The 72,089-nt window shown below is 42.3% G+C and overlaps 1 protein-coding gene across 3 annotated transcripts; it reads right to left on the bottom strand.

Annotated features, from left to right (window-relative positions):
- Positions 1-22,925: 22,925 nt before the first annotated feature.
- kif7 (kinesin family member 7) lies at positions 22,926-71,153 on the bottom strand. 3 transcript variants are annotated; one of them, XM_063066046.1, is made up of 18 exons: positions 71,080-71,153; positions 68,420-68,824; positions 62,524-62,724; positions 60,569-61,485; positions 59,807-59,950; positions 52,926-53,162; positions 50,462-50,658; positions 47,579-47,706; positions 45,830-46,024; positions 44,657-44,859; positions 43,581-43,778; positions 41,435-41,560; positions 39,654-39,830; positions 36,625-36,840; positions 32,881-33,087; positions 31,264-31,462; positions 28,867-29,031; positions 22,926-26,926 (listed from the first exon to the last, which is right to left on the bottom strand). In XM_063066046.1, the coding sequence occupies exons 2-18, from the start codon at positions 68,745-68,747 to the stop codon at positions 26,535-26,537; spliced, it is 4,230 nt and encodes a 1,409-aa protein (XP_062922116.1). In that variant the 5' UTR covers positions 68,748-68,824; positions 71,080-71,153; the 3' UTR covers positions 22,926-26,534. The 3 variants fall into 3 exon arrangements, with proteins under 3 accessions (XP_062922116.1, XP_062922118.1, XP_062922117.1); XM_063066048.1 differs by having other exon boundaries at positions 47,645-47,706; XM_063066047.1 differs by lacking the exon at positions 71,080-71,153 and adding an exon at positions 70,502-71,068.
- Between the last annotated feature and the right edge of the window lie 936 nt (positions 71,154-72,089).

Genomic DNA, 72,089 nt, shown 5'->3' with positions numbered 1-72,089 from the left:
CAATGAGACAGGTTAAATTAGCAATCTTGTAGTTAGGGATCCGCTTGGAAAGAGTAATCACAGCATGATTGAGTTTCTCATACAAATGGAGGGTGCAATAGTTCAAACTAAAACCAGTGTATTATCCCCAAACAACGGAGATTACAACAGGATGAGGGAGGAGTTGGATAGAGTAGACTGGTATACGGTGGGACAGTTGAGGAACAGTGGAAGACCTTAAAATAAGAGATTTTTCACGGTGCTCAACGAAAGTATGTTCCAGTTGAAAGCAAGGACGGTAAGGGTGGGAGAGCCAGCCATGGATAATGAAGGACATAAAGGAAAACATCAAACTAAAAGCTCCTGCGTACAAAGTCACCAAGTGTAGTGAGAAACTGGAAGGTTGGGAAAACTTTAAAAAACAACAAAGAACCACTAAGTGAGCAATAAAGAAAGGGAAGCTAGATTATGAAAATAAACTAGCACAAAATATAAAAATGGACAGTAAAAGTTTTATAATTATATAAAGCGGAAAAGGGAGGCCAAAGTGAATGTAGTTCCCTTGGAGGACGAGAAGAGGACTTGATATTGGGTAATGACAAAATGGCCAAAGCTCTGAATGACTATTTTGTCGCAAACAACAGGAATTCTGCAGATGCTGGAAATTCAAGCAACATACATCAAAGTTGCTGGTGAACGCAGCAGGCCAGGCAGCATCTACAGGAAGAGGCGCAGTCGACGTTTCAGGCCGAGACCCTTCGTCAGGACTAACTGAAGGAAGAGTGAGTAAGGGATTTGAAAGCTGGAGGGGGAGGGGGAGATGCAAAATGATAGGAGAAGACAGGAGGGGGAGGGATGGAGCCGAGAGCTGGACAGGTGATAGGCAGAAGGGGATACGAGAGGATCATGGGACAGGAGGTCCGGGAAGAAAGACGGGGGGGGGTGACCCAGAGGATGGGCAAGAGGTATATTCAGAGGGACAGAGGGAGAAAAAGGAGAGTGAGAGAAAGAATGTGTGCATTAAAAAGAGTAACAGATGGGGTACGAGGGGGAGGTGGGGCCTAGCGGAAGTTAGAGAAGTCAATGTTCATGCCATCAGGTTGGAGGCTACCCAGACGGAATATAAGGTGTTGTTCCTCCAACCTGAATGTGGCTTCATCTTTACAGTAGAGGAGGCCGTGGATAGACATGTCAGAATGGGAATGGGATGTGGAATTAAAATGTGTGGCCACTGGGAGATCCTGCTTTCTCTGGCGGACAGAGCGTAGATGTTCAGCAAAGCGGTCTCCCAGTCTGCGTCGGGTCTCACCAATATATAAAAGGCCACATCGGGAGCACCGGACGCAGTATATCACCCCAGTCGACTCACAGGTGAAGTGATGCCTCACCTGGAAGGACTGTTTGGGGCCCTGAATGGTGGTAAGGAAGGAAGTGTAAGGGCATGTGTAGCACTTGTTCCGCTTACACGGATAAGTGCCAGCAGGGAGATCAGTGGGGAGGGATGGGGGGGACGAATGGACAAGGGAGTTGTGTAGGGAGCGATCCCTGCGGAATGCAGAGAGAGGCGGGGAGGGAAAGATATGCTTAGTGGTGGGATCCCGTTGGAGGTGGCGGAAGTTACGGAGAATAATATGTTGGACCCAGAGGCTGGTGGGGTGGTAGGTGAGGACCAGGGGAACCCTATTCCTAGTGGGGTGGTGGGAGGATGGAGTGAGAGCAGATGTACGTGAAATGGGGGAGATGCGTTTAAGAGCAGAGTTGATAGTGGAGGAAGGGAAGCCCCTTTCTTTAAAAAATGAAGACATCTCCCTCGTCCTAGAATGAAAAGCCTCATCCTGAGGGCAGATGCGGCGGAGACGGAGGAATTGCGAGAAGGGGATGGCGTTTTTGCAAGAGACAGGGTGAGAAGAGGAATAGTCCAGATAGTTGTGAGAGTCAGTAGGCTTATAGTAGACATCAGTGGATAAGCTGTCTCCAGAGACAGAGACAGAAAGATCTAGAAAGGGGAGGGAGGTGTCAGAAATGGACCAGGTAAACTTGAGGGCAGGGTGAAAGTTGGAGGCAAAGTTAATAAAGTCAACGAGTTCTGCATGCGTGCAGGAAGCAGCGCCAATGCAGTCGTCGATGTAGCGAAGGAAAAGTGGGGGACAGATACCAGAATAGGCACGGAACATAGATTGTTCCACAAACCCAACAAAAAGGCAGGCATAGCTAGGACCCATACGGGTGCCCATAGCTACACCTTTAGTTTGGAGGAAATGGGAGGAGCAAAAGGAGAAATTATTAAGAGTAAGGACCAATTCTGCTAGACGGAGCAGAGGGCTTCCCTTCCTCCACTATCAACTCTGCTCTTAAACGCATCTCCCCCATTTCACGTACATCTGCTCTCACTCCATCCTCCCACCACCCCACTAGCAATAGGGTTCCCCTGGTCCTCACCTACCACCCCACCAGCCTCCGGGTCCAACATATTATTCTCCGTAACTTCCGCCACCTCCAACGGGATCCCACCACTAAGCATATCTTTCCCTCCCCGCCTCTCTCTGCATTCCGCAGGGATCGCTCCCTACACAACTCCCTTGTCCATTCGTCCCCCCCATCCCTCCCCACTGATCTCCCTGCTGGCACTTATCCGTGTAAGCGGAACAAGTGCTACACATGCCCTTACACTTCCTCCCTTACCACCATTCAGGGCCCCAAACAGTCCTTCCAGGTGAGGCATCACTTCACCTGTGAGTCGACTGGGGTGATATACTGCGTCCAGTGCTCCCGATGTGGCCTTTTATATATTGGTGAGACCCGACGCAGACTGGGAGACCGCTTTGCTGAACATCTACGCTCTGTCCGCCAGAGAAAGCAGGATCTCCCAGTGGCCACACATTTTAATTCCACATCCCATTCCCATTCTGACATGTCTATCCACGGCCTCCTCTACTGTAAAGATGAAGCCACACTCAGGTTGGAGGAACAACACCTTATATTCCGTCTGGGTAGCCTCCAACCTGATGGCATGAACATTGACTTCTCTAACTTCCGCTAGGCCCCACCTCCCCCTCGTACCCCATCTGTTACTCTTTTTAATGCACACATTCTTTCTCTCACTCTCCTTTTTCTCCCTCTGTCCCTCTGAATATACCTCTTGCCCATCCTCTGGGTCACCCCCCCCCCCCCCGTCTTTCTTGCCGGACCTCCTGTCCCATGATCCTCTCGTATCCCCTTCTGCCTATCACCTGTCCAGCTCTCGGCTCCATCCCTCCCCCTCCTGTCTTCTCCTATCATTTTGGATCTCCCCCTCCCCCTCCAGCTTTCAAATCCCTTACTCACTCTTCCTTCAGTTAGTCCTGACGAAGGGTCTCGGCCTGAAACGTCGACTGCGCCTCTTCCTATAGATGCTGCCTGGCCTGCTGCGTTCACCAGCAACTTTGATGTATGTTGCTTGAATTTCCAGCATCTGCAGAATTCCTGTTGTTTGCGTTTAAATTCACTACTGTGAAGCCTCTTCCGGTGATGCCTACACCGAAGAAGTTTAGATCCTCTCTTCGACGGGAGTTCAGTGAAACCATCTCTCACTGCTCCCCATCTGTGATTTCTTCGGCTCTTCAACTTTTCGACCAGACTTTGACTCAAACTCGCTATCACTGCCATGTATCCTTTCTTGGAACGTGCCTCCGTCGCCAACTTACTCCAGTTGGCTTTAGGATTCGTTTCCAAGCCTCTCAATTTGGACCTTCTGAGGATCCCAGGTACTCACATTTCATTGACTCTGCCTCTCGCCGCTTCTCCCGTCAAGCTCTGAAGGCGACGCTCTCCGCCATGAGGAGGTACTTGGTGTCCCTATCCCAGACCCTTCCACACCTTCGGGACACTTTCTTCGCCGTCTGTAATGGTCCTACCCGCTATTTCATCCTCCGTCGGATCCACGCCTGCAATCGCCGTTTCTTTGACTTTGTCATGTTAGGCAAAGATCGCAAGATCTTACATCTACGGACTGCAGAGCCTGCCGGCCCCGACGCTAGCAGGCATGAACTTTCGTTTGCGGCCCCTGCCGTTGGTCTCGGCGGCTCCAACACCTCAGGACATATTCAAAACCCGGACTCCAGCAACGACCATGGAGACATTCAAAGCGATCGCGCAACCACCAACTGCGACTCCAGCCTTGAACTCCAGGCCGGGTCTTTATGTGCTGCTGTTGTGACTCCCGTCTCCCCTTCCCCCACCACCACTCCGCAGCCCCGTCTTCCTCAGATCCCACCGTCAGCTCCTGGGCCCTCAGAGGCTCCATCTTCCTCTCACCCCAACCCTCCCCTCTCCATTGACACCCCCAGCCTCCCCCCTCCCCCCTCTGATCCCAGCTCTCATCCGTTGCGGGTCTTTACCATCCCCTCCGACCTTCAACTGTCGGAGGTAGAACGCTCTGTTTTCAGTAAGGGCCTCACGTTTGTCCCCCTTCGCCCACACCTCAGCGAGTTCCGTGTTCGCCACGATGCGGAACTTTTCTTCCGCCGTCTCAGTCTCCGAGCCTACTTCTTCGGCAAGGACTCTTCCACCCCCACCGATGACCCCTTCTCCCGTCTTCATCCCTCCTCTTCTTCATGGACACCCCGCTCTGGTCTTCTGCCTGCTCTGGATCTCTTTATTGCCAACTGCCGACGGGACATCAACCGTCTCGACTTCACCGCACCTTGTCCCCATTCCAACCTCACTCCTTCGGAACGCTCTGCTCTCCACTCCCTCCGCACTAATCCTAACATTATTATTAAACCCGCTGATAAGGGGGGTGCTGTTGTAGTCTGGCGTACTGACCTCTACCTTGCCGAGGCACAGCGACAACTCGCGGATACCTCCTCTTATTTACCCCTCGATCGTGACCCCACTAAGGAGCACCAGGCCATTGTCTCCCACACTATCAACGACTTTATCCGCTCAGGGGATCTCCCATCCACTGCTACCAACCTTATAGTTCCCACACCCCGCACTTCCCGTTTCTACCTCCTACCCAAGATCCACAAACCTGCCTGTCCTGGCCGACCTATTGTCTCAGCTTGCTCCTGCCCCACCGAACTCGTTTCTGCATACCTCGACACTGTTTTATCACCCCTTGTTCAATCCCTTCCGACCTATGTTCGTGACACTTCTCACGCTCTTAAACTTTTCGATGATTTTAAGTTCCCTGGCCCCCACCGCTTTATTTTCACCTTGGATGTCCAGTCCCTATATACTTCCATCCCCCATCAGGAAGGTCTCAAAGCTCTACGCTTCTTTTTGGATTCCAGACCTAATCAGTTCCCCTCTACCACCACTCTGCTCCGTCTAGCAGAATTAGTCCTTACTCTTAATAATTTCTCCTTTTGCTCCTCCCATTTCCTCCAAACTAAAGGTGTAGCTATGGGCACCCGTATGGGTCCTAGCTATGCCTGCCTTTTTGTTGGGTTTGTGGAACAATCTATGTTCCGTGCCTATTCTGGTATCTGTCCCCCACTTTTCCTTCGCTACATCGACGACTGCATTGGCGCTGCTTCCTGCACGCATGCAGAACTCGTTGACTTTATTAACTTTGCCTCCAACTTTCACCCTGCCCTCAAGTTTACCTGGTCCATTTCTGACACCTCCCTCCCCTTTCTAGATCTTTCTGTCTCTGTCTCTGGAGACAGCTTATCCACTGATGTCTACTATAAGCCTACTGACTCTCACAACTATCTGGACTATTCCTCTTCTCACCCTGTCTCTTGCAAAAACGCCATCCCCTTCTCGCAATTCCTCCGTCTCCGCCGCATCTGCTCTCAGGATGAGGCTTTTCATTCTAGGACGAGGGAGATGTCTTCATTTTTTAAAGAAAGGGGCTTCCCTTCCTCCACTATCAACTCTGCTCTTAAACGCATCTCCCCCATTTCACGTACATCTGCTCTCACTCCATCCTCCCACCACCCCACTAGCAATAGGGTTCCCCTGGTCCTCACCTACCACCCCACCAGCCTCCGGGTCCAACATATTATTCTCCGTAACTTCCGCCACCTCCAACGGAATCCCACCACTAAGCATATCTTTCCCTCCCCGCCTCTCTCTGCATTCCGCAGGGATCGCTCCCTACACAACTCCCTTGTCCATTCGTCCCCCCCATCCCTCCCCACTGATCTCCCTGCTGGCACTTATCCGTGTAAGCGGAACAAGTGCTACACATGCCCTTACACTTCCTCCCTTACCACCATTCAGGGCCCCAAACAGTCCTTCCAGGTGAGGCATCACTTCACCTGTGAGTCGACTGGGGTGATATACTGCGTCCAGTGCTCCCGATGTGGCCTTTTATATATTGGTGAGACCCGACGCAGACTGGGAGACCGCTTTGCTGAACATCTACGCTCTGTCCGCCAGAGAAAGCAGGATCTCCCAGTGGCCACACATTTTAATTCCACATCCCATTCCCATTCTGACATGTCTATCCACGGCCTCCTCTACTGTAAAGATGAAGCCACACTCAGGTTGGAGGAACAACACCTTATATTCCGTCTGGGTAGCCTCCAACCTGATGGCATGAACATTGACTTCTCTAACTTCCGCTAGGCCCCACCTCCCCCTCGTACCCCATCTGTTACTCTTTTTAATGCACACATTCTTTCTCTCACTCTCCTTTTTCTCCCTCTGTCCCTCTGAATATACCTCTTGCCCATCCTCTGGGTCACCCCCCCCCCCCCGTCTTTCTTGCCGGACCTCCTGTCCCATGATCCTCTCGTATCCCCTTCTGCCTATCACCTGTCCAGCTCTCGGCTCCATCCCTCCCCCTCCTGTCTTCTCCTATCATTTTGCATCTCCCCCTCCCCCTCCAGCTTTCAAATCCCTTACTCACTCTTCCTTCAGTTAGTCCTGACGAAGGGTCTCGGCCTGAAACGTCGACTGCGCCTCTTCCTATAGATGCTGCCTGGCCTGCTGCGTTCACCAGCAACTTTGATGTAATGACTATTTTGTATCGGTTTTCACAGTGGAGGACACGTCTAACATGCCGAAGAGAGAAAATGTGGAGGTGATGGGAGGTGAGGACCGCGATACAATAGCTATCACTAAAGAGATAGTGCTGAGAAAATGTGTGGGCCTAAAGATAGACCTGATGGAATGCATCCCAGGGTACTGAAAGAAATGGCGGAGGTTATAATTGAGGCTTTGGTGAAAATTTACTAAAATTCTCTGAACTCCAGGCAGGTCCCGGCAGATTGAAAGAAGGCGAATGTCACAGCACTGTTCAAAAAAGGATGTACGTAAAAGGCAGGTAACGATAGGCCAGTTAGTTTAATATCTGTAGTTGGGAAAATGTTTAAGTTATCATTAAATAAAAGCAAGGCATCTGGAATGGAATGGATCCATCAGGCAGATGCAGCATGGATTCTGCAAAGGCAGGTCCTGTTTGGCAAACTTACTGGTGTTCTTTGAGGATATAACAAGCACAGTAAATCAAGGGGAACAGATGGACATTGGTTACTTGGATTTCCAGAAGGCATTCCATAAGGTGCCACATAAAAGACTTATCCATAAATTAAATCCATTGAGATCATTAACAGCACCAAATTTCTTGGTGTTCACCTGGTGGAGAATCTCACCTGGTCCCTCAACACCAGCTCCATAGCCAAGAAAGTACAGCAGCATCTCTACTTTCTGCAGAGGCTGAGAAAAGTCCATCTCCCACCGCCCCCCCCATCCTCACCACAATCTACAGAGGATGTATTGAGAGCATCCTGAGCAGCTGCATCACTGCCCCATTCAGGAATTGCACCGTCTCGGATCGCAAGATCCTGCAGTGGATAGTGAGGTCAGCTGAGAAGACCATCGGCGTCTCCCCGCCATTACAGACATTTACACCACACGCTGCACCCGTAAAGCCAACAGCATTGTGACGGACCCCACGCACCCCTCATACAAACTCTTCTCCGTCCTGCCATCTGGCAAAAGGTACCGCAGCATTCGGGCTCTCATGACCAGACTGTGCAACAGTTTCTTCCCCCAAGCCATCAGACTCCTTAATACTCAAGAGTCTAGACTGACATCTACGTCATTTATTATTATATTGTAATTTGTCCTCTACTGTACCTATTATCTTGTTTATTATTTATTGTACTGCCTTGCACTGTTTTGTGCACTTTATGCAGTCCTGTAGTCTAGTGTACTTTTTGTGTTGTCTTACGTAGTCTAGCGTAGCCTTGTGTTGCCTCACTTACTCTACTGTAGTTTTGCGTTGTTTCATGTAGCACCATGGTCCTGGAGGAATGTTGTTTCATTTTTACTGTGTACTGGACCAGCAGTTTATGGTCGAAATGACAATAAAAAGTGACTTGACTTGACTTGACTTGAAGGATGTATAGAGTTGGTGGTGATGAACCAGCACAGGTAGAGAAATGTTTAACTAATAGAAAGCAGAGAGTTGGAATACATGGGTGTTTCTCTGGTTGGCAATCAGTGGTGAGCGGTGTGTCGCAGGAGTCGGTGCTGGGCCTGCAACTGTTAACGATATACAAGAGGAGATCGATTGTAGTGTATCCAAGTTTGCTGATGATAACAAATTGAGTGGAAAAGCAAATTGGGCAGATGAAAAGGAGAGTCTGCAGAGAGATATAGATACGTTAAGTGAGTGAGCAAGGGTCTGGCAGATGGAATATATGCAAGATCATCCACTTTGGAAGGAAAAATGGAAGATCAGATTAATATTTAAATGGTAAAAGATTGCAGCATGCTGCTGTGTAGAAGGACTTGGGAATACTTGTGCATGAATTGCAAAAGGTTGGTTTGAAGGTGCAGCAGGCTATCAAAAAGGCAAATGGAATGTTGGCCATTGCTGGAGGGATGGAATTTAAGAGCGGGCGGGGGTGTTATGCTGCAACTGTACAGGCTACCGGCGAGGCCGCGCCTGGAGTACTGCGTGCAGTTCTGGTCTCCTTACTTGAGGAAGGATCTACTGGCTTTAAAGGCAGTGCAGAGGGGGTTCACCAGGTTGATTCCGGAGATAAGGGAGTTAGACTATGTCTGGGACTGTTGTCGCTGGAATTCAGAGGATGAGAGGAGATCTTATAGAAAACATATAAAATTATGAAAAGGATAGATAAGATAGAGGCAGAAAAGTTGTTTCACTGGTAGGTGCGACAACAACCAGCAGACAAAGCCTCAAGGTTTGGGGGAGTAAATTTAGGCTGGAGATGAGGAGGAATTGCTTTTTCCAAAGAGTGGTGAATCTGTGGAATTCTCTGCCTAATGAAGCAGTGGAGGCTACCTCAGTATATATATTTAAGACAAAGTTGGATAGATTTTTGCATAGCAGTGGAATTAAGGGTTATGGGGAAGATACAGGTAGGTGGAGATGAGTCCACAGTCAGATAAGCGATGATCTTATTGAATGGCAGAGCAGGCTCGACAGGCCAGATGGCCTTCTCCTGCTCCTATTTCTTATGTTCTTCCTCATCAAGCTGCCCGTGCAAGTTGTGCACGCGAGCTCAATCTCAATGCTTAAGAGAAGTTTGGACAGGTACATGGATGGTAGGGCTATGAAGGCTATGGTCTCAAAGCAGGTCGATGAGAGTAGGTGGTTTAAGTAGTCTGGCACAGACTAAATAGGCCAAGGGGCTTGTTCCTTTGCTGTACTTTTCTATGACTCTATTTCCATAGATGCTGCTTGACCTGCTGAGTTCCTCCAGCATTTTATGTGCGCTGCTTGGGATTTCCAGCATCTGCAGAATCTCTTGTGTCTATCACTGTTTCCTTCACTGGTTTTGTCATTGACAGATCCACTCTTTTAATTATGCATCTCATGAGCAAATTGACAGCACAAGACACTAAAAGGCCAAAATACTACTTGTCTTTCTAATTGTATGAAGCCTTTGCATGTTATCTTTCAATGACATTTTGTACAAAAACATCCTAGTACAATTTCTATTGTCAGTCAAGTCCACTGCCATATGGACAAGTACGTGCACATACAGGTGCAATGAAAAACCTGCAGCAGTATCACGGCACATTTCAAAATTCAAAGTGAATGTTATTATCAATATATATATATGTATGTCACCATATACAGCCCTGAGATTCATTTCCTTGTGGGCATACTCAAATCTATAGAATTGCAACTGTAACAAAATCAATGAAAGACTGTCCAACTAAGTTGTTCAACCAGAGTGAGGAAGACAACAAACTGCAAATGCAAAAGAAGGAACAATAATATAAATAAATAAACAATAAATATCAAGAATGTGAAATGAAGAGTCCTTGAAAGTGAGTCCATGGGTTGTGGGAACATTTCAGTGATGGGCTGAGTTAATCCCCTTTGTTCAAACCTTGAGGCTCCTGTACGTTCTTTCTGATGGTAGCAGCAAGAGGAGGACTTGTCCTGGGTGGTGGGAGCCCTGATGACGGATGCTGCTTTCCTGCAACAGTGTTTCATGTGGACGTGCTCAATAGTTGGGAGGGCTTAACCTATGATGGACTGGCCATATCTACTAACTAACATAAGATAAGTAGCATTCATAAGAAAAACATTAATTAAATATACGTAACGACCTGGCAAAGGTTTCCCTGCTAATGTAATGGTTTCTCTGTAGTGCAGTGTTTGGGTTATGACTAGAGACAATGGGAGCTTGGGAGTGTGCGCTGGCCAATGGCGGGAGATGTTTTCTTGTGGGCTCGAGCGAAAGTTTCGCGGTCTTTTGTTCGGCGGAAAATGGAGAGAGAAGATGCCAGAATGGGGAAGTTGTAGTCTGCAGGACAGAGTGGACTTGGAATGGGGTTGGGAGTCCAAACCTGGGGGGAAAGTTGATGGAGAACAAACAGATGGAAAAACCGTGAGCTCCAATGTTGCACATTGGACTGTTTAATGAGAATGGACCCCTTTTCTTTACTAACCATATAGTCAAATAAAGAATTATAAAGCTCAATCATTTAATTGCATATTGTGTACAGTTTGTTATTTTGTGGTACTGATTTGTAACAGGGGAACACATCACACAGCATACGCCCAAACAAGATTTCTCAAGTTTGGCTGGGCCAGGGGCTGTCTTCCCCTAGATTAAGCTGCTTGCTGAAGCTGAGGGTTACATATAAATGATAGTTTTTTTTTACAAGTAATAAACACAGTTAAAGCAGAGTGCAATTTATATATCAATATTCTCCAACTTCTTTCTATTAAAATATACTGAGTGTTCAGACAATAAAACAGAATGTTGTATGTTGCACAATTTTCTTATCAAGATCAGCACATCCCCAGAGCCATGATTTCCCAGAACGCTGAAGGCGCACTCGTCTTCCAGGCCGTGTTCTTAGGATAACAAAAAATAGCCGGACATGAGGCCGAGAGTGGGTCCCAATCCTGCAAAGAACTGAAGTCAGAGTGTGACTCCAGGTCAGGGAAACACTGTGAGCATCTACCTGACAATGCAGCAAACCACACAGCTAAAATGCAGAACAAATTAAATTTTATTAATTACCATCCTATTAGTCTGCACCTGATCATCAAAGTGAAGGCAGCTGTTTACAGTCCTATCGATTGCCATTAACCTAACGATTACCTGATTAATGATGCTCATCTTCATCAAGGCACCTTGGTGAAACTGAAATCATTGTAATTAAAGGAAAGTCCTCAATGCTTGGAATCATTACACAAGAAAAATTATTGTTTTCTTGAAGGTCAATCATCTTAATCCAAGACATCACTGCAAGATTTCCTCAGGCTGTGCCTGGAATCCAGTCATCATCAGTTTTGTCCACTCCAAATGAGACACCCAAATGTATACATAACAAACTATAGTCAACGTGGGCTGAAAAATGATGAATAACTTTGTCATCAGCAACAGCAAGAAGGTACAATGCAGCTTCAGGGTCCTGACCAGAACTCCCTCCAACTTCCTAAATGTTGCTAACATCCCTTAAAATCAGTTTTTAATAAATACTTCTTTTCTTTTCATGAGGTCTTTGGGATCAGAGTTGGAAGCAGGTTTAATATCACCAGCATATGTTGTGAAATTTGTTGTCTTTGTGGTAGCAGTACAATGCAATACATAACAACAGAAAAAAAGAAACTGAATTATAGTACATATATATAAAATAATTAAATTAAATAAATAGTGCAAAAATAGAAATTTAAAAAGTACTGAGGTGGTGTTCATTGGTTCAATGTCCATTCAGAAATCAGATGGCAGAGGGGATGAAGCCATTCCAGAATCATTGAGTGTGTACCTTCAGGCTTCTGTACCTCATTCCTGATGGTAGCAATGAGAGCAAGGTATAATTTGGGTAATGGGGGTCCTTAATCATGGATTCTGCCTTTTTGAGGCATTACTCCTTGAAGATGTGCTGGATACAACAGAAGCTAGAGTCTATGATGGAGCTGACTAACTCTCTGCAGCTTATTTTGATCCACTTGCTTCCATTCCAGTTTTGTGAGTTCTGAGGTAGGTCCTGTGGGGACTGCGGACTCTTTTACAATTGTGGCAGTGGGTTTGTAGTTTAGTTAAATAAACAGGGCCATTACTGATTGAATCAGGTCATCGTCATTCTCACTACTTGTCAGATGCTTCACAGGTAGTCAGCACAGTGGCACTATAATGTTAGGCAGAACCACTATTCTCAGAATGTATAACAAACCTGTTGCACTAGTGGTGTGATTATGTTGAAAGGTGTATAAAAAAGATACACTTAAGCCTCATTAGTGTAATTATGCAATTAAATTCAGTAACTAGTATCACGATGGTGAGCAGATAATAAACAAGTGATTGTAAACTAATGCCCTGTTTGCCTGGTCTGTTCCACGTGTACCGTAGGCACCACAGAAAGAAACGATCCAGTTGTATGGAACTGCTTTATGGGCAACGCATTTGCCACATGGTTGCTTTGCAGCAAGCAAACAGCGCAGGAACTCCTGTTCCAGGGAACTAGCATTGAACAGTAAATGCTGATGTTGCCTTCTTCAATAGCTGTTACAACAGGTTATGTTGAAATGTAAAGAAACAACCAGACCTTGCCAGAGATGAGCTGTAACCCAAAATCAGATACAATCATGTTTGGCAGCATCTCAAAGATCTCCCCACGATCACCCATCTCAGTTAGACTTCCTATTCCCAGACTGTCATGTTTGTCTGTGACCTCCTCTACTGCCATGATGAGACCAAACTCAGGTTGCAGGAGCAGCACCTCATGTCCCAGCTGTATAGTTTCCAGCCTGATTTATTATTTATTAGTATTATTATTTGATAGCATTATTTATTTATTTGTAAAGTCATAGAAAAGTACAGCAAAGAAACAGGCCCTTCGACCCATCTAGTCCATGCCAGACCATTTAAACTGCCTACTTCCATCGATCTGCACCGGGACCATAGCCGTCCACGCTCCTACCATCCACATACCTATCCCCTGAGTGAAAAAGTTTCCCCTCATGTTTCCCTTAAACTTTTCACCTTTCACACTTAACCCATGATCTCTAGTTATAGGCCCACACAACCTCAGTGGAAAAAAAACCTGCCTGCATTTACCCTATCCATCCCCCTCAGAATTATGCATACCTCTATCAAATCTCCCCTCAATCTCCTACATTCCAAGGAATAAAGTCCTAACCTCTTCAATCTTTTCTTATAACATAGGTCCCACAGTCCCAGCAACAGCCTTTTAATTTTTCCCTGTACTCTTTCAACATTATTTCCATCTTTCCTGTAGGTAGGTGACCAAAACTGAACACAATACTCCAAATTAGTCATCAGCAATACAACTTCAATATAACATTCCATCTCCTGTACTCAATACTTTGATTTATGAAGGTCAATGTGTCAAAAGCCTTCTATGCAACCCTATGTATATGTGACACTACTTTCAATTAATTATGGACCTGTATTCCCAGATCATTTTGTTCTACAGCATTCCTCAATGCCCTACTGTTCACTGTGAAATACCTACCAAATCCTACCAAAGTGCAACACCTCACACTTGTCTGCATTAAATTCCATCTGTCACTTCTCAGCCCATTTTTCCAGCTGGTCTAGATCCACTTCACCCCCAATCTTGGTGTCATCTGCAAATTTGCTGATCCAGTTAACCACATTAGCATCCAGATCATTGATATAGATCAGAAACAATGGATCCAGAACCGATCCCTGCGGAACTCCACTAGTCAGAGGCCTCCAGTCAGAGGGGCAACCATCTACTACCACTCCCTGGCTTCTCCCACAAAGCCAATGTCTAATCCAATTTGCTATCTCATTTTGAAAGTCAAGTGACTGAACCTGAATCTCCTATGCAGGACCTTGTCAAATGCCTTGCTAAAGTCCATGTAGACAACATCCACCGCCTTGCCTTCATTAACTTTCCTGTGTATCCTTGGAGGTCAAGCTCCTAACTGTGATCTTCTTTCAGCCACGACACAGCGACGTTCACAACATCACACCATAAATATACCACCTTCAGTCCTGTTCTCATCACCATTTTCAATTTTGCCCCCATGTTACACTTAACTCATCTCACTGACTGCAATTTATTATTACTTATTATTGAGGGGACCGACCTCAGGGGTATTCTGTACTAGCTGCATATTCCCTTTCCCTCTCCTAACAGTCATCCAGCTACTTGTCTCCTGTAACTTAGGGGTGATGGCCTCCCTATAGCTCCTACCTATTATCTCCTCATTTTCCCTTACAATGTGAAGGCCTTCAAGCTGCAGCTCTAGTTCCTTAACATGGTCTCTAAGGAGCTCCAGCTCAAGGCACTTCATGCAGATATAGATATCAGGGAGATTGGAGATCTCCCAGAGTTCCTACATCTCACAGAGTTCCCACATCTCACACAAAGAACATGCCACTAACCCTTGGTACCATTCTCAACACATCAGCTATATACTAAGAGACAAAGAAAGAGAAAAAATATACTAGAAACCTTCATAGAACCTCTGCTTGTTCTCACCTAAGCTCTCCGAGCTGAAGACTCCCATTCTAAACCTGGCCCACTCCAATAATGGCCGCTCCACTTACACCTCACTTGTTTTTGTTGGCCCGTGCTGACTTACTAATAACCCAAGCGATCTCCCGTTCAGCAGACAAGACACGGAAGGCCCCAGTTCCTTTTTTAAATTGGTGCGTGATCTCCACAAGGAACCGTCTCCAAGTCTCTCTGTGATCTCCCACTCGTACACTATCATTACCTGTAATCAGAAAAACAGTAATAGGAACCGAGGACATACATAGAACTGATACAGTGCTATACACCTGCACTTTCCATGAAAGGTCATAAGATACTGAATCAATGCTAAAAGCAATAATATCTTTGATGAAAGACTTCACTCAACCTCACATATTGCCATGCCAGCAAAAAGCTAATTACAATTGTGATAGATCACAGCAGGATTACATAATGAGGAATTCACATTGACTTTGAGTTCAACATTTGAATTTGGATGCTCTTGTTGAATTATCATCTATTCTGGAACCCAACTCTGTTGCGTTTTATCAGAAAGTGAACATTAAATATTAGAACACAGGAACAAGCCATGTGGCCTATAATGTCTGTAGTGACCATAATGTCAAGTTAAACTAAAACATTCTGTCTGGTTGTGATCCATATTTCTCAATTCCGTGTCCATGTGCCGGTCCATATGTCTGTTAAACACTACTACTGCATCTGCTTTCATGTCAGTACACCTACTACTCGGTGTAAGAAAACAATACCCCTCGTATCTCTATCTTCTTTGCATTTTCCTCTCTCACTTTAAAGATCTGTTCTTTTTATTTAGAGATTCAGCATGGTAACAGCCCCTTCTGGTCTAATGAGCCTGCACCACCCAATTAACCCAGACATCTTTGGAATGTGAGAGGAAACTGAAGGAAACTCATCGGTCCTGGCCAGAATATATAAATTTCTTACCAAGAGTGGCGGGAAACGAATCCAGGTCACGTTGCTGTAATTGTGTTATGCTAATCACTCTGCTACCGTGCGTTCTTTTGATAAAGAACTATAGAATCTACAAGTCTTAATTATTCTTTTTGATGGAATTAATTCTGAGGGCAGGAATGATGCAGTGTAATTGGGTGGCATGGTAACATAGCAGACTGTGTAACACTTTACAGTGCCAGTTAGATTCCTGCTGCTGTCTGCAAGGAGTTTGTATGTTTTCCCCAAGACCATGGGGAAAACATACCCAAGTTTCCCCAAGTTTCTTCTGAGTGCTCCATTTTCCTCTCACATTACCAACAGACATTTTAGAAACAAGGGAAAATCTGCAGATGCTGAAAATTGGAGCAACACACACAAAATGCTGGAAGAAGTCAGCAGGCCAGGCAGTATCTGTGGAAAAAAGTACAGTCGATGTTTCAGGCCGAAACCCTTCAGCAGGACACCAGAAACTAGAGAAAATCTGCAGATGCTGGAAACACCATCAAGAGAAAATCTGCAGATGCTGAAAATTTGCGAAGTCTCTCCTCCAGGGATGCCTACCCTGAAAAGTTTAAATCTTTTGTACTGCTGAAGGGTTTCAGCCTCAAACGTCGACTGCACTTTTTTCCATAGATGCTGCCTGGCCTGCTGAGTTCCTCCAGCATTTTGTGTGTTGCACAGACATTTTAGTTAGGGTTAGTAAGTTGTAGGCGTGTTATGCTGGAACTGGAAGCATGCTGACACTTGCTTCCATGCTGGACTGCCCCCAGCAGATATTCGAACTGTGCTGGTTACTGACACAAATTACTTTTTTGATGTCTATGCAACAAATAAAGGGAATCTTTTTTTTATATGTAAACCTGCTTGAAATTAATTCTTGGTGAAATGGGAATTAAAACAGGTAAGAGGTTGAGAAATGATCAGACATTCCTTCACAGGCAAAGAGAGTATTCCTGCTGCTATCGATGTTTTGAACAAAGGTTTAACAGAACAAATTTTCTCTGGATTCTTTATAACTGGTTGAATCACTTTCCTGAGGAGATGGTTAAAATCCCAGCACTATTTATGAACATTAGAATAAAAAGCAGCAGATACCAGGAAATAGAAATGAAACAGAAAATGCTGGAAGCAGTCACCCATCCAGAGGCACCAGTGGGGGGGGCGGGGAAGGAGAGAGGGGGAGGGGGAGAGGGAGGGGAGGGTTGGGGGGGAAAGGGAGAGGGGGCAGTGGGAGAAAGGGGAGAGGAGGAGAAATGTGTATGATCACACCAGTAAGGTGAACAAGCCTCTCTCCCCCTTTGCAAAATGAGAAATCAGTTGAATAAATACATCTGTTTGACCCAAGAAAAGGTGTGTGAGAATGGTTCTTTTTCTCCCACAAGAGCAGTGTGTCCCCACCCTCCTGAACTCACCCAACATGTCCTACAGTTTAAGAGCTAGTGCATACATTGTACCAGTAAGAGTGCATTTCACCAATGCCTCCACTCTCCCTTCCCATCTACCACAATGTATAAAATCATGCAAGAGAAACGTATCCTGGAGAACACGCATGTGAAAATTTGCTATGGTACATCATCGTGTGAATATACAGTGCCTTGTAAAAGTATTCCACCCCAACCTTTTCTTCCCCTCACATAAATGGGTATTACAACTAGTGATTTTGATCAATTTAACTGAGATTTTTAAATTTGTGAATCACTTGCTCCTTTTTTCACAGTAGAGACAAAAAAATCCCCAGAAAGTTATAAAGCATGAAAAACTAAAAATTCAAGCACTGTAATGTCAGCCATTCAAAAGTATTCATCCACCACCTCCCTCCATTCCTTGTGCAGTACTTAGTTCAACCACCTCTTGCAGCTATTATGTAGGTCAGCTGGGGAGCAGCGGTGGACAGCAACTTTAAGATGTTGCCAGAGATTTTTGATCAAGTTAAGGTCAGTATTCTGACTAGTCAGATCACTCCTCTGAGTGCTACAGGTACCATGTAACCCAGTACTACCTGTCGCATGGTTGGGTGGTCGGCGACTAAACCAGCTCCCCCACCAGGCTTGCCTGGTGAGGAGGGTGGCTAGACACCCTGCAGGACGAAAAGCATGACCTGTCAAAGGGCAGATGAACCCTTTCGTAGGGCCAACAGTCATCTAGCAAACACGCGCCATGAAGCGTGGAAAGGGCATCCCTTGCATCGAAGCTTGGTCTGGCCATTCACTGCAACAGAACTTCCCCCAGCCGTCTTGGACCCCACGCCGTTGGATCCGGGAGGGAATGTTGAGAGGGTGGGTCTGGACCTGTGCAACCCCCTACTCACCTAAAATCTACTCATGCATACGCTGTTCCTTTCTGAGGAGTGGGGTACCACCCCACTAACTGACTGAAAGGAACCATCATCCTGTGGGATGGATAGCCAGAGAGAGAGAATCTGACTAGGACACTGAAGGACATCAATTTTCTTCATTTGAAGCCACCCCATGCTTGCTCTGACAGTGTGCTTTGGGTTGTTTTCATGCTGAAAGATGAACTTCCTCTCTAGTTTAAGCTTTCTGGCGGATACTAGCAGGTTTTTATTCTGGATCTCTCTGTATCTTGGTCTAGGGGTACGATTGTCGCTTTGGATGCAAGAGATCCCAGGTTCATTCCTGGACGAGCCCCCAATTTTGTTCTGTACCTCATAACGGGTTAAAAGAACCAGAAGAAATGGAACACACCTGGAGTCTGGTTTTGCTGTTAACTAATTCTATTTTATTAGTTACTACATAATAAAGTAACATAAACCAGATAAATTGAACAGGTGAGCAGAGTTTATGCATATATAGGTGTGTAAATATAAAACCCAAACTTCTGCAAACTTAGGTGGTAATTGATACAGTCTTATGATGTTAGATAAGAAATGTTCAGTTCAGATGCACAGGTTAATTAATGCGAGATGTTTGTAATCCAAAGGAGAGTGTTGTGAGAAGGCAGTTACGTCGATATTCCACAGATTCCACGACAGCAATACAAGATAACAATAGTAGTAGGTTTTATCTCCGAAGTTGTTCCACTCCACACACGAAATATCACTGACAGTGATCTTCAACGAATATCCTTTCAACACAAGTAGTACCACACCTGTATTCAGCTATGGGACATCTCAAAGTGGTGGCCACAGGATAGTCCAACAGAATCCATGTATGGATTATCACCAACAGTAGCTCATCACAAAGGGGAACCTCTTCAAGGGAGCCACCACCCAGGCAAGGGTCGATACACCGGTAGATTCCACAAGATTACCCCAAACACACAACGTGACAGCCACTTATCCAATTCCACGACATATGAAATAACTCCAACAGTGATTTGCCACAGGGGTGCCTTTCTTCAGTGAACTACCACACCCAGACAAGGGTAAATACATACGTGGTGTTCACAAAGGTTTTCCCCTCACCTGGCAACCCACTCCTGTGGATTAACTAAGTGACAATCACACTTCTGTAGTCCAATGGAAACAAACTCATCCTCACGGGCTACTTAGAGAGAGAGTCCAAACAGTGATCTCTTTGTCACTAGGTTTCTTCTGTTTCAAACCTATCTCTCCTTGCTTCTCTTCCTGTAAACTTGTTCTAGTTGCAGAAAATTTGTGAGAGTCATTTATCAATACTCAGGATCGATCTTAACTCACCCCTTTTGGGCTACTGAAAGTTTAAACCAGCGACCGACTCACTGGTGTCTTCCATTGACCAAATCCATCTTGACTCTAACTGCAAACAACAGGAATTCTGCAGATGCTGGAAATTCAAGCAACACACATCAAAGTTGCTGGTGAACGCAGCAGGCCAGACAGCATCTCTAGGAAGAGGTACAGTCGACGTTTCAGGCCGAGACCCTTCGTCAGGACTAACTGAAGAGAAGAGTTAGTAAGAGATTTGAAAGTGGGAGAGGGAGGGGGAGATCCAAAATGATAGGAGAAGACAGGAGGGGGAGGGATGGAGCCAAGAGCTGGACAGGTGATTGGCAAAGGGGATATGAGAGGATCATGGGACAGGAGGTCCGGGGAGAAAGACAAGGGGGGGGGGGAACCAGAGGATGGGCAAGAGGTATAGTCAGAGGGACAGAGGGAGAAAAAAGAGAGTGAGAGAAAGAATGTGTGTATATAAATAAATAACGGATGTGGTACGAGGGGGAGGTGGGGCCTAGCGGAAGTTAGAGAAGTCAATGTTCATGCCATCGGGTTGGAGGCTACTCAGACAGAATATAAGGTGTTGTTCCTCCAACCTGAGTGTAGCTTCATCTTTACAGTAGAGGAGGCCGTGGATAGACATGTCAGAATGGGAATAGGATGTGGAATTAAAATGTGTGGCCACTGGGAGACCCTGCTTTCTCTGGCGGACAGAGCGTAGGTGTTCAGCAAAACGATCTCCCAGTCTGCGTCGGGTCTCGCCAACATATAGAAGGCCACATCGGGAGCACCGGACGCAGTATATCACCCCAGCCGACTCACAGATGAAGTGTCGCCTCACCTGGAAGGACGGTCTGGGGCCCTGAATGGTGGTAAGGGAGGAAGTGTAAGGGCATGTGTAGAACTTGTTCGCTTACAAGGATAAGTGCCAGGTGGGAGATCGGTGGGGAGGGATGGAGGGGACGAATGGACAAGGGAGTCGCGTAGGGAGCAATCCCTGCGGAAAGCGGGGGGGGGGGCGGAGGGAAAGATGTGCTTAGTGGTGGGATCCCATTTGGAGGTGGCTGAAGTTACGGAGAATAATATGTTGGACCCAGAGGCTGTTCGGGTGGTAGGTGAGGACCAGGGGAACCCTATTCCTAGTGGGGTGGCGGGAGGATGGAGTGAGAGCAGATGTGCGTAAAATGGGGAAGATGCATTTGAGAGCAGAATTGATGGTAGAGGAAGGGAAGCCCCTTTCTTTAAAAACGGACAACTCCCTCTTCCTGGAATGAAAAGCCTCATCCTGAGAGCAGATGCAGCGGAGACGGACTGTCCTTCTAGGTGAGGCGACACTTCACCTGTGAGTCGGCTGGGGTGATATACTGCGTCCGGTGCTCCCGATGTGGCCTTCTATATATTGGCAAGACCCGACGCAGACTGGGAAATCGTTTGGCTGAACACCTATGCTCTGTCCGCCAGAGAAAGCAGGATCTCCCAGTGGCCACACATTTTAATTCCACATCCCATTCCCATTCTGACATGTCTATCCACGGCCTCCTCTACTGTAAAGATGAAGCCACACTCAGGTTGGAGGAACAACACCTTATATTCCGTCTTGGTAGCCTCCAACCTGATGGCATGAACATTGACTTTTCCAACTTCCGCTAATGCCCCACCTCCCCCCTCGTACCCCATCCGTTATTTATTTTTATACACAGTCTTTCTCTCACTCTTTTTCTCCCTGTCCCTCTGACTATACCCCTTGCCCATCCTCTGGTTCCCCCCCCCTTGTCTTTCTCCCCGGACCTCCTGTCCCATGATCCTCTCATATCCCTTTTGCCAATCACCTGTCCAGCTCTCGGCTCCATCCCTCCCCCTCCTGTCTTCTCCTATCATTTTGGATCTCTCCCTCCCCCTCCCACTTTCAAATCTCTTACTAACTCTTCCTTCAATTAGTCCTGAAGAAGGGTCTCGGCCTGAAACGTCGACTGTACCTCTTCCTAGAGATGCTGCCTGGCCTGCTGCATTCACCAGCAACCTTGATGTGTTGCTTGACTCTAACTGTGTGTGTCTGTGTGTCCTTGTATATTCAAAACAAGCTACAGAGAAACCATAACATCAACTGTCCATCAAATAACTCCACCTCTCTCTCTCCCTCTGGAGCAGCTCAAAGTGTCCAAGAGTCAGTCTCATTCTCCCGACGTTTTAAAGTGACAGTCCACAGAAAATATGAACCCTAGGGGTACATAACAAGCAGCATTCATCTTCCCATCAATCCTGACCAGATCTGCCCTCTCTGCTTCTGAAAAATATCCCCATAGCATGATGCAGCCTCCACTATTCTTTACGGTGGGGATGGTGTTACTTGGCTGATATGCAGCAAAAGATTTATGCAACACATACTGCTTAGCGTTGAAGTCAAAAAGTTCCACTTCAGTCTCATCCAACCACAAGACCTTCTTTCACATCTTTACAGTGTCTTCTAAGTGATGCTTTGCAAAGCCTTTACGACCAAGATGCTTTTTTTTTGGCTAGGGTTTCTTCCTTGCCACTCTTCCATAATACCCTTTTAGTGCAAGGCCTTAAAGATTGTGGAGCCATTAACATCATCTTCATTTGCAGCCACTGTCCTCTGCAGCTTTCTCAGAGTAACTGTTGGTATCACAGTAGCCTCTCTTACGAGTGCCATTCTTTTTCAGCGATTAAGTTTAGAGGGGCAGCCTGCCTGTGGTTTCATATTTTTTCCACGTTTTCACGACCGGCTGCATTGAGATCCAAGGTGTGTTCAGTTCCTTTGAGATGACCTGGTACTATTCCCCAGATTTGTGCCCCTCTATTCCCTGACTTGTCTTGAATGCTCTTTTGTCTTCATTTTGGTTTGGTCTATTGAAAATCTACCATTCTGTTTGACCTTGCATATAGAGGGGTATTTATTCTTATGAATTCATGAAAACAGGTGATCCTCGAATTTTCTACATCAACAAATTGGGTAAGTTGGTGAGGTAATATACAATATTGCAGCTGAGGAAAGTTGGCTTAATAATTACAAAGGGGATGAATACTTTTTCAGCCTCACAATTTTGGTCTTTAATTTTTAGTAAACTGTTAAGAGGTTTTGGAATTTTTCTTTTGATTTGACAGGATGCACAATATTTTGCAGAGTAGCTGAACAATCCTACTTCAATATATTTTAAATTTAGAAAAGGAGACAGTAAAATGTGAAAATGGTTGTGGGGGCTGAATAATTTTTCAAGGCACTGTATATTGGTGCCAAATCTGTAAAAGAATATTCATTAAAAAGTGTAGCTGTTAAGAGTTGAAGTATGAGTAATGTTTTAAAGCAAACATATGCGCTGCTGTTTGAGAATCTACACCAATTGTTTTCAAATCAACCAAGGAGATCTCTTCGCTGGAAGTAGTAACAACAAAACAACAATAAGGAAACAGTTTGTATTTCTTTGTAAAACAAATGCTGCTCAAGTGGAACTCTTGTACAGCAAGAATATAATAAAATACAAAACAGTACAAAAAGCAGAAAAGTTAATTAAGAAAAAGTCTAAATACTTACAGAATAGGAATTTTTTTTTTACAGTTTTTCTCAGTTGCCTAGGCACTTTGATCAAGCCAGAAGTGCATACGGTCAATTCTGAACTTCATTTGAGCAAACCAGCAACCGCCTCAGAGACAACCATTTCTCATTGGGTGTATACAAATCTCAGTTGTCAAGGAACTCAATGCAAAACAGTGGACACAGCAGTGATCAGAAGACACAAAAATCAATTGAAGTGTCAGGTCCAGCAAAACACAATCAAATGCCCCCAACTGCCAGCAATCAATTCCAAATCTTCGGCTCAAAGTGGCTCCTTTTTGCAAGGAGTTAAGCTACCATTGCAAATCTGATACACCAATCAGTACATACTCACACACCTAAGAGTGGTTGGCAGTGCTGCAGCTTTCTTTGAACAAGGAAAATGAAAGGCGAGGGCATCCACAAGGCTGATGGGGTGGGTTCAGATGCATGCTGAAAGATTTGATGAGAGAGGATTGTGAAGAATGAAATATGAGCGACAATTGTTGACCATATCCTAAATCATGGACTGTCCATGCACGAGGCTGGTCTAAAGATGCAGCCCAATATGCCAGGTTCATGCGTGGTATCAGGGATGAGAAAAGGTAAGACAACACATAGCAAATTCACACCTTTATGTTATGTAACTGACTTCGACATTCATGTATAAAAGAGTAGTTTATTCAATACAAATAGTGTGCTTCAGTAAATGTACTCAGTGGAAATATACTTGCATTTTTATAAAACTGAAAGAAGATCTCTAGCTGGTGGGCAAGCCAAGGTGTCTAGTGCTGGACAAGAGGAAACAATTGTTCAGATGGTGCTTGTGAACAATACCATGCACTTTGTGAAATAGATAACTGTAGTTATTCATCTCAAATACTCATACCGTCTGAGTATTGACAACTAATAACAGTGTTGAAATGCCACTGCAACAGAATGAAATTGACAGTGCCCTTTGATAAAAACAATGACAGGGTTAAGGAATTGAGGTATCTGTAAGTACAGGTAAGTTGTCAAAATCGTACATGTAGGTTTTGCCAAGTACCGTATTCCTTTTCATACACTCCACGTGTTTCACCTTGTCTTCTCTACTGAGATTACAGAGGATAATGGAGCTGGAGTCCAATGCAATACCACAAATTCATCTACGTTGATTAAGATGACTCGTATATGTCACAGACAAGGAGGTGATGGAGGAATGTCATAGGGGTAAGGGCAACAGCCCCAGGTACCGTACCAGGGAGGTTCAAACCTAACCATGTATACAGCCATATTAGACACTGTTCTTCTGGCATACATCCCAATGATTGGGCCATAAAACACCTTATGCCTTATCACACTCCTTGATGGGTTTGTTAGACAACTCTTAGTTTCCGAGGAGAAACAGCATGCCAGAATCAATGGCCCACAATATGTCATCGTGTGGGACAATTTAACTTTGAGATACTTGCATTAGAAAGATAGTCAGCATTTTCCCAGTGATTATAAGACCATGAGACATAGGAACAGAATTAGGCCTTTTGACCCATCAAATCTGCTCCACTATTTAATCAGAGTTGATCTATTTATCTGATGTTTGCTTACATGTGCTAGTGATGCATTGAATTATATATTTGAGTTATTCACTTTTGCTGTAACTATTTATTGTTTTGAATGGTTGAGTGTGTTTTGCAGTGAGAATGAGGGGTTTCTGCAAAACACGTTAGTGTTTTGAGAATGTGCCTACTGTTCTGACCAGCGTGGTTAAGTGACTGACGAAAACTGTATTTGTTCAGTAGTGTTCTCAGCTAAGTGGCATTCAATGGCTACTTGTTCTATCAAGCACTGTTGTGTTGGATGTGGCAGTAGCTCCAGCCTTTACCAAAGAAAGATCACTTATTCACATTTGGTAAAAATTGAGGCTGCCTAGAAATGTCTAATCAGGTCATGAAATGCTTCTTTTTTAAGCAGCTGGGACTGTCCTGGGAATTGCAGGCAGCCCTATTATTCGGCAAGAAATATTGCAAGTAATATTTATTTGTTCCTTTACTGAAAATGTTATAGGGAGGTCTTTATTCCGTTACAATCTCTGGTGTCATCTATACTTACCCCTGCCTGTTCCACCTAACCCTACACCCTTCACTCCAATTTTGGAAACACTGAGACACAAAATAAAATCATGCCTACCTTAACAATGAACGTCAGTCTTAATTCAGAAGCGTGCCGCTTATGCAATAGAAGTCTCAATTTCTAGACACAGCTTTCCTGATGTCTCTTAATAAGATTCCCAGTTTTATTCATTGCCTTTCGTTGAACAGAGTAAGAACCAATAATGTTATTGTCAAAATCTTTGAATGTTTGCAACCAAGAAAAAGACAACCCCAATTTAATGCACTAGCCAGTCCTTATTAACACTGAATTTCTCCCTTGTTTGAAAACCATTAGGAAATTGAGTTGTAAACTCTTACTCTGGAGAATACTGAATGGCCCATCAGGCTGAACAATTCTCCAATCAGCTACAATTTCAGAATCAATGCCTAATGTAAGAACCTAATTGACTTAAACAAAAAGTAACACAAACAAAACATCAGAGGAACTCAGCAGATTAGCAGCATCGATGGAAAAGAATAAACAGTTGACGCTTCAGGACAACACCCTTCATCAGGGAAAGGGTCCTGGCCTGAAACGTTAACTCTTTATTCCTTTCCTTAGATGCCACTTGAGCTGCTGCGGTTCTCCAGTATATTCTGTGTGTTACTCAGGATTTTCAACATCTCGTGTTTATTAAACAAAAATGATAGTTTTAGCAGAATTTTGAATTTTGACTTATGAAAATAAACAGTTTCTAAACTAGGAGGTACTTGAGATAATGAAAAATGTCTCCGAACCAGAATAGTGTTAATTGAGATTTAAACAGCAAAGTGGCTAACTTTATAACTCCACCTGTTCTCCACTAAATACAGACCACCAAACAAAAAAAAGCAAAGAAACAAAGAGCACCTTCATTGAGACCAGTCAGAATGCTCTTCAGCGGCACAGTGCGTCCTGATGAAGAGCATTGGCCCAAAACATCAACTTTTTATTTCTTTCTACAGATACTGCCTGACTGCTGAGTTCCTTCAGCATTTTTTGTGCATTACTCTTAAAAAATGGTCTCTCATTGTGCAAGATCGAGCCAATAAATTTAGCTACCCAGTACTACTATTTCTAATCTTTATTTTGTTTTACTTCTGTTGGAATTTCACCTTTTATTGCTATAACCATGAATCTCATTGTTATACCTGAGATTTTTTATTTAAATGGAAATTGAAATATATTTACCTTTTCTATTACTGCCTAATTCACCAAAGTGTTAACTGTTACCTTTCATATTTTAGTTGCTTTGTAGAAAACTTATGAATAAAATAACTTTCCCTCAAAGTGTTGTTTTCTTATCTGTACAATGAATATCTGCCTTTTAGCATCCTTATATAATAAGTAATATTCAATGTTCTGCTACCCCACTGGATTCTTCCTGACATCGATAATCCCAGGATTGAAGTAAGTAATGCTTGCATTGAGATTGGTGTTTCTGAATGTTTTCTGGGGCTTCTGCCCAGGTGTGATACTCCAGTGCATGGCGCCCTCTGCAGGCTGCACCACCCTATTACACAGATGCTCCAGTTCTTCCAAACCAGTCTGATCATCTGTGGGCAGCGATGATCTCCGCCACGATGGTGGCAAAGGCACGTGAACCAAGTCTCGGAGCTCCTCTTTCGATTTGGCGATCCGTTCAGGAGCAACTGTTGCCACAAACTCTGATGGAATATTGTTCCCACTTTCTTCTCTTCCGGCTGCTGGGAGCACTCGGTCAATATGCAGCTGAGCTCTACTGATAGTTCCTAGGCCTAAAAAATATCAAAGTCGACTTTATTGTCATATATATATATAGTGCATGTATGCACAGGTGTAATGAAAAACTTGCAGAAGCAACACTGGCATATAGTATCAAATAATCACAAAAAAACAGGAAGTGCTTTTCCCAGATTAGCAATATCCAAACCAACGACATTAACACAGTGATAAAGAGTGGGAAGGAGCCAGCGAAAGGCATGGGTTTTATTTCTGTGCATACACCTTTCTTTCCTCTGACTGAATGCTGAACCTAAGATTTTTCAGATCTGTAGAAATGCACAGGGAAGGCCTAGTGAAGGCCTCTACACCAGTAAAATCCCAATCCGAGGCAAGCTTGATCTCGTTCCCTTCCTGGGCATTATTCAACTTACACTGGGTGCCACTTGATATAATATTTCTATGGCAACATTATATTAAGGAACTGCATAGCTATTTTAATTTGTTGTAAAGTACTGGAAAGTTCTATAAGATATGAAAGATGGGACATATGTACATTATACTTCACATTTGACGTCAAATATGTATAAATAATCATTGGGATGATCTAGACAAGGAGGAGCACAGGTAATCTTACTCAGATACTGAATTTATGGGAAGACAGCAGCAAAAGGCAGCCAGCTCGCATTGCTCTACTTTCCCCTACCAGTGAATCAGAATTGGGTTTACTTTCACAGTATTACATCAAATTTGTGTTTTGTGAGTGCAGAACAGTGTAAACAAAATTACTGTAAACTACAAAATAAATGAATAAGGCAAAAAAAGAAGAAATAACGAAGTCCTGTTCATGAACTGTTCAGAAATCTCATGATGGAGGGGAAGAAATGTTTCTGAATTATTGAGTGTGGGTCTTCATGCTCCTGTATCTCCTCCCTAATGGTAGCATAATGTGGTTAAGCATAGCTTAACTAACATCTACAAATTTGCAGGTGACACCAGCATTGTTGGTACAGTCTCACGTAGAGACAAGGAGGCATACAGGAGTGAGATGGATAGACAAGTTGATTCTCACTTTCAACGTCAGTAGGGCCAGAGAGATGCTTGTGGACTTCAGGAAGGGGAGGCCCACAAAACACATAACAGTCCTCATTAAGGGGTCAGCTGTGGAAAGGATGAACAGTTCTAAGTCCCTGGATTTCAGCAACTGATGCAATCGTAAAGAAAGCATGCCAGCAGCTCTATTTGGTTGAGCTTGAGGAATTTTGGTACATCACCAAAGACTCTTTGCAAATTTCTAGAGCTCTACAGTGGAGAGCATTCTGACTTGGTATGGAGGCTCCAAAGCAGAGATTGCAAGAAGCTGAAGAGGGTGGGAGACTCAGCCAGCTCCATCATTGACAAAACCCTCCCCAACATTGACGACATCTTCAAGAGGCAGGGCCTCGAGGAGACATCCATCACAAAGGAGCCAGCTGTTACTACCAACCACTTTTAAAGAATGGTTATAAATATCAAGGCTCTACAAATCAGGAATAATTAAATAAATAAAACTGATGAACATATAGACTGTTATAGCAAATTGTGAGACTGGTTTCCACATATTCTCTGGAATGAATAAACTTACTCAAGCCACTGAGCAACAAATACAGGATACAGGATTATATGCTTGAATTTATGACTATGTGTCAGAGATTTTTTTTATTTTTTTTTAACCAAAGTTTTTTTTTCCTGTTTTTTTTTCCTCTCTTTTTTTTCTATTTTGTTATGGGGTTTTGATTTTGCTTTAGATTAGAATAAAATACACCTTTTCAATATTATAGTTAATTTACTATACATAGTTATGGGGAAATTCAATCTTGTTTCTGTTTCCATAATGCCATAACGTATTTTGTATTTGTCTATGCAAGTAGTTAATAAAAATATTGAAAAAGAAACGAATACAGGATCAGCAGTTAAATGGGAATTTCGGCATCTGCTAGCATGTTGCATTCCTTACGTTTGCTCTGCTCTGCCGGAATATTCAAAAGATAAGTGGATAGGTCTTTCAGTTTCAGGTTCAACTCATGATTTGCTTGTTTGTACCAAGCAAGCTCCTTTTCCATCATTTGGATCCAACCCTCGTACTGCTTCTGGCTCCCAGCGATTCCTTCGTCCACTTGTCCTGTGAGCAAGTGGCAAAAAGAGAAAGATGATTCCACCAGTACCACAAAACTATTTCACAGGGTGCCAAGGCTTTTAAATTTTTGCTCCATTTTTTCTCTTCTTTCCAAAAGCTTCTGGCAAAGAGTGGAGCACTGCACTAGAGGCATTGATCAATTTCTCGTTCCAGCTGCTGTTCTTGTGTAACATACACTGTAAATATCAAATAATATAGCATGGAACACAGAACTGTACAGTACAGGATCCAGCCATTCAGCCCACCACGTCTTTGATAAACAAAATATCAATTTAAACTGCATATTAACCTGCTAGTGGTCTTGATCCTCCAATTCTCTGTATGTTTAGTGTTTGAATAAGTGCCTCATGACTATTGTAGATGATTCCACCCCCTCTCTGGCTTCACATTTCAGGCACTGACCACTCTCTTGCCACATAAACTCCTGCAGTATGGTCCCAAATTGACAACTGCCTGGTAGGCTCAGATATTCACTGTCTGAAAGTAAATTGGGAAAGAACCAAGTCCAATAGAACATAAAGGCAAGGATGTAATGTTGAGGATTTATAAGGCACTGGTGAGGCCTCACTTGGAGCATTGTGAGCAGTTTTAGAAAGGATGTGATGAAACTGGAGAGGATTCAAAGAAGTTCACGAAAATAATTCCAGGATTGAATACGAAGAGAGTTTGATGGCTCTGGGCCTGTATTCATTGGAATTCAGAAGAATGAGGGGTGACCTCATTGTAACCTATCGAATGGTGAAAAGCCTTGATAGAGTGGATATGGGGAGGATGTTTTCTATGATGGGAGAGTCTAAGACCAAAGGACACAGCCTCAGAATAGAGGGGCATCGTTTTAGAATGGAGATGAAGAGGAATTTCTTTAGCCAGAGAGTGGTGAATCCGGGGAATTCATTGCCATAGGCAGCTGTGAAGGCCAAGTCATTGGATATATTTAAACCAGAGGTTGACAGATTCTTGATTGGTCAGGACATGAAAGGATACAGGGAGAAGGCAAGAGTTTGGGCCTGAGAGGGAAATAGATCAGCCATGACGAAATGTCAATGGCCCAAGTGGACCAATTCTGCTCCTATATTTTATAGTCTTAGTCTTCTCCTTGTTTTACATCCAGGTCATTCAAGATAGATAATTGCATGCCATCGCTGCCTGGAAGAAATCATTTAAATGTATGCAGTTTGGGAACCGAATCAGAGGTCTTTGCATCTGATGGCTTTTTTGCCCAGTTTATAAAGTCATTTACAGAGACAGCAGGGAAACCAGTCCTTTACAACCCCCTCTGCTGAGTCTCTGCTTATTATCAAGCATATATTTTCACAGTAATTCTATCCTAACCCATTTTATTCTCTATACATTCCCCCATCCAGCCACATTCTACCAATTATCCAAACACCAGAGCAAACTGAGTGGCTCATTATCGAAGCAAACTGCCCTTTCTCAGAAGCTGAAATACATGGGGGAGATCCACACAGACACAGTGAGAACAGGCAATCTCCACGTAGTCAGCACTTGAAGTCTGAGATTGACCCTGGGTCACTGGAGCTTGGAGGCAGCAGCGCCATTTTGCAGAAAACTGGATGAAACATACTGCAACAACTTAATAAAAGTCTTAATACATTTAACTCTAGGATAGTTGTTAAAGTTTAAAAAAGAAACAAGAAGATAATACATTATATTGCAGAGGCCAAGTCATTGGTATATTTAACGTGGAGGCTAATAGGTTCTTAATTAAAAGAATAAGAGGGGATCTCATTAACACCTATTGAATATTGAAAGCCCTAGATAGAGTGGACATGGAGAGGATGTTTCCTATAGTGGGGGAAGTCTAGGACCAGAGGGTACAGCTTCAGAATAAAACTACATCCCTTTAGAACGGAGATGAGGAGGCATTTTTTTAGCAAGAGGGTGGTTAATCTGTGGAATTCACTGCCACAGATGGCTGCACAGGACAAGTATTTGGGTATATTTAAAGCGGAGGTTGATTGGTTCCTGATTAGAAAGGGCATCAAAGGTTACAGGGAGAAGGCAGGAGAATGGGGTTGAGAGGGATAATGAATCAGCCATGATGGAATGGGGAGCAGACTCAATGGGCCAAATGGCCTAATTTTGCTCCTATGTCTTATGGTTTTATGTATCAATGATTATGCCAAGACATTATCAGAGCTCCTGGGTACAATATGCACCACTGGAATACATTCTACAGATGTAATCATTTACTACCTTGGCAGTGCTGTAGCAGGACTTGCAGGTTCCGCTCATGTTCCTTCTGCTGCAGGGTGAGGCGGCGATCGGTCTCCAGCTGCTGACGCTCCACTGCCGCCTCCAGCCAGTAAATGAGTTTCTGCTGCTCCTCTGCTCGCATCTCCAATTCCATGAAGGCCAGCTGCATCTTCCGTTCCTCTTCTCGGAGCGTTACCACCTGCGGTTACACAGCGGCACTGTTCCAGAACACGTCGCAAACAGCACGCGGTCTGGAAAACCGCTCAATCTACCTGACCAATATAGTGTGAGGTGTGCAGTGCAGTAGAGAGGGCAAGAACAGAGCTGCTAATATCCACTCAAGATGAAACAGCCAGTCTCAAGGGGCAAATGGGAATGGTGTAGATGGGTAAAAAGGTTGGCACAGTTGTGGTGGTCTGAAGGGTCTACCTATGTCTCTGTTGTACAGCTTAATTCAAGGTTCAAGATTGTTTACTGTATTGTCCTTCTTCAGTACATTAGTGTAAAGGAGAACAAAATGACTGTTATGTGGATCCGATGCAACATAAAAAAGGCATAAAAACACAATAAATATAAAAGCAATTCTATAAAAGACATGAGTGTGGCCGTATATATAGTACTGTGCAAAAGTCACAGGCACATACATACATATAGCTGGGGTGCCTAGACTTTGGCACAGCACTGTAGTAATTTTTATGTATTGCACTGTATTGCTGTCGCAAAAAAACACAAATTTGTGAGTGATGATGCTGAGTGTGGGAAGAGGGGAATCATAGTTGGGAAAAGGAGAAAGGAGAAGGGAGAGGGAAGCACCAGAGCGACACTCTGTAATGATCAATAAACCAATTGTTTGGAATCAAATTACCTTGCCTTGGTGCCTCAGGGCTGCACGTGTCTTCACCCATGCCAACCTCCACCACCCCTCCCCCTCCCCAGCACTCCTTCTCTGCCACCTGTCACACACCCCTTCCCTGGCAATTCACCCTTGCCATTCCTAACATCCATTGCTCGTGCCAGATTTACAAACTCACTCTCCATGTACGTTGACAAATACAGCACTGTGCAAAAGTCGAGGCACCATATGTATCTAGTGTGCCTAAGACTTTTGCACAGTACTGTACATACAATTAGCATATAACGTGACTTTGATAGGAAATGATAAAGTGATGAAGTGACTCTTGGCAAGGGGAAACCTTTGAGGTAGCCGTAGGACATATGAAAACACAGTAGGACAGTGACTGTGCCAGTGTAGCTATGAGATGGGGAGTGTAAGTGTAAAATGACAGTGACTGGGGGGGAATGAAGGGTGCTGGGGGGTTGTGAAGAGGAGTGGCTGTTGTGGATGTAGTAGTAATGGGGTGGGTTAATGGGTGGAGAGGTTGATCAGCCTCAAAAGTGGAGAAGTAACTTTTTGAGGTGAATTCTAATGACTCTAAAGCCGGGTCAGACAATGACTGCAGTGGCACAAACAGTACAAACTTTATTGGTTCCTCTCTCACATGTATTGATCACAGTACACATATCCGTGTTTAGAAAAGAGGCAAAAATATATGTGTTGAGAAAAGAGGCAAATCCCCTCCTGGTCATAAATAAAGAATACTAAAAGTTAGCTCCTACCTTGTCGAAGTACTTGCAGAGCAGCGCTCTGGTTTCGGAAGCTGAGAGGTAGCTCAATTTTGCCATCAGATTCATTTCGCACTGGGACAGCATGCTGGCAGAGGCACGTAGCACCCTCTGCCGACGCGTGATTGTCTCATTCTTGTACTCAATGGCAGCGTCAAGCGCCTCAATAGCTTCGTCCAGCTGGAAAAGGATCCTTTCTTCCTAGAGAACAACAATTGAAAACACTGAAGTGTACGTCTAATTTTGCAAAATGATGGTAATATGAAAGAAAAATGCAACAGTCAGCAGATCAGACAGCATGTGTGGCGAAAGAGACAGAATAATTACTTTTCAGTGGAATACTGAATGGCGCAAATCTCACTCTGTACATGATACCTTGCAGCTTAATCTCCTGTGAAAAACCGATTAACTCTCAGCTAGAATTTTACATTCATTTATGAACATCACACTTTAGTAAGAATGCAAAATATTTCATATTTTCTAATCTGGATGAGAGAATTCAGTTATGCAAAAATGAAAGCTAGTTGTTTGCTTTGACTTGAAAACCTTTATCATCGTAAGAGGTTCCCCCTCCCACCCCCCACATCATCCAGGCTTCTCGTTACTACCATCAGGCAGAACGTACAGGAGCCTTAGATCCTGCACCACCAGGTTCAGGAACAGATGTTACCCTACAATCATCAGACTCCTAAACCAGAATGGATAACTTCACTCACCTCAAAGCTGAACTGACTCCACAACCTACAGACTCAATAGTTCATCTTCTCGGTATTATTTATTTTCTTTGTCCTTTTTTTTTGCACAATGGATATTTGTCAGTCTTTGTTATATATCGTTTTGAAATTCTATTGTATTTCTTTATTTTCCTATAAATGCTTGCAATAAAATGAATCTCAAGGTAGCATATGGTGACATATACAGTACATACTTTGATAATATATTTACTTTGAGCCTTTTTCAGGAATTTGATTTCAACATCATAAGAGAAAAAAAGATGAAATAAGAAAATTATTTATATACAGGTGATTAGGAATGTCTAACACCTGTCAGCACTTGCTTCAGCCCAAGCCCTCTACCTCTTTATGCTGTCTTTCTCCACTATAATCTTTGTCGAGTTGAACAATCTTGACCAAAATATTGCCTCTTAGTTTCCCTCTGTAGCTGTTGCCTGACCCTGAGTTCCTCCAGCAGCTATTCTTGAACCAGTTTCCAGCATGTTTTGTCTTTTGTGTCTTCACTGCTTACTCTTAATGAAAATAAAGAGTAGCTTTACATAGAACGCTGCAATTCCTAAAAAGCTTTTTTGTTTTGCCCTGAGGGAAACTTGTGAAATTTTAAACAACTTAAGCATTCAAATTCCTTTTCAGAAATTTGAAAGTGTGCATTAGCTCCTCCAAATGGCTCAAGTGGCAAATGCAGCGAATTAACTGACTGAGCTCACCCACTGGGCTGATTCAAAACCTTGATTTCCGTTCTGTCGTGGTCAGGATAGCCAATCTTGAGTGTAAAGATAAGTGCATGTAAATAGCAAGTTTTTAAAAAAAAATTATGCTATTATTTTGATATTTATCAATTAAATTAATTTTTTAAAAATAAAATTTAAAACTATTTAAATTCTTTTGAACAGTTTGTTAAATGTTCTGGTCATTGGAGACGTTCAAAAGTTACTCAAAGGCCTTTGACAGCAGGATCCAAGGCCTGAGGCATGGAGGGCATCTGGCCCCATGGAGTCACAAATATGTGACCATGGGAATAGCAGTTCAGCAGATGGAGCATGATCCAGCCCATTATGAGTGAGCCATTAAGTGAGGCATCAGATAGGAAGAGTCTGTTGTGGAATCCTAAAATCTTCACAATAGGAAAACAGCAGGATCAAAACCTGTTACTAGTAACATGAGGTCGGAGACAAGTTAAATGGTATCTGAATCCATAGGCTCCGCTGTAAAGCACCTCTGCTCCATCCACAAAACACAGAACTTCCTGGTGGCCAAACATTTTAATTCTAATTACATTCCGACATGTTGGTCCAACATGTGCAACAATGAAACCACCCGCAGGGTGGAGGAGCAACACCTTATATTCCATCTGAGTAGCCTCCAATCTGATGGCATGAATATCGATTCCTCCTTCTCGGAAAAAAAAATTCTCTCCCCCTCCCCTCTTCTGTTCCCCACTCTGGCCCCTTACCTCCTCTCACCTCCCTCGGGGTCCCCTTCTCCTTCGCTTTCCATTATGGTCCACTCACTTCTCCTAAAGGATTCCTTCCTCTCCAGCCCTTTACCTATCCTAACCACCTGGATTCACCTATCACCTTCTACCTATCCTCCTTCCCAAACCTTTTTATTCTGGACTCTTCTCCCTTCCTTTCTAGTCCTGAAGAAAGGTCTTGGCCCGAAACATCAACTGTTTATTCCCTTCCATAGATGCTGTCTGACCTGCTGAGTTCCTCCAGCATTTTGTGTGTGTTCTACTGTAAAGTGAGAGCCAATTTGACCTTTGATGAGAGCCATCACTTTGCATATGAATTCTCTCCAGATGAAGTTACCTTATTCAGCCATTAGTCCCTCAAAGACTGAATTTTTCAGTCACAGGAGGACCTTCTATTCAAACTTAAAACCATAATCCAGATGTTGGCTTACCAGCGGATAACATTCAAAATGTTATCAACTAAGGCTGGCGTGGGCTGTATTATCGTGAGCATGTCATATCATGCTCACAATATTAAAAAAATATAAATTATAAACAGTGTGACTGAATATGCAACCAAATAAGAAGAACCTGTGTCAGATTCAGTGCCTGAAAACATAATCCAAGGTGCTGTTACTCAGCTTCACTATGATCATCAATGATTATGCAGTGTGTATACAAGAGATTGTACTTCACTGAACTCATAAACACCAGGTGCTGTGTGCACTCAACTGAAGTAAGAGGCTCCAGGTAATGAATATTTGGTTAGCACAGTGTAGCCATTAACCTATTAGTAGTTATAGTCATAGAGCACCACTGCTCAGAAACAGGCCATTCGTCCATCTACGCCATGCTGGCCTGTTCTATCTAATCCACCCACCTGTACCATAGCCCTCCATACCCACCCTCATCCATGTACCCATCCACACTTCACTTTAATGTAACAATTGAGTCCGCATCTATCACTTCCACTGGCAGCTTGTTCCACACTCGCACTATCCTCTCAGTGAAGAGCTCCCCCTCAGATTCCACTTCAATATCTCACCTTTCATACTAAACCTATGACCTCCGTTTCTAGTCTCACCCAACCAGAGGGGAAAAGGTCTGCATGCACTTACCCTCGTAATTTTGAATATCTCTACAAGATCTCCCCTCAGTCTCCTGTGCTCTGGTGAGTAAAGTCCTAACCTATTCAACCTTTCCCTGTAGCTCAGGTCGTCATGTCCTGGCAATATATGTGTAAATTTTCTCTGTACTCTTTCAATCTTACAGATCTTTCCTGTAGGTAGATACCAGAACTGCACATAATATTCTAAATTTGCCCACAACGTCTTTTACAGCTTCAACATAACATCTCAAATCCTGTACTCAACGCCCGATTTATGAAGCCTTATGTGCCAAAAGCTCGTTTTATAATACGATCTACCTGTGGTGCCACTTTCAAGGAATTATGGATCTATATTCCCAGTTCCTTTTGTTCTACTGCACAGTGCCCTATCATTCACTGTGTAAGTCACAGTAATTCTGTCATAAGGTACAGTATAGACACACCTCTGCAGATAGTAGATTCCCCATCCGCAACTTCTCATCCAGTTCCGTCCGCTGTTTCATCATCTGATCCTTCTCATGTCGCAGGTTGGAAATCTCCTTGCGGATCTCCTGCTGGTCGTTGGCACTGCCATTACGCAACTGCCCATTCTTCTCAGACAGCTCCTTTTCCAGAGATTCAATGCGGCTTGACACTCTCACTATGTCATTGGTCAGAGCCTAAAGGAGAGGAAGAAACAAATTGGCCAAGGTAAAATGAGATAAAACAAGATCACAATATCCTGGTTTTACTTATACGTCAACAGTAGCACCAACTCATACTGTAGGTATCTCTATTGAATAAACTTAACATAAGTTGGTTGGAAGATATAGCCTTCTATATCAGCCAGTGATCTCACTCTTTGAATTCAGATTATTTATTTCCATTAGGCCCAGTAGGATCAACGCTCATGATACTTATTACTCAGGCTATTGGGAAGATAGATGTTTATTATTTAGCTCCTTGAGCTTGCTTTAATGCCAATTTCCTGTTGCCTCTGAGGCAAAAAGATGTTCCTTAGGTTTTAGGATGCATTCCTCCTTACAAATAGTTTTTTATCAAGCTACTAGTTCTCCACCATCAGGAGAATTTCAATCAGATCACCTCCAGTCCAAATTCAACTCTCTATTATGTAATTGTTCTTCAAAATATCACCCTGGAGATGGAGTTTTATTCAAGAAAGTCAATACAAACTCCTCTAAGGTCAACACTAAATTTTAAGTAGTGTCCAAAACTAAACATATTATTTCAACATAGTTAACTAGATTCTCAAATAACTACAGAATAACATATAACTCCTTGATTATTTGTCTTACAGAAATAAATTTCATCAGGTTTTATCATGAGATTTTTAAAAAAATCTGCCGATGACATTTCAGAATATCTGAAATATTCGCAGAAGAGCTGTCTGCACCTGATCCAACATTCAGTAAGATGATGGATAAAACCACCTTTCCAGCCAATCCTTAAATCCCTTTATTCATTTTCCAAGATTATTCAGCCCTACCGGTTCGATAACAGAAGTAGGATGGTAGGAGGTATTCAGCAAGATGATTTCTTGTCCATGTCTTAAACAAAGGAGATTCTGCCAATGCTGGAAATCTTGAGGAACACAATCCTGAAGGAACTCAGCAAGTCAGGCCACATCTATAGAGGGGAATAAACAGTTGCCAATGCGGGCTGAGACCTTTCATCGGGATTGGAAGGGGGCAGAAGCCAGAAGAAGAAGAAGGGAGAGGGGGAGGAGTACAGGCTGGTTGGTGATAGGTGAGACCAGGTAAGGCAGAAGTTGTGTGGGTTGGTGAGGGGAGAATGAAGTGGGAGGTGATAGGTGGAAGAGGTAAGGAGCTGAAGAAGCAGAAATTTGTTTGGAGTGGACAGTGGATCATGGAAGAGAGGAACTAGAGGCAAGTGCTGGGAAGATGAGAAGGGTTGAGAGGGTAACCAGAATTGCAGATGGATGGGGGGGGGGGGGGGTAAGGGAAGTAATAACCGGAAGTTAGAGAAATCAATATTCATGCCATCAGGTGGGAGGCTACCCAGATAGAATACAAGGTGTTGCTCCTCCAAACTAGTTTGACCTCATGGCAGTAGAGGAAGTGATGGAAAGACATGTCAGAATGGGAATGGGAAAATCGAATTGGAATGGTAGTCATGGGGAGATTATCCATCTCTGACCTGATGTTTTCAAACTGAAGTCATTGTTGAGAATTGATAAAGCAATCGTGCTTCCTGTTGCATATCTCTATGCTGCCGCTGCTGATCGATCTGTCCTGTTGGCGGGATGAGATGGCGGCAGAGCTTGTGAGGGGGATGGATAGCACATTGTCTGGAAAGTATGATTTTGCCAGCATGACTATGTCAAACTGCTCGACTAGTCTGTAGGTCATCTCTCCCAATTTTGATACCAGTCTCCAATGCAAGGAGCATGTTGCAAGGTCAATTGGACTGGAATATTTTTACCATGTCTTAATTTGATGCTATAATAGTGTTAGGTGGTTCATCCAGTTTTAGTCCTTCCCTGTTTGACCAAGGTGCTGCTGGTAGAACTGGCTAGCTTGCCTATCTCAGAGGACATTGGAGAGTCGCACGCATAGGACAGATCTAGTCACTGATAAGAATCCTGAAGGATATTAGTGAAACAGAAGTAATTTTGTGACAACCAGTTGTTTTCATGCTCGTCACTACAAAGATTATCTTGTCGTTAGTTTACAAAGATTAAAGATTAGCTTTATTTGCCACATTTACATTGAAACATATGCTGACATGTGTCATTTTGTATCAACGACCAACACAGTCTGAGGACGTGCGGGGCCAGCCCATAAGTGTGCCATGCTTCCAGCGCTAACATAGCCTGCCCACAACTTACTAACCCTACCCCGTACATTTTGGAATGTGGGAGGAAATTGGAGCAGCTGGAAGAAAGCCACCCAATGACAGGAGGAACGTCTAAGCCCCCTATAGACAGCGGTGGGAATCAAACCCTGATTGGTGATCGTTGGTGCTGTAAAGCCATTGTGCTAACTGTTATGCTACTGTGCCACCCATGTTCCATATTTAAAATTATCGATCATTAGCTAAATTTAAATTCTACAGTTACCAAGTCGAGACTTTCAATCTAATTGCCGTCTGGAACTACTAATGCAGGCCTTTAGACGACTATAGTAGAAACAGAAATGCTGGAAACACTTGTGTACAACTGATGAAAAGTCCCAGAGTAAAACATTAACTGTTCTGCTTGCCACAGATGCTATCTGACCTGCTGAGTGTTTTCATAGTTTGCTGATCTCTACCATCAGCACAGCTTCGTACACTATTGGTCTGGTAACAACTACTGCATCACAGCTGTACCTATTACTGATGATACTAATAATCTCGAAGGATGGGAATAACAAATATCTTGCTACCCCTAAGCTTACAACAAGAACTCAACTCCATTCTTTCATCCATTGGAATCCTGGCCTCCTGTCTACAAAAGCCAGGCAAGTCTCACCTGACTGGATCGCAACCGCTTGCTCTCCAGACCGCTCTTCTCCTGGAGCAAGGCTTCTTTCTTTTCTACAATGGTCTCTCGTTTGTTCAGCTCCTCCTCCAGGTCATCAAGAGCCTTTCGCTGTTCTAGAACCTTCTCAATTTCCAGGTCCAACCACTTTTTCTGCTCTTCAATTTTCTACAAAATAGTTAGTGGATAATCATGACAGAATGACTGTAGAAGCAAGCCCTTCTCTTATACAAGTTGTCAGAAAACCTTCAGACATTTTGCCACCCTGGCATAATTAGCAAACTGACATGACTCTGATAGAAAGAGCTTCTGTGGTAGGAATGTTTATCACAAACACAAACATAGCTCCATTCACCCTGTTCCAAATGAATGTTTATAGGATTCAAGGCAGGAATACAGAAAACCTTCATCTTGGAGTCTCTGGACTCTGGATTGAGTTTTGCTGGGTGGAGTATGAAAATTTATCAACCTTGCCTACAATGGTAACATGATGGGAGAATGGGGTTGAGGGGGAAAATAAATTATCCACGATCAAATTGCGGAGCAGTTTTGATAGGCCAAATGGCCTAATTCTACCTATGTCTTATGGTCTAAGGCCCACATGGTGTTCCAGGCCATGATCTCCATCTCTCTGGGTGATGTGTTTGCACAAAGGATAGAAAAAACATGCCAGTGATGTGCCAGGTACACGGCGACAAAAGTGATTCCCAACAACATAGTACAGCCCCAAACTTCAATGTTTCCATCCAGGGGGTCAGTGTGGACATGGTGGAGGATTACAAATTCCTGGGGATATGAACTGACAATAAACTGGACTGGTCAAAGAACACTGAGGCTGTCTACAAGAAGGGTCAGAGCAGTCTCTATTTTCTGAGGAGACTGAGGTCCTTTAACATCTGCCGGACGACGCTGAGGATGTTCTACAAGTCTGTGGTGGCCAGTGCTATCATGTTTGCTGTTGTGTGCTGGGGCAGCAGGCTGAGGGTAGCAGACACCAACAGAATCAACAAACTCATTCGTAAGGCCAGTGATGTTGTGGGGATGGAACTGGACTCTCTCACGGTGGTGTCTGAAAAGAGGATGTTGTCCAAGTTGCATGCCATCTTGGTCAATGTCTCCCATCCACTACATAATGCACTGGGTGGGCACAGGAGTACATTCAGCCAGAGACTCATTCCACCGAGATGCAGCACAGAGCATCATAGGAAGTCATTCCTACCCGTGGCCATCAAACTTTACAACTCCTCCCTTGGAGGGTCAGACACCCTGAGCCAATAGGCTGGTCCTGGATTTATTTCATAATTTACTGGCATAATTTACATACTACTATTTAACTATTTATGGTTCTATTACTATTTATTATTTATGGCGCAGCTGTAACGAAAACCAATTTCCCCCGGGATCAATAAAGTATGACTATGACTATATCTATCAAATGCTATAATATCTATACACCAACGTTGTCAAATGCTTTAAGATTTACATTACAACTCACAACAGATATTGCTAAGTTTTACCAGTCTTTTTTTAAATAAACGGGCTTTCTTTCAATTGGCTCTGTGATAATTTGCTGAGCCAAATACTGAGAATAATGACTCCTCATTAAAAGCTGACAAGGGAAGTACAACTGCAAATACTTTAATGATCCATACTTAAGTAAGGATTCTCATTTCTAGGACAGGAGGACCACAGAAGGAAAATGAAAAGGAAAGCAAACACCAAACCAGAAGAAAAATTGCCTTTGTTCAGATCCAAACTTGTTCTTGCTTTACCTGCTGCTCTTCAAGGCTGATGACAGACCCATTGCTGCCACTCCTCCTCTTTCTTTGGAAGGCTGCAATCTCTTCAGTTTTAATCTTAAGAATCTTTTGCTGCTGTTCATGTTTTATTTCAAGTTCCTAGACATACAGATGGAGGAAGGATTAGTGCTTCATTATTCTCTAAGCTTGTAATCATGGATACCTTCTCTTCAACTCATTAAACTTAAAATCTCTATTTTCATCTTTGTACTCCCACACAATTCCACCCTAGCCTCTGTCTGCAGCTTTCTTCTGTATTACATCCCCCACTTTCTGGCTTTAAATATCAGCTGTCATTGCTGGTGTTGGATCTTACAGATTCTTTGATTACACACATTCACGTTCTCAGTATTACTTATTCTTTCATTTGCACAATTCACCTTCTTTTGTACATTGGTTTTTGTCAGACTTTGCTCATGTATGGTTTTTTTATAAATTATATTGTATTTCTTCATTTTCCTGTAAACACCTGCAAGAAAATGAATCTCAAGGCAGCATTGGGTAACACATACGTACTTTGATAATAAACTTGCTTTATCTCTGACCTTGACATTGCAACTTCGCATGTCAAATCACCTGGGTCTGACTGCATCTCCTCAGCTAAGATCAAGCCTAATTCAAGAACTGCCAGTATGGTGGGATTTCAGTTTATTTTCTGGCTGTGATATTCCACCCCCCTCCCCCCACTGATATACAACAGTTCTTAACCAGTCAAGGATATTAAGATTCCATTTTGTACCCAACTTGCTCAGATTGCTTATAAAGAGTCAGATTCTCGGGAAAATCCTGACCGAGTTATTAGCTATAAAGGGGAGTTGGACAAATTGTTTTTTTCTGGAGCGTCAGAGGTTGACAGGCAACTTGACAGGTTTATAAAATGATCAGAGACATAAATAGGATGATCATCAGTCTTTTTCCCAGAGTGGAAATATCAAATACCAGAAGGCATAGCTGTAGGTGAGAGGAGGAAAGATTCCCCATAGTGAGTGGCAGGTGTCCAGAATGTACTGCTAGAGGAGAGTGTGGAGCCACATCAACAGGCAGGGACGGAGGGATATACTTCACATACAAGTAGATGGGATTAATTTGGATTTATTGAATGGTCAAACACACATCATGGGCTGAAGGGTCTGTTCTGTGCTGTATTGTTTTAGGATGTTAAGGTCAAATTGGAAGGAGGGACCTGGATGAATAGGGTCTGGAAATTCACATTAAGCAGATCCCTATCCGACTCCTTATTTGTGTTTGCAGTAACCACTGAGGTGAAAGTGCTGTAGAGCATCCCTATACAATTCCCTAGTGGGAGAGTTCTTTATGCAAAGGTGACAGTAAATTTATTTTCAATCTTCGTATATGTCACCAAATACTACCGAGGTTCATTTTCTTGCAGCCTTCACAGTAGAACAAAGAAATACAACTGACTCACTGAAAAAAAAATACACAAAGAGTAGCAAATAACTAATGTGCAAAAGAAGACAAGCTATGGAAATAAATAAATAATACCTAGAACATGTTTTGTGGAGTCCTCGAAAGTGATTCCATAGGTTGTGGAATCAGTTCAGTGTTGAGGTGAGTGAAGTTGTCCAGACTGATTCAGGAGCCTGATAGTTGAAGGGTAATAATTGTTACTGAACTATACAGGTTAATAACATATAGGTTATGCAGACTCTACTGGCAGGGAAACTGCTCTATCCCTGGGATACAGCAATGTAAGCTTTCAAACCCATTGATGGAGCAGTTTTTCAGCCAAGCTAGATACTGGGTAAAGAGTTCCTAATCCATTTGAACTACTTCTTTCAATCATGTGGCCAAGTGGTTAAGGCGTTCGTCTAGTGATCTGAAGGTCGCCAGTTCGAGCCTTAGCTGAGGCAGCGTGTTGTGTCCTTGAGCAAGGCACTTAACCACACATTGCTCTATGTCTGTGTGAGGAGTGGCGTGCCACACAGTCTTTCGTTCCGCACCTTGTAAGGCATGAAAATGCCCGGCGCTGGCCTCTTAGGCCTGAGTCGATGATCCCTCCCCTCTCCTTCAATCACTGTCACCTTCTGGTAACCTGCCCATTTCATCTTTTAGGTTGTAAGGATACAGTGAAGGCAGCCCAACATGCACCATGCAGTACCTTCACTCGATGTTTTCCTTTGTGCATCTCTGTTTCAAATCGCCTTTTCTGATCCATTTCCACTTTCAGTTTTTTCTGCAGTAGCGCCTGCTGCTGCTTCATCAGCTGCACATTCCTCTCCATCTCCTGGATCCGCCGCTCGCTCTGCGATGACAGTGATACAAGTCGTTCTGTATCCCGTTTCTTCTGACTTAGGGCCTGTCAATAAGATTGACAGCAGCTGACAGCCTTGTATTTGAAATAACATCATTCAGAGCATACCCCTTGCAGTAAGAAGTAGAACTTAATGAAAGGCAGGAAAGCGACAGAAAAAATATTGTGTGCAGATCCTAAATGATGAACAGAAATATTCTTTCACCCTCCATTCTAGATCCACAGGATCATGAACACACACACACTCCAATCCAAGGATAGGCCTGCTCTGGCCTCCAGTTTCCAGTGGATATGTAGATTTGCAGTCATTGGGCTTTCGACTTTCCCAGTGGACCTGTAGCTTCAGGACTCCGGCCATCAGGCCTTAAGTTGCGGACTTCTGATTGATTCACTGGCCACTTGTCATATGTGAATGAGTAATTAGAACATAGAACAGACAGCACAGGAAGAAGCCCTTTGGTTTACGCTGTCTATAATGATCAAGATGCCAAATTAAACTAATTCTCTTCTATCCCTACTGAACCTGTGTGGCCTGCATACAGTAATCCAATTCTTTTTCCTAGAATTCCATTTATTACACACTGATGACATGAGATGACAGGCAGAATTCCTTGAACTTTCTATGCTTCCCAGGCACTAACTATAAGATTTACAGCTAGCTTACTACTGTACTGTAAACAGAATCAGCACACTGATGTTCTAAAACAAATTCTCGATAACTATACTGAAATAAATACCAGATTATCAAAATTAAATGCTGAGATCTTGCATGTTTCTATCCACTTTAGTTTTAAGTATGGCGCCTGTGACACAGCATATTTTTTCATTTCAATCCAGCAGAATTGACGATTGTTCTTGATCATGAAACCTCCAGACAACCCATTCAAAGGCAGTCACGTCACCAAACACATCACCTCACGCACCTGCACTTTGCTCTGAGCTGCAGCGACTTTTTTATGGTACTCCTGGAGTTTGGTCTTTTCCACTGGGTCCCTGGGTTCTTTCTCCTCAAGGTCCCGCAGCTGTTTCTGAGCCTCCCTCAGCTCCACTCTTTCTTGCTCAACCTCTTGTTCCAGCTCTCTAATCTTCCGAGAGTACTGCTTGTTCATTGCCTGGGCGTCTTGTCCTGGCCATCCAAGCAAAAACCAGGTTTAACTCACAGGATTATTTATTCAGAAATACAGTGTAGAACAGGCTCTTCTGGCCCACTGTGCTGCACTGCCCAGCAATCCATCTATTTAACACTGGCCTCAACAAAGAACATTTACAATGGCTTTCGTAAATTCAAAGGTTAATTGTACGAGGACAACTAATCTACAAACTAGTCCGTCTTTGGACTGTGGGAGAAAACTAGAGCAGCCAGAGGAAACCTATGCAGTTCATGGGGAAATGTATGAGATTGCTCACTACTTATAAACCCTAACACAATCTTAATGTGCTGATCCTACAGAGAGTTTGCTACAATTATAAGAGGAACTGAAGCTCCACCTAACTTCCATGCTTTTTACATTTAGTGAAGTCATTAAAACCGCAAGTGTAATTCCACCAATAAAACTGATGAGGTTTAAATGTAATAGGTAATTTTTATTTTTGGATGCTAGAAGCTATGTTTTGATGCACATGTGAAAAATAAAGCTAATCTTTATACTATTAAAATGATGACAAAAAGAGTGGGGCAACTGTGCTAAAATGTGCAGCCATAGAGATATATTTTCAATAACTTTTTCACATGATAGAAGTAGACATGGTGATAAGGCAACAACAGGTTTATAATGCTTTGTTAAAAGGAAAAAATCAAACAAAATCATAAAGAAAATAACATAAAAATGTGATAAAAACAATAAAATTAAATCATAGCCCAGATTGGAAACTAATGATTTATTACATATACAAATACAACATTATTTATTACAGCCTATGATCTCTATTATATGCCTTGAAGAATATTGCTGTATTTCTTCTTCTACTGCTATTTCAATTTTAAGGAACATCGACTGAATTACGAAGCTGATGAATTACTTTGTGTGTATTTTACTGACAATGTGGAAAGGTCAATGCAAAAACAGATAAATCTATTTGAAATTGACCCCTTGTACCTGTTTTGACGAGTTCTTTGATCAATTCTTCTTTCATACGGATGTTGATGGCTAGTTCCCTCATTTTGTGCTGTGCTTGAACAAGTCTCCACTCAGAATTCTTCAGTCTGGGATGGTTCACAGGTACACCTTCCCTGAAATCATTTGAAATGGAACGATAGTGGATCCCAAAATGGTCTCCCTTCCAGCGTGGAGCTATTGAACAAAAAAAAATGATAAAGAATAGCTTTATTTGTCACCTGTGCATCAAAACATGCAGCAAATTTACATTTTTTTGTATTTACACAGTTCGTCTTTTGCACATTGTTATTTCTGTCAGCTTTAGTTTGTGTACTTTTTCATTGATTCTATCGTATTTTTTCGTTCTACTGTGAATGCCTGCAAAAAATGAAGCTCAGGGCAGTATATGGTGATATATATGTACTTAGATAATAAATTTGTTTTGAACTTTTGAACTCTGAAAATGCGTCATCTGCATCAAATCAAATCAGTGAGGATTGTGCTTGACAGCCTACAAGTATCACCACACTTCTGGTGGCAAAATCGCATGCCCAACACTCACTAACCCCCAATGTACATTTTTGGAATGGGGAAAGAAACTAGAGTACCCAGAGGAAACCCACACACTCAAAAACTCTACAAACAGTGCCTGGAATTAAACCCCTAAACAAGTAATGTGAACAGGTTTAAGGTCATCAGTTTGGAGCTTTGGAAAATACCAAGCAAGTTTATTAACAATACAATTTTGAGGGTTATCATGCTGTAGCTTTTTCAGAAAAAAACACAAGCAGATAAATTCTACTTTACCCCATATCGGATGACACACTCTGCAGGCTCCCCTCTGTTCTCATGCCATCTGCTGCAAAGTTCAACTGAGCTCACTGCTAAACAGACAACCGAACGAGGGCTGCATATTTTTACCGAAGGAAACATGCAGCCATGAGGGCAGTGACTGGTAATGAGGGTGAAGGCCATTGGCCAAAAGCATAATCAAGTAGGTGGCTTGCTGGGGCAATGAGGTATAAACCCCCCACCCCGGAAATTCACGACAAATGATTGGGAGGTCAGCTAATGAGGCGATAGGGATGGAATGGAGACTGAAGCTTCCATCAGAAGCCTTGTAGAAATTCTAACACGTGCAAAGGTAACGCACTTAAGAAAGTGCGTGGCTGCATTCCTGAATGCCACAAAATGACTCAGAAGTGAACATTATTACACCAATACAGGAAGATTAATTAAATAACTCTTGGGGAAAAAAATAAAACTGCAGAGTCTTTACTAGTCCTCCACTCTCCACAGATAATGCTGGACCTTTGCTGTATCTGTTAGGCATTGATTTTATTTCAGATTCACAAGCTCTTACAACACTTTTGCTATCTATATGTGTAACCTGACTGTTGTACTGTGATGGGACTGTCAGAAAACCCATCTCATCTCACCCACAGACAGAGAAATAGTTTGTGAGTTGCAGCAATAAGAAAATGCTTTCAATCCCACAGTCTACCAACCATCCAAGTATATCATTGTGCTGATTTCAAGCAGTTTTCTACAGACAAATCTATCATGGCATAAATGTTTTGATATACAAACTGGCTTTTCATAACAATGGCAATGGGATAAAGCCCCAGCTTCATAAAAACAGAGAAGCTATTTGGAAATAACACAAGTATCGAGGCCAGCTCCATGAAACAAACATACTGTTTGCTGCACTGACTGTTGGTTAGTAACCAGACCACAAGAGGTACATACACTTCATTATTTCACACTGAGAACTGCTCAGGTCACTATGCCCATGGTGTATGAAGCTGTTTCTACCTTTCACCATGCTGTTCATCCCAGGAACATCTCGTTTAGTCCAGGTCCGATTGATTTGCCGTCTGTTAGAGACAAACAATTAATTTCAGAATATCAGAACAATACAAAACCTTTACAAGCATTTTTATTGCCCTGCACAATATTACACAGAGCAACACAAAGATATGCATTTCCAGGTTCCCTGATAGGTTATTGATTTCTTTGGCATTAATTTTTAACCTGAATGAATTTATGTTGTAATAATAAAAGTCCAATTCTATGAGTCTTTCTGTTTTAGTGTAAATCTTCTGCCCTGTGTATTACATCATTATTTCTCCAGATCTTCCCTCCTCTTCTGAAGTCAATGCCCCTTATTGTAGTCCAGGTCTCTTAGATGCTTGTTCCCCTCAGGTATGTTGTGCTTCAGGATATCATTCATGGTAAATAAGGAAGAGACTGGGGAATTTTTAAACTCTATTTCACAATGTGACAACACATATCATGGGAATGTGTGAGGGACTTGCATGTCTGGAGAAAATGGAGTACAACGATGGGCTTTAATCTGCTTAGATTACAAATCTAATTCAAAAAAAATCCAAGCAAAGACAATCAGATTGTTTCAGATGATAAATCATTCAGTAGATAGATAGATAACTAGATACTTCATTGATCCTAGAGGAAATTAGTGTTACAATAGCATTACAAGTGCACGGATACACAAATATTAGAAGAGAAGAAAGAAAGAAAGAAAGAATAAAAAGTAAGTTATCTCAAACAGTCTAACAGAAGGGGGACATCACTTCCCCGGCTATAGGTTGATTCATTATAGAGCCTAATGGGTGAGGGTAAGAAATTACCTCATATAGATAGATATCTTATTGATCCCAAAGAAAATAACTGTGTCACAGTAGCAATACAAGTGCACAGATATAAATATTAGAAGAGAAGTAGAAAGAATAAAAAAATAAGTTAGCAAGGTCTGCAAGAGGGGGTCATCACTTCCCCGGCTATAGGTTGACTCATTATAGTGCTAATGGTCTAGGGTAAGAATGACCTCATATAGCACTCCTTGAAGCAGAGCAGTTGTCTTAGTCAATTACTAGAAGTGCTCCTCTGTTCAGCCAAGGTGGCATGTAGAAGGTGAGAAACATTGTCCAGAATTGCCAGGGTTTTTCATAGGGTCCTCTGTTCTACCACAGTCTCCAGTGTGTCTAATTTGACTCCTCTAACAGAGCTGGCCTTTCTAATCAGTTTATTGAGCCTGCTGGCATCACCACAGTGCATGGATAAGCCTTCATTTTCTCCTGCAGGGTCAAATTTCGGTTTATTGTCTTATGTATGCACAGGTACTATGAAAAACTTACTTGCAGCAGCATCACAGGCACACAGCCTCAAATACATTCATATGAAAAACATAAATAATATAAAACTATAAAAGAAAGAACACAAAAAATTGCTCATTGTAGTGCAAAGTGGTCATAGTATTGCTATAATAAGGTAGTGATTTGTGTTGCAAACAAGAGAAAATCTGCACATGCTGGAGATTTTCAAAGTAACACACATACAATACTGGAGGAACTTAGCAGGCCAGGCAGCACTGCTGGAAAAGAGTGAACAGTCGCCATTTCAAGCCGGGACCCTTCATCAGGATTAGTTGAAGGATCCTGATGAAAGGTCTAGGCCCGAAATGTCGACTCTTTTCCATAGATGCTGCCTGGCCTGCTGTTCTTCCAGCATTTAGTGATTTATGTTCTGCAGTTTGGTTAAAGAAATTAATGGATGAAAGGAAGTAACTGTTCTTGAACTTGGTGGTATGGGACATCAGACTTCTGTACCTTCTGCCCTATGGTAGCTGCAAGAAGGTAGGATGGCCCAGATGGGAGGGGGCTTTGATAACAGAGGCTGCCTTCCTGTGTCAGCGTCTCATACAAATGGTAGGGAAGAGTACGTGCCGATGACGTGGCTTGAATGTGATTGAAACAAAAATAAAAAATGCCAGACATTTTTATGGTAGTTAAGTGAGACATCGAGGGGAGGTTCCTGGTGTGAAATTAAAAGACAAATCTACATTTTTGACTATCAAAAATAATTGTCTTAAAATCATATCTTACGTATAGCATTCAAACATAGGATTGTTAGCACCAACATGGCAACATCTAAAGAAGATGTAATAAATTTCTGAGGAATTGCTTTATTCATTAGTTTTTTCATAACTATCTCCCTTGGATTAGACTGACAATCAACCAGGGACAAACATATCAAAATAACGAGTAGCACCAGGAAGACAACCTGTTTAAGTAAAGTTACTAATAAAGAGGCACAAGAAAAACAGAAATCGAAAAAATACATTTGATTTCCCCTGTTTGAAGACTGAATAAAATTTTATAAAGTATTTCTGTTATAGCAGATGCTTTGGAATTCAAAGGTCTATACAAACCAAGATTGGAACAGTACTTCACAACTGAAGTTCATAATGTATTATTGTGTATTGCTTGTATTATCTCTTATTATATGTTTAATAACTCTTGATTTATTTATTTATCGATATAGCATGAGGACAGGCCCTTCCAGATCAGTGAGCCTGTGCTCCCAATCAACCTTCTAATCTGTACACCTTTGGAATATGGAAGGAAACCCACGTGGTCACAGGGAGAACGTTCAAGCTCTTTACAGACAGTGGGAATTGAACCCGGGTCGCTGGCACTATAATAACCGTGTCACCTCACAGATTGAATGTTGACCACTTCCCATTCCATGTCAACATTCAATGACATAAGTTCTATCATTGACTTTGAGGAGTAAGAATACAGCTGTTCTGTGAATGTCAATATACCTCACCTGCTTTTTCCTTTACTCCTGCTGCTCTCAGTTTCCTCTGATTCCTCATCAGATCGCAACACTGTTGATTCATTGAAGTCTCCCGTGATGTGCCTGTGAAGCACAGAATGCTCACCTGGCAGGCTCCTTTGCAAGCGGTGACTACGATCACAAAATCCGCCATCTGAATACTCCAAGGAAGAAGCATTTACATCAGTCTAAAAGAAGACAGAGAAGAATATGACAAAAATGCAAAATAACAACATGTAAATGATCAAGATTTTGATCTTCCATTGACTGGTGACAGAAGGCAGAACTACAATATGAAATCTTCCCTTACTAGGTACAACTTCCACAAGCAGCAATTGCTCTATTATAATACATAGTAACAGGAACTGCTCATATCAAGTGGGTAAATGTATAGTTTCCAATGTTACTCAGTCACCTGAGTCAGAGTGCTGACGCAGGGAAGCAGCATCTATCATCAAGGACCCCAACCACCATCCAGGTGGTGCTCTCTTCTCCCTGTTGACATCAGTTAGAAGATACAGGAGCATCAGGACCCACTCCACCAGGTTCAGGAAAAGTTATTACCCCTCAACCTAAAAGGCTCTTGAACCAGAGGGGATAACTTCACTCAACCCATCACTGTACTGTTCCTACAACCTATGAATCACTTCCAAGAACTCTTCACCTCATGTTCTCAATATTTATTGCTTATTAATTTATTATTATTATTATTTTCTTTTATTCTTTTTGTATTTGCATGGTTTGTTGTCTTTTGCACATTGGTTGGAGCAGTCTTTAATTGATTCTATTGTGTTCCTTGTATTTATGGTGAATGCCCACAGGAAAATGAATCACAGGGTTGTATATGGTGACAATAAACTAACTTTGAACTTAAAATTATTTATCTCAGCTATGGTGGCAATAGGAAGGAAATCATGACAAGTTCAAAATCACTACTATTAAAAGGCCAAATGTATGCATACAGGAATTAGATACAGGTGTCCCCCGTTTTCTGAAGGTTCGCTTTACAACACCTCGCTGTTACGAAAGACCTACATGAGTTACCTGTTTTCGCTAACAGAAGGTGTTTTCACTGTTACGAAAAAAGGCAGCACGCGCCCAAACAACCAAGCTCCTCCACTGGAACTGCATTCTAGCCGGTATTGCTTAAACACGTGCTTTATCTCGATTAATTTTGTGCATCCGTTAGCAAGATGAGTTCTAAGGTATCAGAAAAGCCTAAAAAAGCTCGTAAGGGTGTTACACTTAGCGTAAAACTAGACATAATTAAGCGTTTCGATCGTGGTGAACGAAGTAAGGACACTGCGTGTTGAACTTGCCTGCGTCCACCATTCGCACTATTTATACGCAGACAGACAGAATTTTGAAAGCTGCCGATGTTACTGTTGGTTCTGCTCGTAGCAAAGTGGTCTCTCTTAGTCAGCATCCAATAATGGATAAAATGGAAAGTCTATTGCTTGAGTGGATTGATGGGTGTACAAAGTGTGGTGTTCTGTTAAGTTTTCTTAAACTTAAGGAGAAATCAGTCAGTCTTCTTAATAAGCTGAAACAGAAAGCACCGGACGATGGTGAGGAAAGTGTTGCGGAAGTGGAATTTAAAGGTAGTCATGGGTGGTTTGATCGGTTTCTGAGGTGAGGGCAGCTTCATAGTTTAAGCAGTGGTCCCCAACCTCCGGGCCGTAGACCGATACATTGCTGCGAAGAATACAGTGCTGCAGCGGTAGTCGGAACGTACCCAGCACATCTTTAAGAGCCAAAACAAACAAGCTAATTAATTAGGTGCCGCCCAGCAAGTAAATGTCAGCCCAGATCAGAGGTGATTGCCGATTGTGTCAGGTGGTTATTCGTATAAGCAAGTGTTTAACTGCGACGAAACTGTAATTTATTGGAGTCTTCCCGATTCCGGTAAGTGAACCTACACTGTACATACATTATTTCAAGAGTGCAGCCTGAAGGTGCACACTCAACAATTCAGAAACAGCTTCTTTTCCTCTGCCATCTGATTTCTGAATGGACATTGAACCCATGAACACTACCTCTACTTTTTTTACACTACTGATTTAATTTCACTTTTTAACTCACACTATACTATTGTCCATGTTATCTTTACATATCCCCAAACTGCTTTAAATAGCTGTCAATGAATGTGGGGAAAAGATGGCTATTGTTTTAGTGACTTTTTACTGTGCACATTACTTGTTTTCACCGGAATATCAGTCCCTTCTCTTCCCTGTCTGGTGCTGCACATATGTAATATCTCATATAGAAGCCAGTTGTTCCAAAAACACACTATTTCTATTAAACTTCAGTTCATGTTATTATTTTACATCTAAACCATCAGGTTTTGTATGCAAACTTTTTAACTCAGAATTGAAAGTGTTAGCAACTGAGCCATAACCACTTAACGGAAGGGTAGCACATTTAACAGTTTTCACAATGGACAAGTCAGGCACACCTTTTTGGAAAGATTTCTTCCGGTTTCTTCGTTGAGAACATAGTTGCAAAGTGTTGCATTGAATCTGCAAAGATGTCCATTGTTTATGGGGGCGGTGTGAGGTCTACAGTTTAGGTCACTAAGGTGAAGACTTTCCAGCAGTTCATCCATGGTCACCACAGTATGGCTCCCCTCTACCTGCTTCAGTCTGCTCTGCAATTCAACAATCTGGTCCTCCTGCTCTAGTAACATTTCATTCTGGAAAAACAAAATTAAATTATGAAGAAACAAGGCATCCATTTCTTTCTAAATATTCTTTGATGTTTTACAGCAAGCAGCAAATTCTCCTGGGGTACAGGATTCAACAAGGAACTTAAATGCTTTGCTTAAAGAGAGATCAGAACATGCAACCCATTGAGTCCTGGACTAGAGAGATGCATTTAGAGTCCAAGATTCCAATCTAAGACAGTCCCATTTATCCGCACTCGATCCATATCCCTCTAAACTTTTCCTATCCGTGTACCTGTCCAAACACCTTTTAAAATGTTTTTAATTTGCCTCCCTCAGCCACTTCCTCTAGCAACTCATTCCACATATAGACCACCCTCAGAGAAAAAAGTTGCCCTTGAGATTCCTATTAAATCTCTTCCCTTTCTTACTAAACCCATGTCCTCTAGTTCTTGAGTTTCCGGCACTGGGGAAAAAAGCTGTGTGCATTCATCTTATCTCTGCCCCTTATGATTTTATATGCCTCTATAAGATCACACCTCATCTCCTAATCGATAAAGTCAACATACCGGTTCATGGCCTCCTCTTGTGGGTGGAGGCCACCCTCTCAGGGTGGAGGTGCAACACCTTATTCTCTGTCTGGATAGCCTCTAACCAGATGGCATGAATAACGATTTCTCCTTCCAGTAAAACAAATCCCTCTATTCCTTCTTCTATTTTCCACTCTGGCCTCTTACCTCTTCTCACCTGCCTATCACCTCCCCCTGGGTCCTTCTCCTATGGTCCACTGTCCTGTCCTATCAGATTTCTTCTTCTCTAGCCCTAGTCCTTTCCTACCCTCCTGATTTCACCTATCATTTCCAGCTATCCTCCTCCCCCGCCACTCATCATTTTATTCTGACGTCTTCCCCCTTCCTTTCCAATCCTGAAGAAGGGTCTCAGCCTGAAATGTCGACGGCTTATTCATTTCCATGGATGCTGTCTGACCTGCTAAATTCCTCCAGCATTTTGTGTGTGCTGCTTTGTATTTCCTGCATCTGCAGAATTTCTCATATTTAAGAGTTCCAATCTGCTCAACCTCTTTCATAACTCAATCCCTCAAGCACCTGTAACATCCGTGTTAACCTCATCTTCTCTTAAATTTAGTTTTAGGGGATGCTAGATATGTACATGAAAAAGAAATAGATGAGTATGTTGAAAGCTTGGGGGTGAAGATTCGGATGAGGCTTAACACCAGCAAAGTAGTTGAACCGAAAGTCATGATGCTGTACCTCAGAACATGATGCAATCCCAGATAGGTAAGCTCCACAGGCTCTGCTTTCAAGTCAAGTCTATTATCATTTAAACACATAAATGTATATAACGTATATAACCATCTAATATATACAGAAATGAGACGATGTTTCTCTGAACCAGGGTGTAAAGTACAGTAGTACACATAATACACAATAACTTAGACGAATCACACATAAGTAACAAACTAAAATGCATTAATATTAAATATCGTAAGGCATGGAACAGATTAACCGGTGATACTTCAAATAAGATGCAGGAGGGAGTTCAGAAGACTGAGGGAAGAAACTGGTTCTCATCCCGACCGCTCTAGTTGTTATGCATCAGAGTCTCCTGCCTGATGGCGGAAAGTCAAAGAGAATGCTCGATGGGTGGGTGGGATCCTTAATAATACTCAGGGCCCTGCATATGCAGCGCTCCTGATAAACGTCCCCGATGGATGGTAGGGAGACCCCTATGATCCTCTCAGCTGTCCTCCATAGTGATGAATTTTAAAATTGCCTTTCAGGATTTCTTTTCTTTATCATGTTTCTAAAAGCAGTAGTTCATATTGGGATATAAATCTCAAAGATCTATCTGGTATCTCATCTATGTGAGAGTTTGACAGAATAATAAAGTTCTTATGTGACATGCGTGCACCACCACAGAAATAATCCTTTTGGCTGTTGAGTCTATACCAAACAACAAATGCCCATTTTACACTAAGCCAGCTGTAATCAATCATTTAATGTTGAGCGGTGAGAGTTCCTCAGCCTTTTGAGTCAATGCTGGGAGCATTGGCAATTTTGCTCAACATGATCTATCACAGGACAGTCTGTGAGATAGTAGATGACTCAATGCCACCTTTGTACAGCTAGAAACTGGCCACACAAATTGCTGAAGAGATAGAATCCAGGACTGAGGCCCTGAATCAGGAGGAATATAGTGACTCCGCTGAAACAGGAATGAAACCAAAAGAAATTCTCTCCATATTTGTAGTTCCACCAAGCCGACATGCTGTTCAACACCTCCACCCATTAACCCAGCCTACCAACCCTTTCCTCCACCACCACTACTTACACAACACCTAGAGTAGTGCCACTTCATGTACCTACAATCGGTCTATATACTGTATATAACAGTTACTTGGATATTGAGATTAATTCCATAGAACGTGATTTGCAATATTTGCTATGTTAAGGGAAGTTGTTATTGTTGATGACCTTACTAGAGGCCTAAGTAACAATATTTTCTGCTTTTCTGTTGTGCTGATGATTGGAATCTGTGTTGCACAACCTGTCCTCAAAATGAATTATGGAAGTATGTAATGGTTTCTGTATTGCAGCTGTCACCTTGGAAACATTCACCATCTATGTAAATACTTCTGAATTGAGAATATACGCATGTTGCTTTTAATTAATCCAATAATACTCTTTCATTAGCATAGCCACTTTATGAAGTACAGTTTAAGAATTACAAAGGTTTTAAAAATCACAAACAAGAGAAAATCTGCAGATGCTGGAAATCGGAGCAACACACACAAATGCTAGAGCAAGGCCAGGCAGCAACTACGGAAAAAAGTACAGTCGACATTTCAGGCCGAAACCCTCCAGCAGGACTGGAGAAAAAAAAGTTGAGGAGTAGGTTTGAAAGGGTGGGGGGAGGGGAGAGAGAAATGCCAGGCGATAGGTGAAACTTGGAGGGGGAGGGATGAAGCAAAGAGCTAGGAAGTTGATTGGTGAAAGAGGCAGAAGGCCATGGAGGAAAGATAAAAGGGGGGGGGAGGAGCTCAGAGGGAGCCGATGGGTGAGCAAGGAGATAACATGAGAGGGACAAGGGGATGGGAAATGGGGCAAGCAAAGAGATAACATGAGAGAGGGGCAAGGGGTGACGGGGGGGGGGAGGCCATGGATGGATATATCGGAATGGGAATGGGAAGTGGAATTAAAATGAGTGGCCACTGGGAGATCCCGCTTGTTCAGACAGACGGAGCGTAAATGCTTGGCGAAGCAGTTTCCCAATCTACGCTGGGTCTCACCGATATACGAGAGGCCACACCGGGAGCACCAAACACAGTATACGACCCCGACCAACTCACAGGTGACGTGTCACCTCATCTGGATGGACTGTTTGTGGCCCTGAATGGTAGTGAGGGAGGAGGTGTAGGGGCAGGTGTAGCATTTGTTCCGCTTGCAAGGATAAGTGCCAGGAGGGAGATCAGTGGGGAGTGCCGCCCTAAAACAGAAAGACCATACTAGAGAAGGTTTCATGTCAGGAGATAGGATTAATTAATGATTGCATAAAGAATGCACCCCTCTATGGGGGCAATCATAAAATGATTAAATTTTATATTCCACTGAAGGAAAGAAGAATAGGTTTAAGATTAGTATTTCAAACTTACATAGGAGCAATTATGATGACACATTTTTACTGAGAAGCAAAAATACCAAAGATATGACTGCCATCAGCAAGCAGAAAACTGAAGGCCAGGTAACTTAACATCTGACCAAGAGAAAATGTTAAGTGCACTACACTGAAGTTAAAGACACTACAGCTGGAGATCAATTAAAGTCAATGTAGTTTTGTGAAAGGGGAATTTATCTGATCAATGTCTTTGGACAAGTAGTATGTGCTGTGGGTAAAGGGAAACTGGTAGATGATCTGTATTTAGATTTCCAGAAGGCATTTGTTACAGAGCCATACCAAACTTTATTGTAGGAAATCAGAGTTCAAGGTGAAGGGATAACATACTGGTGTGCAGAACACTGGCTGGCTGGCAGGAAACAAGAGCGTTGACATAATTGGGTCTTTTTCCATCTGGCAAGATGTAACAAGTGGTGTACGATGGGGATTGGTACTGGGGCCTCAACACTTTATGAATTGTATATATCTCTCAGATGCAAGTACCAAAAGAATAATTGTAAAATTTACAATGACAAAAAGGAAGATGGGATAGTAAGTTGCAAAAAGGATATAAGGTAGCTACTGAGGATACAGATGAATAAATGGGCAACAAACTAGCAAAAGGAGCTTAATACAGGAAAATGTAAAATTATCCATTTGGCAGGAAAATATAAAAAATATACATCATCTAAACAGTGAAAGCTCAACAATGCAGAGATCCAGATTTCTCATGCATGGTTCATAAAAGGAAAATATAGGGAAAGCTAACAGAAAGAACAAAAAGCTAACACCCGCCAAAAGCAGAACTTCCCAGTGGCCAAAATTTTAATTCTGATTCCCATTCCTGTTACGACATGTTGGTCCATGGCCTCCTCGTGTGCCACAATGAGGCCACCCTCAGGGTGAAGGGGCAACACCTTACATTCTGTCTGGGTAGCCTCCTATCGATTTCTCCTTCTGGTAAAAATAATTCCTCCCCCTCCCCTCTTCTTCTATTCCCACTCTGGCCTCTTCTCACCTGCCTATCACCACAACATGGGTCCCCTCCTCCTTCCCTTTCTCCTATGGTTCACTCTCCTCTCTTATCAGATTCCTCTCTCTAGCCCTTTACTTTTCCTACCCACCTACTTCACCTATCCGCCTTCCCCTCCCACCCACCTTTTTATTCTGGCATCTTCCCCCGCTTCCTTTCCTGTCTTGAAGAAGAGTCTTGACCTTAAACGTTGACTGTTTATTCAATTCCATAGATGCAGCCTGACCTGCTGAGTTCCTCCAGCATTTTGTGTGTAAAACTAATAGAATATTACAGGTTATCATGAAGGGAATACAAAAGTAGAACAGTTATGCTTCAGTTATTTGGGACAATAGTGAGACCACGTCTGGAGTACTCTGTACTGTATTGGTTTTATTAAAGGAAGTAGTTCAGAGAGTTCCAAGACTAATACCTGGAATACGTAGATTTATTGGGAATTTTTGGGGAAAGTTTAAACAGGCCACACTGGTATACGCTGGTATTTGAAAGAGCAAGTGGAGATGTATGAATTTTGTTAAATCTGAGGGCCCCTGACAGGGTGAAAGAGAAGAGGATGTTCTTCTTGTGGGAAATTTAGAACCTGGGGTTACTGTTTAAGAATAAAATGTCACCCATTTTTCTCTGAGGATCACAAAGCTTTGGGAACTCTATCAAGAATGGTGAACAACGAGTTTCTGGATATTTTTAAGGCAGATTTAGAGAGATTTTTGATAAGGAAGTGGGTGAAAGGTTACCAGGATAGACAGCATTGTGGACCCTAGGTTATAATTAGATCAGCCACGAATGGTACAGTGGGCTTGAGGTGCCTAATGGCTTGGTCCTGCAACTAATCTGTATCTCATTCAGCCATGGTGGAAAAAGCTAGTGAGATGGCCCAGGCTCTTCCTCCTGATGCAAGATCATTTAAGATAAGCAACAGTAATTCACTGGTGTGTTAATGGGAATCGAAGGACGTGATTACAATAAGACATCAGAGAAAACAGAGCATTCTCTGGAGCACTGAAAGGGGCCGTGACGATGGATATATTCAAAATAGTGAAAACATTAAGCAGGTTACATAGAAGAAAAGGACACAAACATAGGATTAGTAAAGGAACCCTGGAAGAAAGTTAAGCCGAAAAATACTATAACAATTGAATACTGACTTTTCTCCTCCCCCCCCCCCCAACTAGAGCATTTAAGAGGATGTTTCAAGAAAAATATACAAAATGAAAGGGAAAGTGAATAAGATTAGAATAGGTAACCATGGAGCAGAACTAACAGGCAGAACAGATATTTGAATCCAATTCCATATTTAAAGACTTTACAGTATTTACTGCTTTGATACCAACACATCAACTTAATAAATCAATAACTGTGAGAATAGTACATCAATAAAATCAGCTTCTTACAGGAGAAAAGTTTATCAGTTGGTCAATCCAAACTGATCCTACATGAAAGGGCAGTGAATCACAAAGAAGTCATGCAAAAAAATCTACCACATAAAAAATATTAAAAAGGGAAGAACGACATATCAATAAAAGTTCACTATTAGCGTTGCACAAAGTAGTGGTGCAACGATGCATGTCTAGACAGAAATTGTGTTAGTCTTTAAAGGTGTATTTCACGATGTTCCTGGTCAAATTTCTGAAGTGAGTAACTGACTGAAGGTTTGTTGTCATGATTCAATCAATAAATCACGACGCATAAAATGAACAACGTGATCTAATTTCTAAATTGCTGTGTACTTAAATCAATGCATTCAATAAATAGTTGAATTGGACAATAATCCATCCATAGACTCTGAATTCAGCAAATAATTAATATACATTTATCAAACCTGGCTTTTCAAATTACGACAGAACTGATTTACCTTGAATTTATGCTTTTGTTTTCAGCAGAAGTGGTTAACCCACTGTATCTGCTGTTCCTGATTGCCCGCAAGCTATTGAGGTCTCTTATGAAACATACCTGCACTGTTCCTCACCTGCTGCTTAAACCGTTCCATAGCATCTTCGAGAGCGGCAAGAAAATCTCGGTTCTCTTCCTCCAGTCTCAGGACCTGTGCCTGCAGTTTTGGAACAAGCTGCTTCTGCTCTTCTCTGGGTCCACTGGCAAAATGAGATGTACCCTGTTAGAAAGAAACAAAGACTGAAATATCATAATAGACATCTACTATAGACACACTTACTCAATCATTCACAATATGCTTACTCGTCTGTTTACAATATTGACAAAACAATCTTAAGAGTTAAATTTTACCTAAAATGTATTTGAATTCAGCACTTGGCTTCCAATCTTACGCATATACAATCAGGGTACAGCCAGAACTTTATTTTTATTTAGGTTTTCGATTTAAAAAAAAAATAAGACCATAAGACATATGAGCATTCATCTCATTAAGTCCGCTCCACCATTTCATCATGGCTGATTTATTATCTCTCTCAACCTCATTCTCCTGCCTTCCCCCTATAATCTTTGATGTCGTTAGAATCCATCAACCTCCTCTTTAAATATACCCAATGTCTGTGCCTCCACAGCTGTCTGTAGCAATGAATTCCACAGATTCACCATTTTCTGGCTAATTCTGGAAATATTCTGCAGATCAGACAGTTTGGAAACTCAAGAGAAGAGCTGATGTTTCGTCTTTCTCAGCCACAATATTTTAACTACGTACACGAAATATTTATGCTCACTATTAATATCAGCTTACACTGTTTTATAAAACCTCTCAGAGTTACATTTGTACCTTGGATACATCTTGAGTCTTGGATTCATCTGTAGAAGTACATTCAATACCGCTATCCAGCCCAGAGGCAGTGGACAGCTCGCTGCGTGTCTCCTCCACAGTAGTTATCCACTCTTTTAATTTTAGCACCTGATCTACTGTGAGGTTCCTCTCTTGTTGCAACTCCATAAAGATGCGGTATGCAGCATCGGTACAGGACCGATAGTGGGAGCTCTCTGCCTGGAGCCGAGCTACATTTTCCTCAGTCAAATGTTTGAAGCACTTGGTTGATGCTGCGTGCTGATTGCGCTTCAAAGCCTCGTGCAGGGTCTTGATCTGCAGTTCCAGCTCATTGTTCCGGTCCACCTCCTTCTTGCAATTTATCACAACCTGGTTCTTAATGTTCTGCGCCCTTTTTGCATAATTTAAAGAGGTTAAATTCTCATCAAAGTTTAAGGAAGAGGGGCTGATACAGGCGATCATGACCGTCTTTGCATTCCCGCCAAGTGAATCTTTCAAGATCCTGGTAATCTTGGAATCTCGATAAGGAATATGAGAACCTTTTCGTCTGGGATCACCCAGGACACTGATGACATTTCCCAAGGCCAACAATCCACTATTAATCTGAATGGATTCTTTCAAGCGTTCACCAGTATTGCCAGTCTTAATAATTCGTTCTGAGCCTGCCAGATCCACGAAGTGGAACTTAGAGGTTATCACCTGTGTTGAACTAAATGGATCTCCAGCAGCAGCTGCAAGTCGTGTGATACGACCAATTCCTCGCCTCTGCTCCATGGTTATGGTAAAGATGGTGTGGGAACGGCTGGAACGTGTGTTGATCTGTGTGGCACTGGTGTGCTTAGTCGTGTTACCAATCTCCAGCAGGCTCAGAGCCTCATCCAGACCTTCCACTTCACATTCCTTGACACCACAAAGCACTAAAAACAACATACGTGTTAACAAATCAATGAAAAGATAAATCAAAAGAGCACCGCTTGCTGGAATGAACGTAACAGTGAATAACAAAAGCAAAACTGTCTGCTGTACTGCCATTACCCTGCTCAACTACAGCAACAAAGAACTACTGGGGGAATTCAGCAGGTTAGGCAGCCTCCATAGAGGGAAATGCATAATTGATATTTTGGGTTGAGACCCTTCTTCTCTTCTTCTTAACCTGAACTGGGATTGTTTTGGGATTGCCCCATTTAGACATGTAAACAGTGAAATACCAACACTTCTACCAACAGACTTAGCTCCAGTGAAGGTCAGTGGGGGATGAAAACATAGATCTGTCCATAGATCTGGCAAAAGGTCAAATAAGGTGTAGAAAGTGTGTGTTGATTTGATAAAGGGAAATGGCTGTGAATGATCTGAAAAAATATTTGGGACTTGTATGTTTTGTGTGTTTTAGTTTATTTTAATAAGGAGAAAGTACAGGATTCATATAAATGCTTGAGGGTCAGCTGTGAACTTGATGGGTCAACCTGTTTCTATTATGGATGACTCTAGGTTTATACTAGTATTTAAAACTTAAACATATTAGTCAAGTTTATGGATTCATAAAAGTGGATTTTTAATATTCATGATTGATAACAAAACTTATTTATAGACAGTTCTACATATAGGAGTCAAAATTAAGACGGCCATTAGCCTTTTCCTTTTTGTGGGTGAGGATGACTCAAGCCTTATTCAGTGTTCTTTCAGCATAATTTAGCCTGTCTAAAAAGGGTTTTATAGAACAAGGATCTCCAGCTTTCACTTATGCTCCTGACTGGAGAATTACTTCGGATAAGTGCATCTTGTTTGCAACATAATCAAGTGGCCAGCATAGCAACTTGCTTCTTGTAATATCGGCCCCAAACCTGCTCCAAATTCCCTTTATAGATGTTGCCTGCCTCCTGAATTTAAAATTATACTACAGGATTTAAATGAAGATCTGTTTAATCGCACCCTTTACTGAATATGAGCTCACGGACCTGTATTTCCTTTGTCATCCTCCCGAGTGCGTATGTCTTTGCTTGCTGTTTCTACCTCCAGCAAGTCTTTGAATTCTTCTTTGTACACTTCAAGGTACGACACCTTAACAGTGTGATCCACTGCATCATTCTCATCAATCAGCTTAAATATCTCAGCCAAAGCACGGGGAATTATCCCTTGATCATCTTCCGTCACAGAAGCTGGAGTGAAAGAACAGAGATTCATATTTAACTCTCTATCTTTCAGTGACTATCTCCATAAAACAAAAGCGCTTAGGAATATGCCACTAGATCCAACAAAAACCTATTCCTTTTTTATAAGACTAACTTTGTCCACCTATTTTCTCACCATTGCTTCCTCCAAACCGTTGCTGTTACATTTCTTTTATGCCTTCTGAAGTAGGCCAGTAATCTGCTCGATCCAGGGACTAGAAAAAGACCATCTCTGCCAACCCAGCTAAATACATTCCATGGATGAATACATTAAAATATTAAAATTATGTGCAGCACAGTAGCATAGAAGTCAGCACCAGCCATCTGTAAGGAGATTGTACGTTATCCCCATGACCACATGGGTTTTCTCTGGGAGCTCTGGTTTTTAGATTATGAAGACATGCAGTCCTCTTTTATTGTTATTTAGTAATGCATGCATTAAGAAATGATACAATATTTCCTCCGGTGTGATATCACAAAACACAGGACAGACCAAGACTGAAAAAACTAACAAAACCACATAATTATAACATATAGTTACAACAATGCAATAATACCATAACTTGATGAAGAAGTCCATGAGCACAGTAAAAAGTTCAAAGTCTCTCAAATGTCCCCCATCACACGCAGACGGGAGAAGGAAGAAAAACTCTCCTTGCCATACCCGACCACGGTCCGACTCTGAGTCATCCGAAAACTTCGAGCTCTGATCAGCTCTCCGACACTGAGTACTGAGCGCCATCCCTATCCGAGCGATTTGACCTCCATCTCGGTCACCAACAGCAGGCAAAGCCGGGGATTTTGAGGCCTTCCCTCCGAAAGAATCCCGATTCACGCAGTAACAACAGCAGCGAACTGGCGTTTCGGAAATTTTTCCAGATGTTCCTCTATGCATTCACGTCCATCTCCATCAAATCAGAATTGTCCACGGCCCCTATTTAACGGATATGATATCATTTTTCACCGGAGGGCTGCGCACATTCCTCCCACATTCCACAGTTGTACAGATTAATAGGGTAATTAGTCACATGGATGTAACTGGGGAGCTTGGGCCCGTTGGGCCGGTTACCCTGCTGTATCTCTAACTAAATAAAAATGAAAAATAATATTTAGGTGCAGTGTTCCATTGTTTTAAAATCTGAGAATAATTTCACTTTCCTGTGAAAAGCAAAGAATATCGGAGGGTAAGTACTCCTAAAGCTAGAAACTTCGTACCACACAGAGTGTAGGATCATGACCTGATGTAAGCTTGATAATTCTGAACAAACCTCAGCACAAAGAAAATCAAAAGGTGCTGCCAAAGTGAGTGCAGATTAAGATGACAACAGAACACAGTCTGTAATTACTAGATGAATGTATAAAATTTCTTATCTTGTACTATGTACAGTGGCATGCAAAAGTTTGGGCACCCCGGTCAAAATTTCTGTTACTGTAAATAGCTAAGCAAGTAAAAGATGACCTGATTTCCAAAAGGCATAAAGTTAAAGATGACACATTTCTTTAATATTTTAAGCAAGATTACTTTTTTTATTTCCATCTTTTATAGTTTCAAAATAACAAAAAAGGAAAAGGGCCCGAAGCAAAAGTGCGGGCACCCTGCATGGTCAGTCCTTAGTAACACCCCCTTTGGCAAGATCACAGCTTGTAAACACTTTCTGTAGCCAGCTAAGAGTCTTTCAATTCTTGTTTGGGGGATTTTCGCCCATTCTTCCTTGCAAGAGGCTTCAAGTTCTGTGAGATTCTTGGGCCGTCTTGCATGCACTGCTCACTTGAGGTCTATCCACAGATTTTCAATGATGTTTGGTTGGGGTCTGTGAGGGCCATGGCAAAACCTTCAGCTTGCGCCTCTTGAGGTAGTCCATTGTGGATTTTGAGGTGTATTTAGGATCATTATCCTGTTGCAGGAGCCATCCTCTTTTCATCTTCAGCTTTTTTACAAACGGTGTGATGTTTGTTTCCAAAATTTGCTGGTATTTAATTGAATTCATTCTTCCCTCTACCAGTAAATATTCCCCATGCCACTGGCTGCAACACAAGCCCAAAGCATGATCGATCCACCCCCGTGCTTAAAAGTTGGAGAGGTGGTTTTTTCATGAAATTCTACATCCTTATTTCTCCAAACATACCTTTGCTCATTGCGGCCAAAAAGTTCTATTTTAACTTTATCAGTCCACAGGACTTGTTTCCAAAATGCATCAGATTTGTTTAGATATTCCTTTGCAAACTTCTGACGCTTGTGGTGAGGACGCAGGAAAGGTTTTCTTCTGAAGGTCATATTTGTGCAGGTGTCGCTGCACAGTAGAACAGTGCACCACCACTCCAGAGTCTGCTAAATCTTCCTGAAGGTCTTTTGCAGTCAAACGGGGGGGGGGGTTTGATTTGCCTTTCTAGCAATCCTACGAGCAGTTCTCTCAGTAAGTTTTCTTGATCTTCCAGACCTCAACTTGACCTCCACCATTCCTGTTATCTGCCATTTCTTAATTACATTACGAACTGAGGAAACGGCTACCTGAAAATGCTTTGCTATCTTCTTATAGCCTTCTCCTGCTTTGTGGGCAACATTTATTTTAATTTTCAGAGTGCTAGGCAGCTGCTTAGAGGAGCCCATGGTTGCTGATCGTTGGGACAAGGTTTGAGGAGTCAGGGTATTTATAAAGCTTTGAAATTTACATCAGCTGGCCTTTCCTAACGATGACTGCGAACAAGCCATAGCCCTAACAGGATAATTAAGGTCTCAGACCTTGGTAAAAGTTTTTAGACAGCTCAAATCTCTTGGGGTACCCAAACTTTTGCATGGTGTTCCTTTCCTTTTTTTGCACTCTAAAATTGTACAAAACAAAAAATAATACACTAATCTTGCTTGAAATGTTGAAAAGAATGTTTCATCTTTAACTTTATGACTTTTGGAGATCAGTTCACCTTCTACTCACTTAACTATTCACAGTAACAGAAATTTTGACTGGGGTGCCCAAACGTTTGCATACCACTGTATGTCAACCTCTGCACCTTGTCTTAGCAAATGCCTATTTCAGCAGCTTTTTCTCAATATGGTGGTCCTATAGACTCATAGGAATTCAAAAACTTTAAAATATACCAGTAATTACTCCCAGAAGTAATATTTGTCTGAATATTAACTAATGCAATAACAATTTATTCGCAATATGAAATTTAAATCATGCAGTGATTCTCCTTCAATACATGGCAAATTAAAAGGTTAACTAACAATGGTTGGTCTTTCATTACTTCTGACTGCTTAGATCAAAACTCATTTTCAAGTATTCAATTACAATATTAGCTAGATTAAATGTGGAATTGAAATAGCTCCTAAATGTGCATTGTTTGAAGTGAAAGCTACCGAACTAGAAGTGGAATTGTGATCTTATCTAAAGATTATTAGACACACATCTTTCACTTCACTCTCATAACAATACACTTCTGGGAGTCTGAAAAAAAATCTGAAGTGATACAGCAATGAAGACAAAACAAAAATGAAGCATTTAAACTATGGAAAGAATAGAGAAATCTCAGACTAGGGTAATCATTAGATCATAATATATAAAATGCAATTTGTCAACATGCAGCAAGTCCCTACAAGTTTACAACTGTGTGATGGTGTTTAATGTGAGCACAGAAAGAAGAACTGAAAATTCTGTCAGAAACATTGGCATTGGCTGTAGAGTCATTAGGTTAGATAACTATTAAGGCTTTCTGTACAACACAGTTGGGTAATATGTGTGCAATCATTGGCATTTTGAACTGCTACCTAAACAGTTTCAGTAAATTGTAGGTTCACCTTCAATACAACGAAATTAATTTATCTGAACTCGTACAACACCAAACTCACATTTTGCTTTCAAGTCACAGAGCACAATAACACAGAAACAGGGCCTCCTGCCCATCTAGTCCATATCAGGCTGATCTTCTGCATAGTCCCATCTATATGCACCTGGACCATCACCCTCTATACCATAAGGCCATAAGATATGGCCTAATTCTGCTCCTATTTGGCCCATCAAGTCTGCTCTGCCATTTCATCATGGCTGATCCATTTTCCTCTCAGCCCCAATCTCCTGCCTTCTCCCTGTAACTCATCATGCTCTGACAAATTAAGAACCTATCAGCCTCTACCTTAAATATACCCAATAACGTGCCCTCCACAGCCACTTGTAGCAACGAATTCCACAAATTCACCACCCTCTGGCTAAAGAAATTCCTCCTCATCTCTGTTCTAAATGGACACCCCTCTATTCTGAAGCTGTGTACTCTGGTCCTAGACTTCCCCACCATAGGAAACATCCTCTCCACTGAAGTCTTTCAACATGATAGGTTTCAATGGGATTCCCCCCTCATTCTTCTGAATTCCAGTGAATACAGCCCCAGCGCCATCACACGTTCCGCACATGATCAGCCTTTCAATCCCGGAATCATTTTCATGAACCTTCCTTTGAACCTCTCTCATCCATTACCTATCCAAACTTCTCTTAAATACAGTAATTGAACTTGCATCTACCACTTCAGCTGGTGGCTCATTCCACACTGAGTGAAGACATTCTTCTCAGATTCCCCTTAAATATTTCAACTTTCACCCTAAAGCTATGACCGCTGGTTGCTATCACCGGCAAGTATTTACCCTATCTATATCCGTCCTTATTTTCTATAAGTTCTCCCCTCATTCTCCTGCGTTCCACTGAATAAAATGCTAAACTATTCAGCCTAAGCCTATAATTCATGTCCTCAAGTCATGGTGACATCCTTGCTAATGAGAGGTCAGAAGAGAATGGGTGGACTGAATTAAGCAGACAGGAGGGCAACAGTACCTCAAATAACCGCATGTTACAACAGTGGTGTGCTGAAGAAAATTTCTGAATGCACAGCACATTGAATCTTGAAGTGGATGGACTTCAGTAGCAGAAGACAACGAACATACAGAAATACACTGTGTCCGCTTTATCAAGTACCTTTTTACCTAATAAAAGAGGTCACTGACTGCACTGACTCAGGTGTCTGGAGCAGTTCACAAGTAATAAGGCATTTTCAAGTACAGACTCTTATAAAGTAGGAAGATGTCCAATCCAAGTATGAAAAGCCTCCAAAAATAGCACTGAGAGTATTGCCAGATAATCAGAATTTATACTGTAGAGACTAATTTTACATGGCAGAGACTAGGGCAGCACAGTAGTGAAGTGGTTAGCACAATGCATTACAATACCAGCGACCAGGGTTCAACTCCCAACGCTCCTTGTAAGGAGTTTGCACATTCTCCATGTAACCATGGTTTCCTCCCACAGTCCAAAGATGTTACCGGTTGGTAGGTTAATTGGTCATTGTAAACTGTCCTGTGATTAGGCTCAGATTATATCGGGGGATTGCTGGGTGGCACAGCTCGAAGGGCCGGGAAGGATCTGTTCTGTGCTCTATCTCAATAAATAAATAAATAGATATTGGCCATGGCCATCTCCTGGCATGGATGAAGTATTTTGGCTGACTTCTCCCTCACCCTAGCATTGAAATGAATCCTATTGTATTGTTTCAAATAGATAACAGCAGTGAATGAGATTTAAATATAGCACCCTTTCAATTTGTGCAGCTCAGCATCCTAACTTGCATGCAAATGAACCAATTTTTTTTAAAGTGGAGAACTACTGAGCTTCAATGAATCAAATCCTACTTTTGTATAACTTACATATGTAAGATTCGCCAATGGTATATGTTTTGCCTGATCCCGTCTGTCCATAGGCAAACACAGTGGCATTAAAACCCTCAAAGAAAGCTTCCACAAGAGGCTCCACACAGCTCTTGTACACTTCTTCCTGGCTGGAGGTCTGGTCAAAGATCATGTCAAATTGAAAATGTCGACTGTGCCCCAGGGTAAGCTGTTGCGAGTCAAGGTCAACATAGACACACGACTGATGTCCATGCAGTACTTCCTTGGGCAGCAGTGGTCTTACCCGAACTGCTACCTTAACTGCTGTTTCTTCGGTCTTTGTGGAGCCACTTGACTTTGGAGGCATATCTAGAGCTTGAAGCTTCTACTTTAAGTGGTGAGCTCTCCAAACATTTGAATGCCCGGTAATATTCAGCTGGTGCACTGTGGAAGAGAAAGAACATTAATTTCTATGACAGCATTTTCCCCCCAACAAAATAACCAACCACAAACTTATACTTCATGAATTCATCATGTTACTCCAAATCCCAAGGAACACACAGTTTTGAGGAATGGGAAGTGATCTCATTGATATGCATACAATTCTACTGGCAAGATAGAGGCATGACACACAAAATGACGGAGAAACTCAGGAAGTCAGGTAGCATCTACAGAGGGGAATAAACAATCAACATTATGGTCCACGACCCTTCATCAAGACAGTCTCGGCCCAAAATGTCAATTGCTTATCCCCTCCATAGATGTGCTTGACCTGCTAAGTTCCTCTAGCATTTCGTGTGTGTTGCTCTGGATTTCCAACAAACACAGAATTTTGTGTTTGAAGACAGAGGCAAGGACATTTCCCTTGGCTGGAGCATCAATGACAAGTCCCAGAATTAAGGACTGAAGTGAGTGCAAATTTCTTCACTTGGAGAGAAGTAAATTTTTTGAATTCTCTACTCAAGAGAGATGTGGAGGCTTAGTTACGGGATATATTCACAACAAAGAATGATAGCCATTTAGTTAAGGACATCCATAAAGGTCAACCATGATCTTACTGCATTACTCAGCAAGTATAAGGGGTCAAGCAGTGTACACCGGCTATTGTGTTCTCCCTGCCAGGGTAGAATTTGAAAACAATTCAGGGCACTGAATTTCATTAGAATTATTTTAGCCATTTCTTCATCTATTTTTAGAGCTGTCAACAGTAGCAACAGCTGGAAAAATGTTGCAGGTTTTGCATTGCAAAGACATTTTGAATGACTTGCACAGTCTCCTCAAATAAAAAAAGGCCGCATTCGGGATATTACCCAACACTGGATAAGAACAAAAATGGAAGTAAATGGTTCTTTAGCACAAACAAGGATGAAATCACCCTTTTGCTTGAAGAGATTAGAATTCAAACTGCTGTTTAAAAATAATAATGAGCCTGGGATTATCTTCAGACTTTAGTAACTGTTTAAGAACATAGTTCTTAAAGAAAATTACCACCTTCCATGAGATCACCAGCACTAGAGTACAAATGTGAGATGTCAGCTGATAAAAATCTGATTATGAAAATTCAACCAAAATGATCCACAATTTAATGATTTCAATGTGCCTAATAAATTATCTCATAAAATTAAATTACAGAGCAAAATAATGTGATTCATTGCCATGTAAATTGCCAAAATGTTGCAGTAAAAGCCGATACATACAGTAGGTGTCGTGGCAAAAACAAATTCAAAACAGAACCAAAAACAACTGCCTCCAGCCTGCGACTGCCAGTGTTGTCATACTCAGATCCATTGAAATGATTGCTCCAAAGAGAATTTCTTATTTCGATCCTTTATTAGTAATTAGCAAACATACAATCTTAAAGCAATATTAAGTGGTCAGCAAAGGTCCGCTGATCCCAAGCTACAAAACGATACGAAATAAGCAAGAATATGTAACTTATTCCCTTTGCTTTTACCACACTCCCCCTCAAGTGACTAGTTACTATAATAAACGCACAACTCAAAATACATGGCTCCTTACAGTAAGGAATGACTGAACTTGTGGAAGGATGCAAGTTCAAATTATTTCATTGTAAGTCATGCTAAGTAATCTTGTTATTCATGAAGGTGCTGGGCTTGTTACCTGGAGGGTAGCTTTGTCGTACCAACAACCCTCCAGAAGGAATTGCTGCTAGTTTCACAGGTTGATAAATGCCGCTGGCCTTCACAATTATATCCAACCCTTCACACAAGACCCAGCAACAGCAGTCAAACGGGTATTTTATGATCAGAAACTGCGTGGCGAAGAATATATCGACACTGAAATGGTGCTGGGGGATAGAGGGCTTGGAGGAAAAGGCAGGGCAGATGAGTCGGTGGAGGAGGTAATGTTGTAAGGGAGAAAGAGGGAAGGTGATGGAATGAGAAGGAAACTTAATTTAGCAGTAATGGGTAATTGGAGCAATGGAGAAAATGAGGCTAGAGCAGGGAAAGGTGAGGAGGTGAGGCCCCGGGGGAATTGGTAGGGTAAAGGGAAGAATGCGGCGGGGAAGCGGGGAGCGGGATGATGAGGTTAGTATGTGAAGGGAGCCGGGCAAACGGGGGGCAGCCGACTGATCGTGGTTCATTAAGCTGCAGCCTCAGGTCACGATTACAACCCGCCGCCAAAGCCCCGCACGGACTCAAAGGAGAGGAAGCGCCCGGACGTAAAGCACCACTGACCGGCAGAGGTCGAGGCACCAGACCGAGATCCGCACACGCTCCAGGCCGCGGCCACAGCAGCAGGAAGAGGCCCGGCGTCCCGGAAACACGTCACCGGGAGCAGGAGGAGAATCCCGGGGTGAGGAGAGGGAAGGGTCCGGCGGCTTGATAGTTCGTGAGGCAGTATAATCCTTACACCTCACTTCTGTGAGCTTCAAATACGCGGCTTTAAATTTCATTCGTAATGGCAAAGTTCACTCTGTATTCCTTCAGAAGAAGATGCACCCATCGTCGTATTATTTAAGATGATGATCATGTCTCATTCAATGTGTCAGTATCAGAGTGTTTGATATCCAAAGATGTAATTTCAGAGCAGTGCTCAGGTCTGTCAGTCATAACTATCTTATTAAGTAAGAATCTTAACCAAACAAAAGAAAGTCTGAGCATATTTTGCCGGTTTTGGCAACATTACGCTGGCTTCCTGTGTCCTTTAGGATCAATTTTAAAATACTTTTTTTTTATATAAGGCTCTGATTAATCTAGCTCCTCTGAATATTTTGGAGTGTCTATTCCCTTACATCCCTAATCGTAATCTTAGATTCGCTAATGCTGGTTTGCTTAGTGTTCCGAGAGCCAAGTACTGTACATAAGAACTGGTGATGCGACCATTTCCTCTTACGCACCAAAAATCTGTAATAATCTACCGACTCAGATACGTACTGTGGAAGGTTTCAAAACATTTGTAAAAACCTACTTTTTTAATTTGGGCTACTTATAGTTTTTCTTAATGCCTGTTAATGTTGATTGCATTTATATAATTTGGTATATTCGATTACGTTTTATTCTATATAATGATTGTCATGACTTTAATTTTGTCTCTATTTTTAGACCTGAATCTTAATGTATGAAAAGTGCTACATAAATAGTTATAATAGTAATAATTATTATAAATAATTTATAATAATTATTATAAATTTTATTATTATTATAAATTTATTATCAAAGTGCACATACGTCACTGTATAAAACCC

This window comes from Mobula hypostoma, chromosome 13, assembly GCF_963921235.1.
Source record: "Mobula hypostoma chromosome 13, sMobHyp1.1, whole genome shotgun sequence".
In the NCBI taxonomy this organism is placed as follows: domain Eukaryota; kingdom Metazoa; phylum Chordata; class Chondrichthyes; order Myliobatiformes; family Myliobatidae; genus Mobula; species Mobula hypostoma.
Note: the sequence above shows the minus strand (reverse complement) of the source record. Positions and strands in the feature narration are given on the sequence as shown.

Coding starts and splice junctions, on each gene's coding strand:
- kif7 (XM_063066046.1), bottom strand. CDS start 68,747: ATGCCTCCAAAGTCAAGTGGCTCCACAAAGACCGAAGAAACAGCAGTT. Junction 62,725..68,419: donor CATTGGCGAATCTTACATAT/GTAAGTTATACA, acceptor CTTTCACTCCAG/CTTCTGTGACGGAAGATGAT. Junction 50,659..52,925: donor GAAGAAATCTTTCCAAAAAG/GTGTGCCTGACT, acceptor GTCTTCTTTTAG/ACTGATGTAAATGCTTCTTC.